The 72089-nt window shown below is 41.4% G+C and overlaps 1 protein-coding gene across 1 annotated transcript; it reads left to right on the forward strand.

The window, feature by feature from the left end:
- Nucleotides 1-2073: 2073 nt before the first annotated feature.
- Nucleotides 2074-59428, forward strand: LOC137651236 (E3 ubiquitin-protein ligase SHPRH). The gene is made up of 9 exons (XM_068384460.1): nucleotides 2074-2218; nucleotides 16041-18453; nucleotides 18749-18942; nucleotides 20214-20409; nucleotides 20762-20944; nucleotides 21281-21475; nucleotides 32340-33920; nucleotides 51467-51652; nucleotides 57600-59428. Exons 2-9 carry the CDS (start codon nucleotides 16048-16050, stop codon nucleotides 58392-58394), a joined length of 5736 nt encoding a protein of 1911 aa, XP_068240561.1. The 5' UTR covers nucleotides 2074-2218; nucleotides 16041-16047; the 3' UTR covers nucleotides 58395-59428.
- The last annotated feature ends 12661 nt before the right edge of the window (nucleotides 59429-72089 follow it).

Raw genomic sequence — 72089 nt, forward strand, 5'->3', positions numbered from 1 at the left:
CGAACTGGATTTCCTGCATGGTATTTTTGGATTCTTAAGAGTTACCATTGCCAACCTGTACTATTATGCAAATCATTCCTTTGTATAATTAACAGAGTAAGTTTAACTTTAATGGTGATTTAAATGAATAAGTGTTTGAAGTGGCTATTCTTTTTCTTGTTTTTTTAGACTAGATTATTACTTTCTGTCTCGTCTTTTCAATTTCTATGATATAGTTAAGTTGATGATGTTTTATATATATCCGAAAAGAAAATGTTAATCTTAAGGATTTTGTTGCTATCAACAGTCCCTTGATTTCAGCCATAAAAATACCATCAAAAAGTAGAAAATAATCAAATATATCGTTTTTAGAAGTTCTTATCTTATCATTTATACATTTCAAGTCATTTAGAAAATATAAGGTATTCTGCTTTAACTATGTATACCTTAATTAAGGACTAAGAATACGTAGTCCTGAGTAAATAGAAGACGAGTTTATCAACATTAATGAAATTGCCACTAATCTCTGCTAGCTCAGATTTCTTTTTTTTTTTTTTTATGTAAAACTGTTTATTCATGAATAGCCATGAAAGCATTTTATAGTGTCCAGTTACATAAAAGAGGAAGCATTGAATATAACACTTTTCCACTTCAAGAATGTTTTTTTTCTGTTTTTTTATTTTTTTTATTTTATTTTATTTTCTTTTTTAGATTAACTGCCTTTTTTAAACAAAGTTGTTTATCGAAAAATAAATGTTCCGATATGAGAATAATGTAATATATTGCATTCCTTGTTCAGATTATATTTTTTTTTTTTTATGATGGCCAAACATTTAAAGGCGTTTCTGTCAGATAGCCCCCTTTAGGTGAATCATTTATAAAACTACAGCTGCCCATTAACTAAGTGAAATTCATAGATACAAACGGGAGAAAGAGCAGTGACAATTGTGTTCTCACATTTTGGAACTATAACATCAATTGAAACTATCCTTCAAAAGTTCAAAGTTGGAGCAAATGCTTTTTTGTTGACCAGACGGACATGAGTCTTTTTATAGTTTATATATGACGTTTTTGTTGTTGACGTTGTTAATAGTTTATATATGATATATCTCTTTTGACATTACTTTTTTTAGAATGATTTATTGTTAATTTGTTCTCTTCAGTTATTTATTTCCTTATTTCCTTTCCTCACTGGGCTATTTTTCCCTATTGGAGCCCCTGGGCTTATAGCATCTTGCTTTTCCAATTAGGGTTGTAGCTTGGATAGTAATAATAATAATAATAATAATAAAATGAGTTTTGTATTTCCCTCCAATACAAAAGTTGTCGAGCACTGTACTACAAACGTTTCACGGTTTTTAACCGAATTAAAATATCGTTGAAAAGTTACATGACTTGTATTTTTTAAGAATGAATCTTCTTCGAATGCAGTGACCTTGTACACGTTACTTGAAAAGGATTATTATGAATGAATTTGGTTTGTTTACACGTCTCTCCTGTAACTCAACAAAGGGCTAATCTATAAGCCGAGTTAAAGCAGGGTTGCCAGATTATTTCGACTGAATTATCGTACATGAGCCTTAAAATTGTCGTTTTTCAACCAAAATTATCGTACACAGTTTCAATATAATTATTAGGGTGTTACATGATTGACTTATTTCAAAAGATTTTAGTATAATTGTTTAATCAAACCCACATACACCTACATTGTTTATACCTTAGGTATGTATCGTACATCGTACCGGACCCAAAATAATCGTACACGTACGATAATTATCGTACGAATGGCAACCCTGAGTTAAAGAGACTTATTTTGAGTGCCGTGCAAGTTGTTTGGAATAGTTCTTTCAAACAGTTTTTAGTATGTTTGTAAAAAAAAGCAATTTATTTCCAATTAAATAATATTAATTTAAAGTTTATATTATGAATATTATTTATAATAATTTTAGTACCTATAAAATGTTAAGAATGACTTTAAAATATTGTTTTAGTGTGAATATTTTGTAGGTTTTTCACTGCAACCGTACCCTGTTCGGAAATAGTTTACGCTAAATAGAATGTAACCAGATCTAAGCTCCGCCTCCTTACTATACACAAACACAAACAAACAGTCCCCTTATAACTTGACGTTATACCTTTCGCCAATAGTAAAATTGGTCGACGTTGTGCGAAAAAAAAATAGTTAAAACATTCACCAGGAATGACTATCCTTCCGTATATATTTCTTTCTGCAATATAAGTAAGTATAGATGTAATTTGATGCTTTGTTATTACAAAATCAGTAACATGAAAAGGTTAACCGCTATGCCTTAAACTATGCATTAAATTACACAACATGTCGCTGTTGCCGGTAAATGTATTTAACAAATACGCTAAATATTTATTTCATAATTGAGTATTTGGTGTAGTAATTAAAATATTTGTTTCCCAATTGAGTATTTCGTGTAGTAATTGCACTAGTAAATCGTGGTTGATTATGACCTGGGCCGCCTACCGGGCCAAAGGAGGTCAGGGCTGTCAGTTTTTACTTTTACAAAATAAATTCCGTAGATTATTAGTCTTTAATTGACCCGTCAGCTCTTAGCTTCAACCATTTTCCTAATATAATTTCACCCTTGCAACATTCAGAGAATCTTCGATGAGGAATGATATATTTATAGTTTTGGACAGGGCTGTCTTTATTCTGGACTTGAAAATAATGATATTTGTTACCACTGTTCAGAGGTACTTAGTTTCTGCCAGTCATCATCATAGAAGACCAGTCACGGTAGTGAAAAAAATACTGTAATGAAACACTTGTCAAAACCTTGAAAATTTTGTATGCAAGGACTGCTGTACTTATAGAAAATGTGACTTATCATCCCATTTTTAATGGAGTCGTTCCTAACAGTGTTCAATGTATTACAAACACCTCCTTGATTAAGCTAAAGATTATTGGTTTTTGCTCTTCCATATGCTCGCTTCGCAAGCGATTAAACATTACCTCATTATTATTATTATTATTATTTGCTAAGCTACAACACTAGCTGGAAAGACAGGATGCTATAAGCCCAGGGGCTCCTACGGGGAAAATAGCTCAGTGAGGAAAGGAAACAAGTAAAAATAGAAAAAAATTAAGAACAATAACATTAGAATAAATATTTCCTAAATAAACTATTAAAACTTTAACAAAACAGGAGGAAGAGAAATTAGATAGAATAGTCTGACCGAGTGTACCCTCAAGCAAGAGAACTCTAACCCAAGACAGTGGAAGACCATGGTACAGAGGCTATGGCACTACATAAGACAAGAACAATGGTTTGATTCTGGAGTGTCCTTCTAGAAGAGCTGCTTACTATAGCTAAAGCGTCTCTCCTACCCTTACCAAGAGGAATGTGGCCACTGAACAATTACAGTGCAGCGAGAGAAAAATTGTTTGGTAATCTCAGTGTTGTCAGGTGTATGAGGACAGAGGAGAATATGTAAAGAATTGGCTAGACTATTCGGTGTATGTGTAGGCGAAGGGAAATTGAACCGCAACCAGAGCGAAGGATCCAATGTAATACTGTCTGGCTAGTCAAAGACCCCATAACTCTCTAGCGGTAGTATCTCAACGGGCGGCTGGTGCCCTGGCCAGCCTTTTACCTATGCTCTTATGTTCTGGCAAGAGGAACATGTATAGACTACGCGCGTTAACCTGTGTGCTATTATTTCAGCGTTAATCATCAATTATAAACACTTATAATTTGATTACCTAGTTTATTATTACCCAGCAATTCATGGTTATAGGTTTAAACAAATGAACTAGTAATGATTTATTGAAATTTTCTAATTAAAATCATTTTGGGAAAATTATCTTTTAAGGAAAATTAAACCAGTTAGGTTTTAGGTGGGTAAGTTTATGGTAGGGGATACTAGATACACGTGGGAGATCCTTATATACGAAGTCCCCGAAATGGCTTCCTTGTGTTTATTAGGGGAAATGGGTAAATTCTCAGATGTAACAACTTAGTATGCAAACAAGTATGATGAAAAACTATTTCTCAAGAGAAACAAACAGGGATACAACCTAACCTAACATTCCCCACCTAACCTAACCTAACGTAAAATGCCTCTTCCTTACTTATGATCCCTCTCTCTTAGAACTCTTGTGTTCTGACCTTAGGTTGTATCCCTTTACAGTATTGGTCTTCCTTGTTAAATATATAGTTTTTTTTCAGACATATTTTCCAGAATAACACTTCTCATTATAACATGAAAAATGTATGTTTCACATAGTTATTGTCATCATAAAAATTGAAGGAAACCATAAATAGCTTACAACAATGTCATCTCATTTTTATTGAATGGATAATGGCTGTGTATATGGAATGATTGCATCAGTGGCATCCTTCCCAAACAAGAAGGAAAAAAGAAAAATTTCAGAATAATGGAGGTACAGTAGTTTCTAATTGATAGTGAAGTTAGGCGATTGGTGAAAAAAAGCCACTTGATACAGAAAAGGCCTCAATGCTCACTTGGAAGGTGAATGCAAATGGTGACCAGGCTCTATTGGTATAGAAAGTTGGAAATTCAAGTGTGCAGACATTGATATTGGGGATTTTTAATGAAATTAAAGAGGCCATTTGCATCAATAGGCTTAGTAGGAGATGATGATGAATGAAATTAAACACAGTTATTATAAGTTTATGATTATAGGTTATAGAGCTAAAGAGATGAGTGTTTGAAGAGCTCTGTTGGATTATGTAATTTATAATCTGAAACTAATGTTATCTTCTGAAGCACTGATACCAAAAGGTAGTTTTGTATGTTTACTAGAGCTAGAGCTTTGGTCAAAATTTTTGTATTTTCTACATTTTTATTGTTTTGAAATATTCTGACAATTTTATATGGGAAATGTAGCTAAACAAAAAAGTGGAGTACAGGGGGTGCAATATGAACCTAGCATAATTTAAAGAATCTTATCCTTAAATAACTATAGGACCACCCTCTCCCCCTAGTAGACCATCTAAAACTAGCGAAGAAACACTCTAGTGAAATACAAGGATGTATTATAACCTAAACATATACTACCCCAGCCTAACCTAGAGCACTAGGTTAGTACATGATCAAGGGAGAAATGCTTCTCTTACCTTCCTAACCTAACCTTGGAGGTCGTATCACTTTGAACGCCTTAAATAAACCATCTGTGGTCTTGGCTAGTACAATGGTATTGTGTTCGCCTAGCATTCGCATGGCAGCAGATTGATCCTAGCCCGGGACGTGAGTTTAAGCTGTTTACTGGGGAGGTCAGTTTGTGGCTGGACACCACAGTAGGTGACTGGGGTTGCCCAGCTGACATTCTGGTGAGCATCAATTCTGGTGAAACGAACTGAAACCAGACACCTTTACCTTTACCTTTGGAGTAAGCCTATTACCTTACCTCAATCAGAATTAAAAGGTGCAGACGTTGCTGGGAGAAGTTTCCTTCTTTGAATTTGTCTCCTGGTGATAATGCCACTTAAGGCAGTCTCCAGCAGTAGGAAGTACTAAATTGTCTTATTAAAAACTCACTACCAGTGCATGCTTGATTTAAGATTTCCCATGGAATCTCGGATGCAGGAAAAATAGTCAGCAGAAAACAAATCCCAACTCTCAACTAATTGAGCACTTTCCTTATGTCAAACTAAGACAATTTACTGTGAAACTTACTGATGCAGGAAAAGTAGTTAACAGTGGACAAATCACTGGCTTGTAATAAAAGAGCCACCATTGTAAAGGGGGTGGTTTCCTTTTGTGACACCTAGATTCTAAAATATCATTTGACTGGATGAGCTTGAAACAAAGGAACCAATAAGGATTCAGAATTTCATATTTATCCACTCTTCAACAGTTGAAGTTTAACTCAAAAAACACGTCTTGGCATTCTTAACGGCACCAACCAGGTTTCAACATTTTCCATTTATACCACACTTCAACTGGAAAAACACATGTCTTGGCATTCTTAACTCACTGTGTAACATGACTTGGCCAATCGGCTTCCTTACCTACAATGTATCAGAATGAAAATGGATTAGGAGTGCTACTTGCCTGTCAGCATTCAAGTATTTATCCACTAATAATAAAAGAAATATCATGTATCCACTTGTATCCTAAACTGAAATACAGTACTATCCTTTGATGTATGATGGGTAAGAACATGGCCTCCTTGATTAGGTTGGGTAGCTTGGAGGCTGCAAAGCAAGCCTTGAAGAGAAAGAGCAAAGCATCTTTTAGTTGGACGAGGGGAATGCAAGGTTTATTTATTTACATGTGACGGTGCATAGGTATACTCTTACTACAGTAGCTAGTACTGTATGTAAATATTTTACATGCACACAAGCACTTGCAAACATCACGTCCACTCATAACCCAACTTAGGGTGCTGTGTCCTTAATCATCAGAGCTTCATGACCTAGAATAATGTGTTCTTTCTCCTCACGCATTGAAATATCTCTGACGATGAAGGAGTAAAATAGCCTTAGGCCTTACCTCCACAAAGTTCAGTTCTCTCTCCATCTTTTATGTCCAGCTTCAGTTGCTTTTTACATAGCACAAATGCAAAGTTTTCTACGAATTGCTCATTCGTATTGAAAGTCCTTGGCCCCAAAACTGGCTGTATGAGCTAAATTCTACAAATTTAGTCAAGAGTATCCTAGGCAGTATTTATACTGTATACAGTATAGTATTGTTATGTCATGGATTCTTATGTCAAAAGTAAAGTAATGAATAATAATATGATGAATGCTCCATGAGATCTAGGGAATAATCTTGATGGAAATCCAGTAAGTTAACCTGATTACTAACTAGGATGATTTCTTTTATCAACTGTAGGGTTATACATAATTATATTTAGTTATTATTATTATTATTATTATTATTATTATTATTATTAAATGCTAAGCTACAACCCCAGCTGGAAAAGCAGGATGCTATAAGCCCAGGGGCCCCAACAGGGGAAATAGCCCAGTGAGGAAAGGAAACAAGTAAAAATAAAATATTTTAAGAATAGTAACAACATTAAAATAAATATTACCTCTATAAAATATAAAAACTTAAACAAAACAAGAGCAAGAGGAAGAGAAACTAGATAGAACAGTGTGCCCGAGTGTACCCTCAAGCAAGAGAACTCTAACCCAAGACAGTGGAAGACCAAGGTACAGAGGCTATGGCACTACCGAAGACTAGAAAATAATGGTTGATTTTGGAGTGTCCTTCTCCTAGAAGAACTGCTTACCATAGCTAAAGAGTCTCTCCTACCCTTATCAAGAGGAAAGTAGCCATTGAACAATTACATTGCAGGAGTTTACCCTTGGGTGAAGAAGAATTGTTTGGTAATCTCAGTAAATGTAAATGTAAAAACTTTGTTCCTTTCTAACCCAACCTAGGATGCAAATCCCTTCTTACCTAACCTAACTTAGGATGCTGTATTATCCTTACTCATGTTACATCATGGTATCCTTAAACAACATCTGAGTAAATTGATAATGCCATTTTTCCTTTTCCCCCAGTTCATGTTAATGTGGTTTGTTTTCCAGATGGGTGAGACGGGGGAACTTGATTCTTAAAGGGACAGAAACTTATTGTATTTGTATGATTCTCATCTGGAGAAAAAAATTGATTTTATGTTGAACCTTGATGTGGATCAAGGCATCATAATTACAAAAAAGGTAAACAGCTGATTGGAAATTTCTGTGGATAAACGAGGCATAGCCTACCTAAAAGGATGTTGACATATTTGACTTGAACTCCTGTAATTTAATGAAATTCATCAGTTTGGAATTGATATACAGGTACTAAAATAAATGTTATTTTTGGGCTCAGGCCATGTCGTCCTAATGGAAGTTCCTTCAGGGTAGCTTCTTTGGGTATATTTGACTATGGTGATATTCCCAGAGAATTTTACCGCAAGGTATCCAGAATTCTAACTCCTGGAGCGAATATCCCTAAATAAATCTAAATGGGATATCGCATAATATCAGAGGACGTATTCTTGATACGCCACATAGCTATGTTCACCCCGAACAGAGTTAACACTTCAGGGGTCAAAGTGGCAAGAAAATGAAAAGCGAGAATGAAAGGAGAGCTGTTAATAAGGTACTCTCCTATCCTGTTTCGAGTGTGTACACAATGCCGCCGACGGCGCCATCTGTATTCCTTATCGCGTAGCTCTACTACTTGGTGTTTCCCTTGTGATTCTCTCGTAATCTTGGATTTATTTCAACATTATGATGCTTTCTCCAGCCTCTTCTGCCTCGGGAAAGTTGAGTATTATCTCTATTATGTATAAATGTAAGCTCTTGGTGTTTCGAATTGAATCAAAAGTGATATTTACGTAAACAAAAGCCTTTGCCTACCGTAGGCATCCTGGACGCTGTCGCTCGCTATGCATGAGACATTTAGTTAGCCAGAGCTACGTTCCCGGTACTTATGCTTTAATAAATCTAGCTATTTAGCTTTACGAATAGGAATTCTTTATATGATGCCGTTAGTAAATTCAGTTTCGGCGATTGAGGTAACCGATCCTAGCCTACGCTAGGCTTCGTAGCCTAGGCGTTTGGCCCTTATGCTTATATGCATGATATATGGTTTTCAGAGAGTTTTAAATTTATTGAAGCTATAGGCATGTTTATACATATAAGATATTGTTGAATATTTTTCTTCCAAGATTGTATACGAGAGTTTCGGTGATTTAGGTAATCGATTCTCACCGCGCCTAGGCTAGTAGCCTATGGGGCTTTAGTATACTTTTGCACACTTCCCCGGTTGTTCTTTTCTCCCCTGGAGACTAAGTTCAATCCCTTTTCCCTCTGAGTTAAGCCTTAGGCTTAATCCTAGTGGTTTTAACTGGATAGTATTCAGGTATAACTATACTAGGAGGTTTCTGCCCTAATCCTGTGACCAGAGTGACTGGTTTCAGGTTTGGGCAGAACATCAGAGTAATTAGTCTGGGGTCTGTATCTTCCTGGCTTAGAGAATGAGATCCCTTTGCTAGGTTAGGTACAGACATAGGAGGCTTAGCCTCCCTAGACCACATCTGAAGGTTTCTGTACGAGATGATTCCTTCTTCTAGTGATCTAGCAGACTAGTCCAGTGTTGTTGTTCTTGGATTGGAGGATAAGATTCTCCATTTCCTAGTGAATAGCAACATCAAACTTTGTTTTGGTATTGAGGAAGGTAGCAAGTATTGCTGACCTTTCTCCCTATAGATAAACTCTAGGCTAGGATGAGCTTTCTTAGCCACTGGGGTTAATCTCATACTAGAACAAGGTTTTCAGGACCCTTTTTCCATTTCCCCCCTATCCTTAGTAATAGCCTAGCTATTAAAACTCTTGTCTGTCGTTCTACATCTGTACCTAGAGTAGGTTAGGATGTGGGACTGGCTCAGTCCTCTGCCGTTGTTGCCGGCCGGCAGAGGTCTAACTTCTATAGAGTGTTCCCCAGACCTCCCTTGGTCTACCATCCATGCCTGTCGGTAGAGCCCGGCAGGCGATGGATAGAAGGAAGCCTGAATATTACATTCTCCCCTTCCTTATGTTCACTCTTTCTGGATGGAAGGCTATAAGGCAGTGCCGCCTTATATCCTTACATCCATGCGGTTTCTCTTGTTAGTGTATTGTACCCCTAGCCCGGCTGCCGGCTTAGCGGCCGGCAGCCGGGCGGGTGGAAGTTCTCTGGTTCTGTTTTACTGCTGGCCGGCATAGGTATCACCTACCATTGCCGGCCGGCAACGGCAGCACACCATAAGATCTGCCGGCCGCCACGATTAGTGGCCGGCAGCCGGGTGCTGTTTTCAGTTGCCGACCGGCATACGCACATACTGAACCAGTGATCTGCCGCCCAGTAGTCTGAAGGTAGTATACCTTTGAACTAGACTAAGGTACTTGCCGGCCGGCAGACATTATATTATATACAGTAGCCAGTATTTTTACAGTATAGTACATACTGCATGGAGAAAACTGTAGTATAGAATATATTGTAACACCAAAGTTTTTCCAACATACTTGGTGTTGCCTTGTGCAGCCTTTTGTTGAGACCGTACAGGATAGAGAAAGTGAGCTCTTTCTTTATTAATTATCCAGTATATTAAAACTCTTACCATGGTGCGAGCTACACCTAAATTCCTCTGGAAAATATAATGAAGGTTATTCTAAAATGAGACTTAACCTTAAGTTTTAATATCTGGAAGGTTACAGCAATTGGCTGGGCAGGAAATACAAGTATGTGTCTTTCCTTCTTTCCTTTCTAGCTTAACAGTTATAAGCTATATATATATATTATTAATAAGTTATCCAGTGATATGTCTTCACTTGATACTCATGGAATTTCTTCTCTTACAGGAGGACCATCCGAAGTGCGGGAGCATGTTTTGCAACGTCCGCAGCAAGAACTTCTGTGGACATGAGTTGTGTAAGAGGCATGCAGCATGCGCAGTCTCCAAAGGTGATCTCCTGTATTGGGACCCTCAGGTATGTACCATCTGTTCTAACCTGATTACCGAGGCATTTGACACCCCTAAGTTGGCGGAGTCAAGGGACGCAGCATGGGAAAAGTTACGAACCTGGGTGGGGGGTTTTCAGAAGCATACTTGAGGCCCCTACCTTCCAAGCGAGAAGATGAGGGCCTACCTTTTTCCTAAGGCATCTGCGGATGCAGTAATTCCTCAGCCTCACGCGGAGATCCCGACTATTCAGATTCCGGTTGATTCTGAAGTCTCGGACGCCCTACAAGACATCCAACTGGACGATAGGATGTCTGAGGTGTCCGAGTACACCGAAACGGACCTTCTGGCAGAAGGTCAGGAAGAGGAGCTGACCCAGGCTCCTGATACTTAGGAGAAAGAAATCGGCGAGTTGTCGATTACCTCGGTTCCAGCCCCGGAACCTATTCTCTCAACATCATCTGCTATCCCAGATGATCTGGGAAGGACTCTTTCTTCCATCGTTGAAATGATTCAACAGATGTAGAAGAAGAATGATGAGAAGGAAGCTGCAATGAAGAGAAAGTCTTCCCCGGATGAGGGTCCCCAACCTAAGAGGAAGACAAAGAAGCCTAGGCTATCCTCTCGGCCAGCTAAGCCTTACAGACAGCAGCAGCAACAACTTCCAGTGACTGCGGTGCCTCAGCTGGTGGCACAACCTCCAACCACATACCAGTTGATACCTCAAGCAGTGACGAGTCAGTCGTCTGCTTTTAACCCAGCGTTCGAAAGGCAGACAATGACCTTTAGTCCAAGAGCTAGAGGAGCAGCCAGAGGTTCCTCTAGAGGCCCCTCAAGAGGCCCCTCAAGAGGAAGGGGATTCAGGGGAGGACGCGGTTAAGGAGGCAAGGCCTCAGGTCCACAACAACAGAAGTGAGATGCTTCTGGTAGGAGGGAGACTTCATCTATTTCGGGATTGCTGGACCTTCAATCCCTAGGCCCACAGCCTAATCAAGAATGGACTGGGTTGGAGCTGGTTCAGCACTCCACCTCCATTCTCACAATTCTTCCAACACTCGACCCCCGTTCTGGAAGAATATGTTAGAGAACTCTTGTAGAAAAGAGTAATCCGAAGGGTAAAGTCCATCAAGTTCCAAGGAAGGCTGCTTTGTGTTCCAAAGAAAGGTTCAGAAAAACTCAGAGTCATTCTGGACTTGTCGCCACTCAACAAGTTCATAGTGAACTACAAGTTCAGGATGCTGACACTTCAACACATAAGGACCCTACTGCCCAAACGGGTATACATCGTCTCAATAGACTTGTCAGACGCTTATTGGCACGTTCCAATAAATCGTCATCTCTCCTCCTACCTAGGGTTCAAGCTACAAAGACGACTTTATGCCTTCAGAACCCTGCCATTCGGGCTAAACATAGCCCCAAGGATTTTCACGAAGCTTGCGAACGCAGCTGTCCATCAATTATGCCTAAAGGGAATCCAAGTAATTTAGTAGCCTACCTGGACGACTGGCTGGTGTGGGCAGCATCCAGGACAGAATGCTTGCAAGCCTCCAAGAAGGTGATCCAGTTCCTGGAACATCTAGGATTCAAGATCAACATCAAAAAGTCTTGACTTTCTCCATCTCAAAAGTTTCAGTGGTTGGGAATCCACTGGAACTTACAGTCACACTAACTTTCCATTCCTGTGAAGAAGAGGAAAGGAATAGCAGGATCTGTCAAGAGACTTCTAGAATCCAAACGGATATCAAGACGCGAACAGAGAGAGTGCTGTGCTCTCTACAGTTTGCCTCAGTAACAGGTCCTGTGCTAAGAGATCTGATGAGACCACTACCGACTCGTCTGCGAACGCTTCTCAAGCCGTGGTCCAAAGCCAAGCAACTGAAGAAATTGGTACTTCTTCAGCCACCTCCCCCCTCCATTATGATTCATACAGATGCTTCAAAGGAGGGATGGGGAGGTCATTCTCACCGGAAGAAAGTCCAAGGAGCTTGGTCCAACCTGTTCAAGAAGTTTCATATCAACTTTCTGGAAGCCATGGCAGTACTTCTTACACTGAAGAAAGTATCTCCTCGCCACTCGGCCCACTTAAGATTGGTCCTAGACAGCGAGGTGATAGTGAGATGCCTGAATCGACAATGGTCGAGATCACCTCAAATCAACCAAGTGATGTTGGCCATTATCCGGCTAGCGGAAAAGAAGAGATGGCACTTGTCAGCAGTTCACCTTCAAGGGTTCCGCAACGTGACGGCAGACGCTCTATCCAGGTTCACACCGATAGAGTCAGAATGGTCCCTAGACGCAAGATCGTTCTCTTTCATCTCGAGTCAAGTCCCGGAACTGCAGATAGACCTCTTTGCGACGAACGACAACAAGAAGTTACATCGTTATGTGTCCCCGTACGAGGACCCTCTAGCGGAAGCAGTGGACGCTATGTCCCTCGACTGGAACAGATGGTCCAGGATTTACCTGTTCCCTCCGCCCAACCTTCTATTGAAGGTCCTCGACAAACTGAGATCCTTTAAGGGGAAAGCGGCAATAGTGGCTCACAAGTGGCCGAACAGCGTTTGGTTCCCTCTGGCATTAGAACTACGACTGAAGTTTGTGCTGCTACCGGATCCAGTTTTGACTCAGTACAGAAGTCGACTGTCTTCGCTTTATCACAGAAAATCCGGAACCTACATGTCATGATTTTCTCTCCCTAGCGGTGAGAAAAAGATTCGGGATATCAAGAGACAGTATAGACTTCTTAGAAGAATATAAGTCCAAATCTACAAGAAGACAATATGAGTCATCATGGAAGAAGTGGGTGCCATTTGTCAAGGCGAAGAAACCACAAAAGATCTCGACAGATTTTTGTTTATCGTTCTTCATCCACCTTCATTAACAAGGTTTAGCAGCCAACACAATATCGACGTGTAAGTCTGCCTTGACAAGGCCTATTCTATATGCCATCCATGTCGACCTCTCTAATGATATTTTTAACAAAATTCCGAAGGCCTGTGCTAGGCTCAGACCATCAGCACCTCTGAAACCCATTTCATGGTCTGTGGATAAAGTTCTTCATTTCGCATCAATGATGAATAATGAGGAGTGTGCTATAAAGGATTTGACCCAAAAAGTTATATTTCTGTTTGCACTCGCTTCAGGGTACAGAATTAGCGAAATAGTAGCCCTCTCGAGAGAGGAAGGTCATGTTCAGTTCTTAGATGGGGGAGAGCTGAACCTTTTTCCGGATCCTACATTTCTCGCCAAGAACGAGTTACCCACCAATAGGTGGGGTCCCTGGAGAATCTGCCCTCTAAAGGAAGATGCATCTCTATGTCCAGTGGAGTGCCTAAAGGTCTATCTTCGTAGAACTTCAGACTTTAGGGGAGGACAGCTATTTAGGGGAGAAACCTCAGGCTCAAATTTATCTCTGAAGCAATTAAAGGCAAAAATCACCTATTTTATTCACAGAGCGCATCCAGACAGTACACCCGCAGGTCATGATCCGAGAAAAGTTGCCTCTTCCATAAATTTCTTCAACAATATGGATTTTGAACATCTTCGCTCATACACTAGCTGGAAGTCATCCAGGGTATTCTTTAGACATTATGCGAAGCAAGTGGAGGAACTTAAGAGGTCTGTGGTAGCAGCAGGTAGTGTCCTTAGACCTGCTGTTTTAATCTGCGAGGAATAAAGAAGTTAATTGGGATGATTAATTTACGGGTGGGTGTGTAGTCACGGACTGTTTCTACAGACTAAGTGATAGGCCACTAAGGTGTCCTTATGAACTGTTCCATAGATAAAGGTGAACCAAGCATAATACGGACACATGTGCCAAGCGTTTGTTACGCTAGTGTGATTGAACAGTAATACAGACTGTAACAACAGTATTGATATTTTGATTTCAAAAGTGGTGCATATATGTTTCCTTTTCAGATGAAACAATAATTTCTGTCTTACTGTTTTATTTATGCTCAATTGTTTGTTCATCAACATTTTATAATTCTTATAAATGTCGATTGACCTATATTTTTATTGATTGTCAATAAACTAGTTCTTAGTGAACTTTGCGTCTTATTCGCCCACGTCTTTTTATTAGAAATGTACTTAGCATTACACTTAAAACTATGGATAATTTTAACATGAATGGTCATTAAGATTGTTCCTTACTACATGCAAACATTCTTTGGTTTATTCTTTCCTCAGGAAGGAAAGATTATGTAACCTAAAGGGATGGTGGTGGATATGCAATATTGTTCCTAAACGGATACAAACCTTTGTCCAATCCACTGATAAGAATAGACATATTGGGGGACATGTTGGTATTTCATACTGACATGGGTGGTTCTTGTACAAACTTTGCTTTATAACGTATAGGGTGAGACCACTATACGGGCTTGTCTGTTAGTCATCCATAGGTAATATGTACTCCTCGAGACTTTTCCAGAGTCTAGTATGACTCTTCCCTGTAGGGGGCAGGAAGCACTACATGGTTTATGATTAGATGAAATATGATGTATGACGGTAACATCATAGGTCTCTAGGTCTATGCAGACCAGGAAATACTTTCTTGAGGGCATGGCACGATTTGAGAATCCACAGATACAGTAATGCTCTGGTAAACTTCCATCAGGACGACATGGCCTGAGCCCAAAAAAACGGATTTTGAACGAAGCGAAAAATCTATTTTTGGGTGAGATAGCCATGTCGTCCTGATGGACCCGCCCTTCCTTTTAATGAAAAAGGGCTATAGGACCCCTCCCTATACTACAGTATCTGTAGCACCTCGTGTATCGCTACAAGGAATAGAGATGGCGCCGTTGGCGGCATTGTGTACACACTCGAAACATGATAGGAGAGGTACCTTATTAACGGCTCTCCTTTTATTCTCGCTTTTCGTTTTTTTGCCACTTTGACCCCTCAAAGTGTTAACTTTGTTCGGGGTGAAGATAACTATGTGGCGTGTCAAGAATACGTCCTCTGATATTATGCGATATCCCATTTAGATTTATTTAGGGATATTCGCTCCAGGAGTTAGAATTCTGGATACCTTGCGGTAAAATTCTCTGGGAATATCACCGTAGTCAAATATACCCAAGGAAGCTACCCTAAAGGAACTTCCATCAGGACGACATGGCTATCTCGCCCAAAAATAGATTTTTCACTTTGCTCAAAATCCGTTTTTACAATTTCATCAACTGGATCATCTTGCAACTCTTAACCATTGCTTGTTTGCTAGTAACCAAGCATGTAGCTGATGATAGGAATAAGAGATTATACATACTGTATTCGGCATCAGTAATTCAAAAGAAAGTTTCGTAAACTTTTTTCAATTAACATATAGTATCCTGAAGGGTTGGATATAATATTAGTTCAGGTAAAATTACAAATTGAGTGATATTGAATTCATCCTACTATTTTTTTATTTATGAAATTATGATTTTCACTCTGGAATTGTACCTATTTATTTGTGGATAGTCGTGATTTCGCCAATAAGCAAAGATGTAACTTTATATATGTAAAAATTAGCATCAAGGTTAGGGTGCTCTAATAGGTTATGTCTTGCTTTACACTAAGAATATTTTTTTTTTGACAAACTTTATAGAATTTAAAGACTATTATCATAATATCTCCTCCTTAGGGTCACCATGGTGAGGAATAAGCCACAACCACAACAGCTTAATGAGCAACAGCAGAGAAGAGCTCAGTGGAATCTTCTTGATGGGGCAGGACCTGCAGGAAACAACCAGGAGGATGTTAATGTCCACGGGAGAGAACCGGAACACGATGCAGAGAATAACTTAGCTCTTTTGATAAATGATGAGCTAATTGAGGATGATGATAACGACGTAGATTTTGTCCCCGCACCGTATGGAGACCAAGCACTTCGACAAAGAGAAGTCCACTGGGGTAGGTTACCTGGTAGACAAGGTAACAATGATGAAGATAATGAGGAGTTTAGTGATGTCGATGATGATGATGATGAGGATGATGACGATATTGTGTATATTCCAATACCTCGGAGAGATCGGCAAAGAAGGAATAGAAGAGTAGCTTTTGAAGATGATGAAATACAGGAAATTCCTCAACCAAGGAGAGAAAGAGTTAGGAGACCAAGGGAATCTATTAATTATGGTGATTTTGCTAAAGTTTTGAAAGACTGTCATTTTTATTGCAAAGTATTTTATAATGAAGACTCCAAGGGTTCAAATCAAAGGTCTACTGATGATATATTTTGTTATTTAGGAGAATTATCACTGAAGCTTAAGAGTAAATTAACAAATGATGAACTTTCACAAATGCTTTGTAGTGAATTCTGGGTATATGTCAGTCTTGAGGAAGACAAAAGTGCCGTTTATTTTGAATGGGCCTCAGGCTCCTCTACTTCTAAGGGTAAGAAGAAAAAGCCAATTGGTTTTCGTCATTGTATGATAGAGGGCACTCTAGATATGGACCTTTGGCAGGGTCTGTCAACACAGAAGTATTTCAAACTCTCTCTCAAGGACCATGATGAAGATAAACAGGAAATGACACTTAGTGTACTTTTCAGAAAAGGGGGACTCACTGAACTCAAGTTTTCAAGTGATGGAAGTCCATGTGCCCCACAGGTAGGGAAAGTGGTCTCTTTTTTCACAAGTGTTCCTATGGTGACCTTTACTGGAGAGAAGACCTTGAAACATGACAATGAGGAGGTCTATGCAGCAATTAAATGTGTTCATAAAGACAAGGAATACTGTGCGGTTGATGTGCAGCATCCAAGTCTTATTCCAATGTTGAGGCCATACCAGAAAGCTGCTGTTAAGTGGATGTTGCACCAGGAAAAATTTATGAAACTTGATAAAGATGTTAAAGTTGAAGATAATCTTCACAGTCTTTATGAAGAAGTTGTTAGCAAAGATGGAGTACGTTTTTATTTCAATAAATTTGCAGGATTAGTTGTCAAGGATAAACCATTGGCTGTAATGCCTTCACCTGGTGGAATTTTGGCAGATGAAATGGGCCTTGGAAAAACTGTAGAAGTATTGTCATGCATGTTAATGCATCCAAGGAAAGATGTTCCAAAGATAGAATATCAGGAGCCAGAACAGTCTGAAGTAAATGACTCGAAAGAAACCAAACAGCTGAAAAAAAATATGAGTGATCATCAAGATGACATATACACTTTGGAGTACAAGAGTGATGAGGATGAATTTAGCACATCTGCTGGTGATGAATTTCAGAGTGTAAATTCAAGTAATGTAAATGGATCTGATAGCGAATGCTCAGAAGAGGATGCCGATAGAAGTGTTTGCTCTCCGCCCCAGCGTTCGGGCAGGAGAAAACGGAATTCTTCTGGCCATGTTAAAGTTTATATTCCCCCTAAGAGTGTTGCAGTGGAAAGTAACGATGACTCTAACAAATCCAGCCGTCCAAAGAGGAGGGCTGCTAAATCTGTGATTGGCTATAGTGATATGGATTATTTAGATGATGAAGAAGAGGAAGAATTGGAAGAAACATACAAACCTACGAAGAAAAAAGCCAAGGTAACTCCAAGTAAAGCCAAACATAACATTGATGAGGAAATTGCAAATGATGCCGATTGGGCCACTATTGAATCTGTTATTGTTCAAGAATGTTGGAATGGAAATTACAAAGATTATAAAAAAGAAGGATCTTACAAGGAATTTTGCAAGTTCATAAGAATGAGGAAGAAAGATCCGTATTATATGATGACTTTGAAGGAGAGATTAGCTATTCAATATTCAAATGCAATAGCCGAATATAGTGCAGCTCCAGCAGTAAGTAGGAAAGGAATCACAGGCTTCTTTGATACAAAAGTAGCTCAGAAAAGTTTCTTTGAATGCATTTGTGGCTCTTCAGAAGCAGAGATTAATGATGATAAATTTAGAATTCAGTGTACAAAATGTAGTTTGTGGCAACATGCAAAATGTGTTCAGTTTGATGTGTCCAATCCATATAGAGGAGATTACATTTGTCCTCATTGCTGGACACAAGAAACTCCGGTGGTGTCTGGAGCTACATTGATTGTCACACCATCTTCAATTAGTTATCAGGTGAGTTTCCTTAATCCTGGTTGTTTTTTCCTGAATAAAATCAAGCAGTGATAGTACTGGAGGAAAGAGATCATTTATATATGCAAGTGGATAAAACAAACTGTAATTCCCTTTTCTTATAGATACTGTACCTGTATCTATATTGTATCGTGTAATTTCTGGGAACTTGTTTCATTGTCAGTGTGTCCCTCAGACACATTATAGGGATCCTGTAATTTTAAAGGTTGCTCAACATTTCCTTTACTGTAGGTACAGTACAAATTAGACTGTCTTGATAATTGCTTTTGTATTTCAGTGGAAGGATGAAATTTTGAAGCACCTGAAGCACAAGGCCATTCGAATGTTAGTTTACAAAGGAGTTGCCACTCAAGGGTACATGCAGCCTCGTTATCTCGGAAACTTTGATATTGTCATCACTACGTATGAGACGCTGAGCCGTGAACTGAATTATGTGGATTTACCCCATAGCAATAGTCAGGCAGGAAGAAGGTAAATTTAAATCTTATGAAGTATTTTGCATTTCCAAGAGTTGCAACATTTTTAATGGGAAAAAATCCAGAAAGTTAAAGAATTTGTCCAAGTTTTCTTTCGAGGAAGATTAGTTCAATCATGATCATTCATGTCTCCTTTTTTTGAGGTAACATAAGGATGACATAGTCCCATGTGTGAAGCATAACAAATGTGTGAATGGGGTTATACATAAAATAAATTCTCTTCAATATTTATCTCTATGATGCCCCATTTCTCTGAATACCCTACAAATTCAGGTCCTTGTTTAAACATTTTCTTCCTAATCTTCCAGAGTTCCCACTATACTAATCTTCATATCTGTTACTTCCTTAGTAAATTTCTTCTTTTCTCATTTCTCATATGTCCAAATCATCTCAGTCTTTGAAGTCTTGTTAATTTCCAGCCCATTAACGTTGAATCCTTTTACAACTATCTTGAATGTATTACGATATTCCTCCCTCACTATGGGCAAGATCATCAACATTTGGCAGGTACTTCTTATTGAATATCTTTTTTTCTATTATCTTCGTTTTACGAGTCCACGTGTCCACAGTATACTCGAATGAAAGTTGTATCCATATCACATTGAATGTTAAAATTCACTAATGGGATATTCATATTCAGCAGTAGCTCAAGATATTATATTTTGGGGAGAGTGGCCCCATGATCCAGAGATAACTGAGGTAACAAAAGTTTTACCTCCTCATACAGTAGCTATTTTCCCTTAGTTTTAATTGATATCCTCCTAAGTATTTCTAGAATTTCCATATAGCCAAATATTTAATGTCCTATGGATTTAAAAGAAAACTTGTAGCTTGCTACAAGCTTTAAAAAGTGTGGGTATCTACTGAATTTGTTTTCAGTTTTTTAGATTTAAAATTTTTTCTTTTTTAAAGCGGTGTTGCATTTTTTTACTTGGGAGTCCCTTTTATAAGTTGTGTATTTAACTGCAATACAGAGCAAATGCTGGTATAATTCCAAGAGAATTTTGTATGTTAATAAAAGAAATTTGTTGCTGCTCTAGTTTACCAAGAATTAAAACCTCTTGAAAAACAACTAAGAAAAACCAGAACAAGAAGCATCAAGAGAGTGTAATTTTAAAAATTTATAAAGTAAGTTTACAATTAGAGGTTCATACTATTTTAACTGGTTATTAAGAGGCTTAGACCACTGTATTGTACTGTAGTTACGATCATTTATGGGCAATTATGTCAAGTGTTGACTTATTCTTTTTATTCGTACTATTGCAGGTTCAGGTATCCTAAAAGATTCATGGCTACTCCATCGCCCCTTCCCTGTGTGGAATGGTGGCGTGTGTGCTTAGACGAGGCACAGATGGTCGAGTGCACCACTAATAAAACTGCAGAAATGGCACTCAGACTTGCAGCAACAAATAGGTGGTGTGTCACGGGGACCCCAATTCAAAAGTCAATAAATGATTTGCAGGTACAGTACAGTGAAGTGTTATATAGGTGATAGAAAGTACTGAATTGATTTTCACTTGGTATTTTAGTAAATGTTATGTATGAAATCATATTAGGGACACCATGAAGTAAATTGCTATGAGGAAAACAAATGTGAACGTATTTTTAAATTGCTTAGCACCTCATAATTCTATAAAGGTTAAAAATACTGTTTGACCAAAGTGAGTTGGCTAATGTTGTAGGACTATTATCGACCAATTAATTGGATTTTGATAGATCTTTTGTCAAATAAATTTTAGTAATCTGTTTTTATATTGTGTTTGTTTTCTTTCATGTAAAGGAGGTTTTGTTTATAATTTTCTTCTTGTTCTTAGGGATTGCTCATGTTCCTGGGTGTAGACCCATACTGGGTACCACAGTGGTGGCAACGCTGTCTATTTGATCCTTATTGTTATGGTGTTAAGGAACCCATGCACAATTTAATAGCACAGTACATGTGGAGAAATTCTAAGAAGGATGTTATTCATCAGATTGATATACCTCAGCAGTCCGAGGAGGTAAAGTAAATTACTAATTTCTAAGATTATGAAAATACAGTATATTTCAGTTTTAAAGGTTTCTGGCAAACAGGTAAATGAATTACGTCTGTTCTTTGCGCCTTTAAAGTATTCATTTAGTCATTCAAAATGGATTGAAATTTAGATACTGTACATGAAATATTTTCTTTGTGATCTAGATATTCTGAGACAGCAGATGGATGTCATTGTGATTAAAATTAATTGTTGAGATTTATTCTTAGTCTAGCTTATTTTTGCATTACAGTGATTAACTAATTTGTTGAGGTACGATGCCACGGGAATTGCAATTCCATTCAATTTTAAGGGAAATTTCAGGTACACTGGTTAAATTTCACTCGCGTTGAAGAGCACTTCTACCAGCGGCTACATACTGAATGCTCTTATGATGCACAGCAAAAATTGAAATCCTTCCCCAATCCTCAAACCAAGCTGAGTAGCCTTGATAGAGGGACGCTAAACTACCTTCTCCATCCTCTTCTCAAATTACGACAAGCATGCAACCATCCTCAGGTAAATGTGTAGAATGTAACACTCTGGTATAGTATCTTGCAGTATTTATTTGAAAATATTTCAGAATATCTAATCCCACACCTTTCCTTACTGGTTTCCCAATTTTCCATTTCAGCAATGCTGAAAAATTTAAGTAAGACCTTGCTAAGTCTGACTTCACTAAGTCAAAAATATCCCAAGTAGATATGTATCTGACTAGTAAAGAATCTTCCATAACTGGTTTTGAGATTATTTTCTTTGTTATTTTTCATTCATTGTTGACCTATTATATACCAAGTCATTAGCAGGAAGACGAAAGTTATGGTTTTATAAAAAAACAAATTTTAAATATGTAACTTCCCTGGTAGTTACATATATACAGTATAGCTTAAATCCCGCGTTTCGTCGCGCGCATGGCAGAAAATTCAAATTTCGCGGCAATCACTGCCATGACAGTAGGTGGTCATACATGAGCGCCATCTTTCATAGGTAACTGGAACCATTCCCAACATTCCTCAGAAATTCCCTGCCGTTGATCAAGTCAACACCTAGGAGATTCGTTTCGCTGATATTACTTTATTCTACAATATGATGAAGTACCTTTTGTCTGATTATTGTTAATGGCTTTCGCTGCTTGTTTTTGGATATTCTTTTGACTTTTCACTACAGTTTAGATAGACTTTGTTGGATTTTGACCTGGACTTTTTTCTGATTACAAAATGGCTGACTCTATAATAAGAAGGTGTGTTAGAGGATGCAAGACTCGTATGCCTAAGGCCTATGTTGATCCTCACACAATATGTAATGGTTGCAGAAGTCAGGTATGTACTTTTAGTAACAGATGTGTTGAATGTCGGTCTTTGTCTGATAAAGAGTGGAATGAGTTTGATCGCTATGTTAAGCGACTTGAGAAGGATAGGCTTAGAAGAGCTAGATCAACCAGTGTTCTTTCAAATAGATCGTCTGATAGTCATATTCCTTCTAATATACATCATTCTAATATTCCTATTCCTGATCCTAAGACAGTAGTTCCAGACCCCGCTATGGTGTCGGGGGTAAGTGAACCTTCTTTAAAGGATGTGTTGGCTGCAATTTCAGCCTTAGGTGCACAGGTTTGATCCCTGACTTCGGAAAAAGAAGTTGTGTGGGGTGCAGTGCGTGGCTTGCAAAGCAAGCTTGTGAATAGTGATAGTGAAGTGGAGGGTGCGTCCGTTTGTGTCCGTCATAATCCCAGCCCGGGACCTCTTCCATGCTCCCCAACCCCTTGGGGGAAGGAATGTCGAAAGGCGAAAGGATATGTCAGACCTTGATCAGCGAACGGACGTCCCCTCGAGCGATCCTGTTGACGATCCCCAGGACGCTCCCCCTCGCCGCAGGAAAGGTGAGGTTAGAAAGTGTTCGTTCTCGTCGGATGACGCAAAACCACAACGTGGTTGGCGTCAACTGCTTCTCTCAAGGCCGGTCAAGAGACGTATGTCTCCTGCTAAACCATCCTGCAGTAACTGGAGCTTGCCGGAAGTTTTTCTTTCGGTAGAAGACGACGTGCCAGCGTCAAAACAGTCGCATAAGGCATATAGTTCGTCGGAGGAAGAGGGTGCTCATTTTACTTCTGTGCATGCTTCTCCCCCTCCCCCAGATTGGGAGATGTCACAAGGACTTTCCCCTGGTGGTCACCCGACAACGGTTGACGCTCCCTTGCAGCGATCGTTATACAGTTCAGCTAGCGATAAGAATCGCGTCGCTCCTTCGCAGCAGTCTGGACGCACGCAAGACGCGCCGCAAGTGTCAGATCTGTCTGAACTGAAGAGGTCGATTACGTCTCTGTTTTACGCATACAGTTCACGAACAGAGGTATCTCTTAAAGAACCAAAGGACATCAACAGACCAAGGAAAGGAGCTGCCGCTAACCAAGGCGTTATCGGACAGTGAATCATTCCTGCCCTCAGCCATGCTCCCTCGCAGCGATCGGGACGCGTTTTGGGAAGCGACAAGGTTCTGGACGCTCCCTCGTGGCATGCTGGACGCATGCAGCACGCTGGAAGCTTACAACAACCTGGACGCATACAGCAGGATGTACGTATGCTGGACGCATGCAGTCAGGACTTGTCCCCACAGCATGGTAGACATGCAGTTGACTCTCCTTCGTTTCCTCGCGTCAGGCTGTAAACATACAGCATGCGGGACGCACGCGAGCAGGACTTTCCCTCGCAGCATGCGGGTCGCAATGTTGACGCTTCCTTGCAGCATGATGAAATTATGCTGGAAGCACTTGAACACGACTCTCCTTCGAGACTTGCGGGACGCAAGGGTGACGCTTCCTCGCAGATGACTGGTATCTTGCATGATGTTCCATCACAGCATGAGGAGGTTTTTCTGGAAGACGATTATCGACAAGATGAGGCAGTTTTGTTTACCACCCATTCGACTCAGGGGATCAATATTCCCTTAGCCGAAGTTTTAGAGGAGGAATCCCATGATACGCTGCAGGCAGCTGACCTTAAAAAATTGCTGACGGTTTTAACAACACTGTATCCAGAGGACTTTTCTCAACCTATGCCTCAGAGTCCGCCCTCCCAGTTTTTGAAGGGCAGACCCCGAAAACCATCCTCCTTCAAGAAAATGGTTTTGGCTAGATCTGTTAAGAGAGCTTTCTCAACTCTCAATCAATGGACTTCCAAGAGAAAGGATCTAGGGAAAGCTGCCTTTTCCTTTCCACCTACTAGACTGGCCTCCAGATCTAGTGTGTGGTATGAGACTGGGGAAGTTCTCAGTTTGGGAGTTCCTGCCTCCTCCTAGGGAGACTTCTCCAGACTTGTTAACTCCTCACGCAGGTCAGCCATGAGCAAGTCGAAGATTATGTGGTCCACTTCTGAGATGGACCATTTTCTGAATGGCATTTTTAGGACGATAGAAATCTTCAGCCTTATGGACTGGACTCTCGGAGCTCTCGCAGAGGCCACAGACCCAAATAACGAGGCTCAGATGCATCTGATTGCCTGTCTTGATAAGGCCGTGAGGGATGGCTCCATTGAACTCTCCGCCCTTTTCATGACAGGAGTGCTTAAAAAGAGGGCTATGCTATGTTCCTTCCTATCTTCAGGTTTGACTCTTGCTCAGAGATTTGAACTTTTATTTGCTCCTTTGGGCAATCATCGTTTTCCTCCTGACTTAGTGAAAGACTTGTCGGCAGCTCGGGCACAAACTGCTAAGAAAGTCCTCCCTGCCAGCTTTTTAGCAAGGAAGCAAAAGGAATCTCCTCCCACTCACCAGCCCTTTCGTGGGAAAGCCCCTTCAAGGGGAACTCAGGGAATTGCTGCTGGAGGTCAAGCTCGCAGATTCTCAAGACAGCAACCCAAATCAAGGAAGTGAGACCTGCAACCTCCAGACACTAGTGGGAGCCAGGTTATCCCACTTTTGGCGAGAGTGGAGCCAAAGGGGGCCGGTCATCTGGACAATCAATGTCCTCAAGGAGGGATACAAGATCCCCTTCCTGAGAATGCCTCCCATGTCGTCAAAACCCTTAGAGTTGACAACAACCTACTCAGGGAACAAGGCAGCAGCTCTTCAAGGGCAAGTCAACCTTATGCTGTCGAAATCAGCCATAGAAGTGGTAGAGGACACCTCCTCTGAGGGGTTTTACAACAGACTTTTCCTAGTTCAAGAGCTCGGGGGGATGGAGACCTGTTCTGGACGTCAGTCCCTTGAACAAGTTCGTCAGCAAAGTAAAATTTGCCATGAAAACTTCAGCGTCAGACCTTGCAGGCACCAGACAGGGAGACTGGATGGTGTCATTGGATTTGCAGGACGCGTATTTCCATATCCCGATACACCCGAACCACAGAAAATTTCTAAGGTTCGTGTCCCTCAAAACCACTTATCAGTTCAAAGCACTCTGTTTTGGACTGAGCACTGCTCCCTACGATTTTACCCGAGTGGTTGCCAACGTGGCTTGCTGGCTTCACCTAAAGGAAGTAAGGATTTCTTTGTACCTGGATGACTGGCTACTCAGAGCAGAATCACAAGAAAAGTGTCTGGAGGCTCTTCAAATGACAATGTCCTTAACGCAACAGTTAGGTCTGATGGTGAACCTGGCCAAATCTCAACTAACACCCTCACAGAATATCATTTATCTGGGGATGAGAATTCACTCAGCGGTTCCCGCCAGCGAGCCATCGCTCGCCAAAACGCACCATCGCTCGCCAAAACGCACCATCGCTCGCCCACGCGCCAAAGCTCGCCTACGCGCCACCGGTCTCCGTACCGCCAGCGCTCGTCCTTACAACCGCGCTCGTCCTTACAACCGCGCTCGTCCTTACAACCGCGCTCGTCCTTACAACCGCGCTCGCCCTAACCTGCGCGCCCACGAGCACTTAAGCCTGCGCGCCCGCTCGCCCATGTTCGCTCGCGTGCGAACCAACGATTTACCATCGCGCGAGCACCAGGGCGATTTCGACTGTGATTCCCGTTGGTTTTCGCAACACGGGCAACCTGGCGAGTCCTCTGGAGCGCGTACTTCCAGATCACGTTCTTCACCCCGTAAACACAGATCATGGCACGTGCAAGAGCAGGAAGAGTCTTTAGAGAGGTCTGGGCAACATTCTTCTCCTTCTTTTCAGGCAGGCCCCGTCATCTCTACTCCTCAGGATCGTTTGATTCCCTTCCCCCCAGTGGGAGTCGCTGACACTGCGTCTGTCAGCTGTCAGCAGAGGAGGTACTTCGAGATCATGGGGGAACCTGGTTTAGCCCTTCCTCTCCACCATTCCTTGGAAGGGGGTTACCAGGGGGTTTTTCTCTCGAGAAATTCTCCGCCTGGCAGGTGACATTCTCGACTTCGGAGATCTTAAGCCAGGAGAAAGCCGCAAAGTGTGCCATGCGGGCCATTTCATGGCTGGTCGTCTGGCTTGGATCTCTGGGCATCCTGTTGCGATCCGAGAATTTGTCCGAGGAGAGCTCCAGGAAGGTCATGGAAACTCTCCTCCTCTCGGGCACGAGCACCATTGTATCCCGTCTCACCAAGTTTCGAACTTGTGGGCAAACTCGATGTTGAAGCATTGAGATGCAGTGACCGAGAGGTTCCTCTCGGAAGTCCCAACAATGGATGTCGGCAAGCTCAGACACTCTTCCACCCTTGGAAAGACCTTGTTTTGAGCCCAAGGATGGGGAACGGACAGCTGAGAGGTGGAGAAAGTCGAATCATGATTCGCTCCTCCAAAGGCGCTTACATCCAGACCCTACAAGCCTCCAGCACCTCAACAACAACAGCCTCGTCAGCCTGGGACATCGGAACCGGCCCCGGCAGCTAAGACAAGGTGTCTAAACAGCAGCCCCCTCCTGTCAGAGACCAGAAGGGCGGGAAGTCCTCCTGGGGGAGCGGCCGAGGCCGCAGACGCTAGGATTGGCAACCCCCCTGCATGGTCCCCAGTAGGGGGATGCCTAAGGTTGCGCACTCAGGTGGCAACAACTCGGGGTCGATTCCTGCACGATCTCCGTGATCAGCCAAGGATATAGCGTCCCGTTCTTACATCTCTACCTCCACTGACAGCGAATCCAGTGTCGCTGAGCTCCTATGCCATGGGATCGGCAAAGGGGCCAGCCCTTCGGGCAGAAATCGAGACCATGCTCTAGAAGGATGCTCTCCAAAAGGTCATCGACGGCTCCGCCCCCGGCTTCTTCAGCCGACTCTTTCTTGTAAGAAAGCATATGAAGGCTGGAAACCTGTCTCGACCTCTTAGCCCTGAACAAGTTTGTCGAACAAACTTCGTTCAGCGTGGAACAGCAGAGTCAATTAGGCTTGTAGTGAAACCACAAGATTTCATGTGCACACTGGATCTGAAGGACGGGTACTTCCAGATCCCAATCCATCCGTCTTCCAGGAAGTACTTGAAATTCAGCCTCGACAACAAGATATACCAGTTCAAGGTGCTGTGTTTCGATCTCTCCAGCACCGCAGGTGTCCACCAGAATGTTCAACCTGTTATCTTCATGGCCACACAGGAGCGGCATCTGTCTCCTTCGCTTTCTGGATGGCTGGCTAACCCAGGCAGTCTCGGAATCGACGCTTCTTCGACACCGAGACAAGCTTCTGGGACTTTGCCAAGATCTAGGGATCATGGTAATTCTCGAGAAGTCTTCTCTGCTTCCATCTCAACAACTGGGATATCTAGGCATGATATTAGACTCCAATCTCCAAGCCTTCCCATCAGATGACAGGATAGCAAGGCTAAGAAGAGTCGCAGAACCTTTCCTCGGACGAGGAGAGCTTCCAGCCCAATCTTGGTTACGCCTCCTAGGTCACCTTTCCTCCTTGGCCAGACTAGTTCCAATGGCCGCGTCAGGATGAGATCCCTGCATCGGCGGCCCAAGTCCCGGTGGAATCAAGACAACGATTCCCCGGACATTCTGGTTCCTTTGGGACCTGCGGAACGAATGGACCTGCAGTGGTAGTTGACCTACGGAAACCTTTGCAAGGGAATAGATCTTCTCGTCTTTCCCCCGCATTTAATACTGTTCTCGGACTCGTCAAAACAAGGGGGTGGGGGGGGGGCCACGTTCTGAATCAGGCCTATGGTCAGAACCAGAATGGTACCTCCACATCAATCTGCTAGGAATGAAGGCCGTATTCTGGCCCGTCAACACTTCCAACAGACCCTGGTGAGTTACTCCGTGAACGACAACTCCACGGTAGTGGCTTTTTTCAACAAGCTGGGAGGTACCTTTTCATAACAACTACTCTTGCAGTAGAGATACTGAGATGAACCGAAGTCCACTCAATACCCTATCGGCTCGCTTCATTCCGGACAAAGAAATGTGCTCTCCGACAGTCTGAGCAAGGCCTCACAGATAGAGAGTACCGAGTGGTCTTCGGCCCCCCGTGGTAGCCAACAAGTCCTGACCTTGTGGACCTGTTTGCGACAGCCTTGAATTTCAAGCTGCCGCTGTACTACTCCCAGTCCCAGACCCCAAGGCACTCTGGCAAGATGCCTTCCTACACGGTGGGACAACATCGACGTATACGTCTTCCCACCGTTCTGTCTGTTGAGAAGGGGGCTCAACAAGACCAGACTATCGGTTAACCTGTCAATGACTCTGATAGCTCCGCTGCGGCATCATGCAGAGTGGTTCCCGGAACTTCTGCATCTCCTGACGGAACTCCTGAGAGAGTTTCCCCCACGACACGAGCTACTCAAATAACCACACTGCAACATCTACCACAAGCCGTAGCATCGCTTCGGCTTCACGCCTGGAGACCATCCAGCATCTCCTCACAGAGAGAGGCGTTCTGCAACAAGTTGCGGAGCGGATGTCTCTACACCTGGGAAAATCATCCGCAGGGGTCTACCAGGCAAAGTGAAGAGTCTTCTGTGGTTGTGTCGTGGGAGAGGTACCTCTCCCCTTGATGCCACTATTCCAGCAATAGCGGAGTTATTGTATATCGGCGGGAGGAAATGCGCCTTTCGCTCTCGGCGGTGGAATCCTATCGCTCAGCCTTAAGCCTGGCCTTCAGGCTGAAAGAAATAGACATTTCCTCCTCGCTGGATCTTTCTTCGCTCATACGAAGCTACGAACTTACCTGCCCCCAGTCGGAAGTGAGACCTCCTCCATGGAACATGGTTCGGGCTCTTAGGGCTCTTAAGAGATCTCCTTGCCAACCATTACGCTAGGCTTCTGATCGTCACCGGTCTTGGAAGACGGTACTCCTGCTTGGTCTGGCCTCGGCCAAGCGTGTCAGCGAACTTCATGGTCTCTCATACGACGTCGCCCATTCAAGAGGATAGGTGGAGGTAACGTTCAGGTTCGTCCCCGAGTTGGTTACTAGACTCAAAATCTTGGATTCCCGGACCTTCGGTTCGACTCCTTCAGGATTTCGAGTCCCCGTTCTGTAACAGATGACCCAGACCTTCTCCTACTATGCCCAGTAAGGAGTCAGAGGGGTTATCTTGAAGGACAGCTGCAGTTCGTCCTCACGTGCAAGCCCTGTTTGGGAGCACAGGGAGGACGGAGAGGAGGGTCATCGAGAATGCCTTTTCAGCCTGGATTCAAAGGGTCATCCATCACGCCCTGAATCCAGACCCTCCTCCGTCACGTCGCCTTATAGCACACGATGTCAGAGGCATCGCAATGTCCCTGGTTTTCAAGAGGAACTACTTTGTGACGCAGGTGCTACAAGCTGGAGTCTGGAAGCGTCTAACGACCTTCACAGCCCACTACCTGCAGGACGTGACCCACAGGAGCCTCGATACGTTTTCTATTGGCCCTGTGGTGGCTACACTACAGCTGGTCTAACCTCAGGCTCCTTAATGGACAGGTAGCAGAAGGTGAGGGCATTGTTACCCAGTTTTAGACTGCATGAATGAAAGAAGTATGTCTGGCCCTTACTTCTTTCTTCATCCTCCCCTCTCTTGGGGAAAGCAGCATCCTGGGTTCTCTGCATAGCTGACCTCAAACCTCTGCAGGTAAACCATGCTTCCTTGTGTTCCTAGTATTAAGTTAATACTGTCGCATCCCCCATACCCTGACGAGGTGGTATTGGGAACGTCCTAGCCTAGAATTCCAGCTAAAGGACTTCAGGTCGACTTCCTAGGACAAGTCACACTTCTTCCCTCCACACACAAGCTTATGTAGGCCGCACGTTTCTTGCGTAGCAAGAAACTTGTGAGGTGCAGGGACTCTTTTTCTCGAGTGCTGCTCACTCCGATTCTGAGTTCCCGGGTAAGCCAAAGCCAGTAAGGCTGGGGACTTTCCACCCTACCTAAGGGTGAGTCACCCTATGGAAATAGCGTGGTTTGTATTTCGGTTACGGAACAAATGACAAATTCGGAGATAATTTGTATTTTTCCTAACCATATAAACCTTAGCTATTTACACATATTTGCCCGCCAGCCCTGTCCCCCAAGGCAAGTCCTACCTCTAAGTGAAGTAAAGCAGTTCACCGGTGTGTGGAGGGGGAGGGGTAGCTAGCTACCACTCCCCTACCCCCTTGCTAACTAGCGCGGGGGTAATAAACCCTTGTTAAAATTCTAATGGCTCGTCATTTCAGCTACGCCGAAAGTAAACCCTATGTAAATAGCTAAGGTTTGTATGGTTAGGAAAAATACAAATTACCTCTGAATTTGTCATTTTCCTAGTTGCAATGACTACAGCCAAAAGGGTAGGAGAGTTACAAGCCATCAGCAAGAAGGTGGGCTTTAATGGAGACAATGCAGTTTGCTCCCTCCAGCTGGGCTTTCTTGCGAAAAACGAGAATCCTTCTCGACCTTGGCCTAAATCTTTTACCATCCCAGGGTTATCTCACTTAGTTGGACGGGAGAAGGAGAGAGGCCTTTGTCCAGTGAGAGCTCTGAAATTTTATCTGCACACGTCCAAAAACCTGAGAGGACCAGCAGACAACCTTTGGTGCTCAGTTAAAAAGCCCTCTTTGCCGTTGTCAAAGAATGCCCTAGCTTTTTTCATCAAGGATCTGATAAGGGAAGCTCACCAGAATTGTGAGGAAAGAAGTTTCCCCATCCTTAAGGTAAAACCACATGAGGTTAGAGCTATTGCAACTTCTATGGCTTACAAGCACAATAACTCAATGAAGTCAATTCTGGAGACTACTTTCTGGCGAAGTAAATCAATCTTCGCAGACTGTTATCTCAAAGATGTCCAGACCCAGTATGAGGGTTGCTGTTCCCTGGGTCCGTACGTTATCTCGGGCGTCGTAGTTGGAGAAGGGTCTACTGCCTCTTCCCTATAACCTTTTTTATATATACCCTTGCCTGTTTCTTGTACTTGTGTTCACAGGTTGTCTGTGAAGGTTGTTGTAGCCTTCCACAGTCTGGTATGCAAGTCAAGTTAGTTTTTATATGGTGTGTGTTTTTAATTTTGGAGTAGGTGGTCAGAATCATTATCCATGACTATGCCAGGTTAGCAAGGTTGGAGGTCTAGCCACGCTAAGGTCGAGGACCTTGTGGCAGCCCCACAGAGACTTTTACAGCCCCCTGGGTGGATCTCTGAGTCTCTTAAGGAATGCAGGCGAAATGAGGCAGGATAACTTTGAAGCCAGCTTCCTTATCAGGTAAGAACCAGATTATTGGTACTACTAATTGTAGCTATTAACAATTATACGAATTCCCGATGGGATGAGGTTTTCTACCCGCCACCAATGGTGTCAATCAGCTATATATATGTAACTACCAGGGAAGTTACATATTTAGAAATGGTATTTTTACTATAAAATTAATTTTTAAATATACTTACCTGGTAGTTACATATATAAAAGGGCCCTTCCTCCTCCCCTCTGAAAACAGGGGCATGGAATTTCTGAGGAATGTTCGGAATGGTTCCAGTTACCTATGAGAGATGGTGCTCATGTATGACCACCTATTGTCATGGCGGCGATTGCCGTGAAATTTGAATTTCTGCCGTGCGCGCGACGAAACGCGGGATTTAAGCTATATATATGTAACTACCAGGTAAGTGTATTTAAAAATTAATTTTATAATAAAAATACCATTTTGACAATTATTTCATACAAGTAGAAATTATTAGTCATGGTTTTCCACTATGAAGTTATTTGCGAAAAAGGTTCTCTCTTTCTCTCTTAAATACTTTGAAGATAGTGTTGCCTAAGATTATTGTTGGCAGAAATTAAGGCTTTTGGTCATTTATCTTACCAGTGTCTTGGGATCCCTCGTCATGTACATTGTTGTTGTTCTGTTATACATGAATTTACTTTTGATATTGTTCAAGTTGTGATTAGTAATTTGAGGTATTGATTATACACCTTTCAAGTCACAAACATAAAAATTTCTAATTTCTTCCAACCATAGGCAGTTGCCTTTGGATTTGCTAAATTAGTAGGAACCTTAAAATTGTTTGGTAAATGAATATTTTCTCTTATTTACAGGTTGTCAAAGGCCAATTTCTGTCAATGCATAAGAAGACAATGACTATGGAGATGCTACTTGAAAACCTTATTAAGAAAACTAAGGTAGAATCAGAAGATGCACATCGTCTTCTAGTAGGAGCAATGAACGGTCTTGCTGGAATTCACATAATCAATGAGGAGTGGAAAGAAGCTGTGGACATGTATCGTCAGGTTTTGCGTTCAGTAGAAGATCATTCTAGCATCAAAACAGACTCTCTTCAAAGGCTTCACACAATTCATAATTTAGCAGAAATCTTGGAAGCCAATCATGAGGGCATACATCCTACTCTTCGAGATAGCACACTAAGGGAAGAGGCAGCAGCTCTCAGAAAGAGGTACTTACAGCAGTACCCTGAAAAAGCTGCTGCATCTCACTCAGAGTGTCTTATTAACACACAATCTGTGAAAGCTCTGGAAGAAAATTACAACTCCAGTATAAGTTGGTGGTTAGCGGCTTTGGAGTCGTTCGATGCTGAGTTTGTTCGAGAAGTGCGAGATGAACTGCTTTCTCCTTACTCTAGGTTTGAAGAACATAAGTGCATCCTGTATCCAGTAGAATCAAAAATCCACTTGCAGAGAGTTTTAAACAATGAAATGAAGAAAATGAAGCAACAAAGGGATGATATGATTAAAGGAATTATGAACCTACAGGCATTGGATCCAACCTCGCTTTTAGAAGGAGCCATTGATTGTCACTTGCGACCATCAGAAAATGAACCTCCCCAGTGTCTCGTCTGTGCTACGCACGAACTCTTTGAGGATTACGAAGAGACACTTTTTTCCATGAAGGAGCTAAAGCACAGTCGAACAACTGGGGTATCCAAAGAGACGGAAGATATAAAAGATAAGGCTCAGGTGGTTCTTTTTACTCGCAAGGGAAATTGGGGTCAGAGTGAAACTGAGAGAATCCTGAAGTATTTGCAGATAAGATGTCTAGGGAAGGTTGATGAAGAGATATACGAAGACTCCCAAACACACATGCAAATTTTAGATGCCATGAAGAAGGAGTTCAAGAATTACCGAATTCTGTGGCGTTCCGTCTTTGATTGTGTTTCTGCAATGGACGAGGTTAATATGGCAACTATTCGCTTGCGGTTACGATTCCCAGATGAAGAAGTACCTCAACAGAAAAAGAACAAGAAATGTAATGAAGCAGAATTGGAAAAGCAGATGGAAGCAATCAGATATATTATAGAGCCTGGAGAGGTTGATCAAATGCAACTAAAACTCAAGTCTGACAAAATAGTTTCAGAGAATAGCCTGAGAGTGAAATTAGGTCAGCTACTTTACCTACAGAATCTTGCAAAGACTGATTTTGGTAAAGACGGTGGCAAGAATCCGGACCCTTGCCCTATATGTCAAGGCGATTTAGGTGAAAAATGGGCTGTACTTCTATGTGGTCATTGTTACTGCATGGAATGTATTCGGAGTTTAAGCAATCGGGGCTTCAATGGAATTGATAGGAGTGCAGTCAAATGTCCAATATGTCGTCAGCCCACGAGAACCAGAGAAATCTGCCACGTTGATGTTAAGGCAAAGCAAGAGGAAGAGGAATTCAAGGTTTGTTTGTTTTATTGCTGTTGTATTTTATAGAAGTATTTTACATATGACAGTCAAAACATCTTAACTCATTAGTTTGTTTAAACTACTCAATAATGATCATAATGAGTGGATATTATTTTTGATACTGTATATGATTATCTTTTGCTTGTTAAAGTTATGTAAGATTATGATATGGGAATATATCAGTTTAATCAAAATAATTTAAGTCAGCTGTAAAATTGACCCAAAAAAGGTAATTTAATTAGACTACCAAGTTGAAATACTAAATTCTCATCGGGCTGCCAATTATAAGGGAATTTAATTGTTTTACTAAAGGTTGGGCCTTTTTCGGTTATTTTGTTTGAAGTTCAGGTTACTGTTGAATGTAGTTTGAGACTATTTGACATGAATTCAAACTTCTGAAAGCTGATAGTTACAATAAAAAAAAAAAAAAAAAAAAAAAATGGCATTATAGGGGCTTTAGTTTATGAGAAAGTTATAGTTCTTCATTGCATTGGTTTAGTTACAATTGCCCCATCTCATGTCACTCATGTGGAACACTTTTTGCATTGGCAGCCCATCAGAAAAATTTTATTTAGATAGGGAAAGTGCATTGTTTCAAATATGCTCTATTTATATTTACTTATATAGGAACATCAGAGTAAATGTTCTTAGAGTGAATTTTTTTTTGACATGCCCAAAGGTTTGGTGTTTAAAGGTTTCTTTGTTCCGTAACCGAAATACAAACCACGCTATTTACATAGGGTATTACTTTCAGCGTAGCTGAAATGACGAGCCATTAGATTTTAAGGAGGGTTAAACTACCCCCGCGCTAGTTAACAAGGGGGTAGGGGAGGGGTAGCTAGCTACCCCTCCCCCCCACACACTGGTGAGCTGCCTCTTCACTTTTGACTCGGACGATGAACAGACGTCTCTGTCCCGTCCTCGCATGACAGCCATTAAGGTTTTGTCTTTACTTAATTACTTACTTTTCTTATAGTTAATATATATGTAAACATTCTTATGTTTATGTATATATTTGAGTATAGAAATACAGTAAGTTTCCTTTTCAGTGTTTGTGCTGTGTGTGTGTGTAGGAAGTCCACTCTTTTGTACGACAACATCTCCGTGTGGTCCCAGTCCCCCACGGTGACATTTCATGGGTCGCGATCTCTCCCTTGGTCCTTCGGTCTCCCTTCGGCGGGCGCCGTGGGGAATCGTCATCGCTGGACTTTATTTATTAATCTGTTTCTCCGCTGTTCCTCCTTCCCACGGGGAACTTGGTCTATCAGCGTAGGGAACATGGGAGTTTAGTTTGACTACGGTCTCTCTCTCTCTCCTTGAGGTCGTTCACCCTTTTTATTACTACTACGTATTACGGTAGCTTCCTTCCCGTTGCGGGTTGAGTTGCTCCCATTTTATTTTGTCTCAATTATTTTTAATCAAATCTAATTGTATTTGTTAACTTCAGCTTTTTTGTAGAACGCTTCCCTTCGGGGTTCATTCGTTCCTACTATTAGTGGAAATTTTTAGATGAATTACATAATTATAATTGTTATAATTCTGTTTTGTTACAGTTCTCCGCCTTCCCCCCCTTCCTCGTGAGTGTCAGTGGGGGAGGAGGGCGCATTCCTGGTGCGTAATTCTTATGTTCTTTTCCCTCGGGGTTCCTCTTCGGAGTTCCCCTGGGGGAATAAATGTTAACTAATTATTTTATTTTCATAGTTAGCTATCTAGTTTTTCGTTTGCCTAATGTGCCAATGAAGCAGAGCTGTCCTGTTGGGTCCTGGGGAGTCTGCTATTGCCGCCTCCTCTACGACTTTGTCATGGGCATGTTCCCTTCTCCTAGAAGTTCTCCCGTGACAACTGTCAGCTCCTTAGTTCATTTAAAACGCTCAGGAGGTTCGCCTCCATGGGTGGGTAACTTCCCTTCCGAGGGAGGTTCCCTTCCCAGGTATGAGTTTTTTCCCCTTCGGAAGGGGGGGCCAACTTCTCTTACCTTAACAATCGGGCGGTTGCTCTTGGTGCTGAGCGACCGCTTTTATAACCATGCTCTAGGGACTGAGCGGTTGCAAGGCCGGACCATGGAATTCGTGCGATTATGCTCTTGGTGATGAGCGATCGCACTTGCAGCTATGCTCAAGGGGCTGGGCAGCTGCAGGAGCTCCTCTTCGGAGAGTTTCTCTTTATGGTCAGCTTGCTGATCCAACGGTCCTAGGGGGCGCCTTCATCAGTTCTTCTGGTCTCTTCTACGAAATGTTCTCCTCTTTCGTTCGCGAGAAGGACACTCATAGAGACTCCTCTTCGGAGGACTCCCCTGCTGTTGTTGCTGAAGGCTCAGTTCCCCCCTCCGAACTTCCTTCGAGGGGGCAGCTGAATCCAACGGTCTCTCCTTCGAGTGTCTCTCCCCATCGTGGGAGTTCACTAACAGAGATTCCTCATCGGAGGACTGATGATGGTGCTCCTGTCCGTGGTCGTCTTCATCTTCAGCCGCAGAGGATCCTCCTCGACGAGAACAGCCCGTTACAGCTGCTTCGCTAGACCTTTCGGCAGATCGTTCGCGATCTCCGACACCTGCCAGACTTTCTTGTCTTCCATCTCCGTTCCTGGACGCAGAGGCACAGTGGGCGCCACTCCACCCCGTTTTCCGACGGGCACCGGTCCCTTCGGGGCTAAGGGCTTATCTCACAATGTGAGTAAGTCCCTTAGTGCCAGGTTTTTCTACCTGTGCAACCTCGTTCTCCTGCGCGCTCGCGCACATTAGTTCGCAAATACTCTCCTGCTGGGGACCAGTCTTCTGCTGAATCAACACTCCAGAGATCTCCGGTAGCCGAGTCTCACCGTAGATCTCCTAATCGCCACTCTTCTGGGACCTTCTGTGCGGCTACGCGCCTTGTGCACCAACGGTCTCCTGAACGCCAACGTTCGCCCTCGCGCCCATGATCTCCGGATCTGGGCCCAAGCAGGGAGATTATTTCTTCACTGAACTCCACGTTCACCTGCTCGCCAGCGCGCATCTGCGCCCCCTATCCTGATGTGCGCAATACGCGCCAACTTTCGCCCATGCGCCCATGATCTTCGGATCTGGGCGCAGGGAAGGAGTTTATTCCTTTGCCTCCTCGCCGACGATCTCTCTGGTTCTGCACCCTCGCTGATATCGTCTGGCCGCGCATATCTTCTGGCCACGCAACTACGTGCCTACGGTCTCCCGGTTCCTGCCTCGTCGCGCGCAGTTTAAGAAGTTCCTACACTGGCGCACAGGCGCTCACAGGTTCTTCTGGACTCGCAGCTGTGTTTCGATCTCTCCAGCACCACAGGTGTCCACCAGAATGTTCACCCTGTTATCTTCATGACCACACAGGAGCGGCATGCGTCTCCTTCGCTTTCTGGATGACTGGCTAACCCAGGTAGTCTCGGAATCGACCCTTCTTTGACACCGAGACAAGCTTCTGGGACTTGTCCAAGATCTAGGGGTCATGGTAATTCTCGAGAAGTCTTCTCTGCTTCCATCTCAACAACTGGGATATCTAGGCATGATATTAGACTCCAATCTCCAAACCTTCCCATCAGATGACAAGATAGCAAGGCTAAGGAGAGTCGCAGAACCTTTCCTCGGACGAGGAGAGCTTCCAGCCCAATCTTGGTTACGCCTCCTAGGTCTCCTTTCCTCCTTGGCCAGGCTAATTCCAACGGCCGCCTCAGGATGAGATCCCTGCATTGGTGGCCCCAGTCCCGGTGGAATCAAGATAACGATTCCCCGGACATTCTGGTCCCTTTTGAGACCTGCGGAACGAATGGACCTGCAGTGGTAGTTGACCTACGGAAACCTTTGCAAGGGAATGGATCTTCTCGTTCTTCCCCCGCATTTGATGCTGTTCTCGGACTCGTCAAAACAAGGGGGGGTGGGGGCCACGTTCTGAATCAGGCCTATGGTCAGAACCAGAGGGGTACCTCCACATCAATCTGCTAGGAATGAAGGCTGTATTTTGGCCCTTCAACACTTCCAACAGACCCTGGCGAGTCACTCCGTGAACGACAACTCCATGGTAGTGGCTTTTTTCAAGAAGCAGGGAGGTACCTTTTCATAACAGCTTTCTCATCTTGCAGCAGAGATACTGAGATGACCCGAAGTCCACTCAATACCCTATCGGCTCGCTTCATTCCGGGCAAAGGAATGTGCTCTCCGACAGTCTGAGCAGGGTCTCACAGATTGAAAGTACCGAGTGGTCTTTGGCCCCCCCTGGTAGCCAACAAGTCCTGACCTTGTGGACTTGTTTGCGACAGCCTTGAATTTCAAGCTGCCGCTGTATTACTCCCAGTCCCAGACCCCAAGGCACTCTAGCAAGATGCCTTCCTGCAACGGTGGGACAACATCGACGTCTACGTCTTCCCACCATTCTGTCTGTTGAGAAGGGGGCTCAACAAGACCAGACTAACGGTCAACCTGTCGATGACTCTGATAGCTCCGCTGCGGCATCATGCAGAGTGGTTCCCGGAACTTCTGCATTTCCTGACGGAACTCCTGAGAGAGCTTCCTCCACGACACGAGCTACTCAAACAACCACACTGTAACATCTACCACAAGCCGTAGCATCGCTTCGGCTTCACGCCTGGAGACCATCCAGCATCTTCTCACAGAGAGAGGCGTTCCGCAACAAGTTGCGGAGCAGATGTCTCGACACCTGCGAAAGTCATCCGCAGGGGTCTACCAGGCGAAGTGAAGAGTCTTCTGTGGTTGGTGTCGTGGGAGAGGTACCTCTCCCCTTGATGCCACTATTCCAGCAATAGCGGAGTTATTGTATATCGGCGGGAGGAAATGCGCCTTTCGCTCTCGTCGGTGGAAGCCTATCTCTCAGCCTTAAGTCTGGCCTTCAGACTGAAAGGAATAGACATTTCCTCCTCGCTGGATCTTTCTTCGCTCATACGAAACTACGAACTTACCTGCCCCCAGTCGGAAGTGAGACCTCCTCCATGGAACATGGTTCGGGCTCTTAGGGCTCTTAAGAGATCTCCTTGCGAACCAGTACGCCAGGCTTCTGATCGTCACCGGTCTTGGAAGACGGTGCTCCTGCTCGCTCTGGCCTCGGCCAAGCGTGTCAGTGAACTTCATGGTGTCTCGTACGACGTCGCCCATTCAAGAGGATAGGTGGAGGTAACGTTCAGGTTCGTCCCTGAGTTGGTTACTAGACTCAAAATCTTAATGGACAGGTAGCAGAAGGTTGAGGGCATTGTTATCCAGTTTTAGACTGCATGAATGAAAGAAGTATGTCTGGCCCTTACTTCTTTCTGCATCCTCCCCTCTCTTGGGGAAAACAGCATCCTGGGTTCTCTGCATAGCTGACCTCAAACCTCTGCAGGTAAACCATGCTTCCTTGTGTTCCTAATATTAAGGTAATACTGTCGCGTCCCCCATACCCTGACGAGGTGGTATTGGGAACATCCTAGCCTAGAATTCCAGTTAAAGGACTCAGGTCGACTTTCTATTACAAGTCACACTTCTTCCCTCCACACACAAGCTTATGTAGGCCGCACGATTCTTGCGTAACAAGAAACTTGCGAGGTGCAGGGACTCTTTTTCTCGAGTGCTGCTCACTCGGATTCTGAGTCCCTGGGTAAGCCAAAGCCAGTAAGGCTGGGGACTTTCCACCTTACCTGAGGGTAAGTCACCCTATGTAAATAGCGTGGTTTGTATTTCGGTTACGGAACAAATGACAAATTCGGAGATAATTTGTATTTTTCCTAACCATGCAAACCTTAGCTATTTACACACATTTGCCCGCCAGCCCTGTCCCCCCAAGACAAGTCCTACTTCTAAGTGAAGTGAGGCAGCCTACCAGTGTGTGTGTGTGTGTGTGTGTGGGGGGGGGGGATAGCTAGGTACCCCTCCCCTACCCCCGCGCTAGTTCTTCCGCGCTAACTAGTGCGGGGGTAGTTTAACCCTCATTAAAATCCAATGGTTCCTCATTTCAGCTACGCCGAAAGTAATACCCTATGTAAATAGCTAAGGTTTGTATGGTTAGGAAAAATACAGATTATCTCCGAATTGTCATTTTTCAATCAATTTTAGCACCCTATGGTATCAGGTACTAAATCCTTTGGTACTTTCCTGTTATTGCCCCACCACTAATTTCTGATATAACCCCAATACTATTTTTGAGTTTAGGTTAGGTTTGAATTTATCCACCTTCATATTAAATAATTAAAATAACCTAATCTAACCTAAAAAATAGTATTGGGGTTATATCGAAAATTAGTGGTGGGGCAATAACAGGAAAGTACCAATCCTTCAATACACCTTGAATAAGCATATATGGCCATGCCGCATTGAAATGACTGCTTCTCATCTTTGAAAAGGTGGGCATTTGCTATAAGCATTCTCTTCTCTTCCCATGAATATGATGATACTGGTCATTCTCTTCCATATCATTTTCCCTTTTCTTTTTCCTATTTAGTTGAGAGTGTATATTCTTAGGACTCCTTGTACCCATTATGGTCTGGTTTAGATAATAATTTGAAAGAGCTTTAGAGTTCATTGCATGTTCACTGACTGGGAAAGGGTGAATTCTTTCTGCATTACTATTAACTTTATCCGTTACTGACTAGCATACGAATGACCTGTCCACATCTACTGTATTCACTTTACTAGGATTACGGATCTGACATTGAGTTTTCCATCTGTTGGAGATTGCCAAACTTATCTCCATCATGTGAACCTATTTAGTTTAAATGATGTTGGATGCCCTGTAAGCCCTAAGGATGAGTATGTGCATAACTAAGGGGTTTAACTCTGCCTCTGTATTTACTGCAGAGCTGACAGCTTCGGAATTTGTTGTAAGAAGAAGGGAAAATGGTTTGTCATATACAGTACTGTACTGCATTTGAATCACTGAAGCTTTTAAAAGTCCTTGCCTTGTCCACTAATTCTAAATGCTCTTTCACTTTTCCTTTTGTCACAAAGCTGTTCATTTCTGCTGGGTTCTCTCTCATAATGAAGTTCATGGTGTATAAGTAGCAACCAAGGAGGATAAGCAAGCCACATTAAGTGATTATCATTCTTTGAAAAGTGTTTCCCACTTGGATATGAAAATACCAATTAGATCATATAGTGTTTTGAAAAAAAGACAAGAGGCCTAGTTGACCCTTCTTTCAAAAAATAAGAAATCATTATTACTAGCTAAGCTACAGTAGTTGGAAAAGCAGGATGCTATAAGCCCAAGGGCTCCAACATGGAAAATAGGCCAGTGAGAAAAGGAAATGAGGGAACAGATAGAATAGCGTACCCAAGTGTACCTTCAAGCAAGAGAACTCCAACTCAAGACAGGGGAAGACCATGGTACAAAGGCTATGGCCCTACCCAAGACAAGAGAACAATTTTTTAAAATTTTGGAGAGTCCTTATCCTAGAAGAGCTGCTTACCATAGTTAAAGGGTCTCTTCTACCCCTGAACAATTCCAGTGCAGCAGTTAACCCCTTGAGAGAGAGAGAGAGAAGAATTTTTCAGTCATCTTAGTGTTGCCAGGTATATGAGGAAAGAAAATATTCAGAACATGACAATGAAAGAATTAAAATATTTCTTCAAAATAGACAAATCTAATTAAAAACATTTCACTAATATAATAGATTACAAAAAATCTTTAATTTTCTCAAAATATTTTTGTCACCTAATTAAGGAAGGAAGAGAGAGAGAGTGGATAGGTATCATCCTAGTTGGAAAAGCATGATGCTATAAGTCCAAGGGCTCCAACAGGGAAATATTTTCCAGTGAGGAAAGGAAACAAAGAAATAAATATACTACAGAAATAATAAACAATAAAAATGAAATATTTTAAAAACAGTAATAACATTAAATTACGGTAGATCTTCCATAAAAAAAAAGAAAAAGAAAGAGAGGAAGAGAAATAAGATAGAATAGTATGCTCAAGTGTACAGTAGTGAATTTGCAATCGAGAATAGCACCTGGAATTTGAAACGAGTTGAATGTAGTTATAGAAACCCTGTCAATGAAAAGATCTGTGTGATGATGATCCAATGTCGTAGACTTAATCATGCATCGAGTTTTGGTAGGGTTTAACTTGAACCCCATAATTTGCACCATACTCTAATTTTAAGCAAAGCACACTGCCATCCGGACTTCTTGAGTGGAAACTACTTCAGCAACATTAGCGAGTGAAGGGATATTAGGATTCTGCTTCACAATCTATTTGTCAAAAGAGCTATAAGGATTGCGGGAATACAAGGTTTTAGCAACAGAGGGATCTAGAGTAAATAAGAATTCAAGAATCTGTGAGAGGAATTCAACTATGTAAGGTCAGTGAACCATCAGAACCCTTATTGAATGGAACACTATTACCGCTAGACCTGACTTGGAGAAGTCAGTTTAGGACTAGCAACTGGGCAGGTAAATCAGAACACCACCTTTAAGTAAAGTCTCACTGACCTGAAATTTAACAAAAGAAGCTGAATAAGTAAAGAGCTTTTAAAGCTCATCACTGTCAAAACTTGGTTAGTTAAGTGTATATTGTAGAAGGGTGCTGGCAGGTCATTATCGTCATTATCTCCGCTATAAACTACTAGCCAAAATCTTCTCTGAATTTCCCCCTTAACTAAAAGCAAGTTTCATATAAAACTTTTGAACTTGCAATATACTTTTCTATGAGAGGAACAGTGAGGCATTGGCACTTATCACAATGGTTATTTAAATCACAGTTCTGTCCCCATGCAATAATTGCTAACAAATCCAGATTGATTGATAAATTGATTTGAAGTTTTCTGCCATCCTGACATCAAAGGTCATTGACACAGATATCGTTTATTATCAATAAAGAATAAAAGAATATTCAATTAAAACCATGAAAGCAATGATGTCATTCTAAAATTTAAAAAGCTTTCAGAATATGTGCTTCTGAAATAAATCTAAAAATACTGCTAGCATAGTATAACACATCCTGCCTAAGAAATTGGCAAGGATGAACCTGACGTCTCACCTCGAGCTTCAAACAGATATCTGTTTCTAAGAGTGCTAAAAGTGGGGCATTTGGTCAACAAATGCCTCACTGTCAGGGTCAAGAAATCCAGAAGACCACTTAATAAGCAATGAAACTTATCACAATCCTGAAAAAGGAGTGTGTCAAACAATGTGATTGAACGACTGAATAAACAAATACCCCTGTTGTGTCAATGTCACTGCTTTGCTTCTTTCCATTAACTGCTAGTCTCTTATTACTTTACTATAAACAATATTAAGATCAGGAGAGTATAAAAATAAAAATTTTATGATTAGAATTCCATTTTTATCTGTTAAGAGATTCAGCAATCTAGGAAGATGGGATCAATGCAAAGAGTAGCATCATCTGGATAAGCAAAAAGCTGGTTTTCAAAGTAAAACCACATGCAGTAAAAAGCTAAAAAAACTACCCTGAGGAACATCAAAGATTACATTGCTGTAATCATTCTGATAGGCATCAACAACTAGTCTGTAATTTATTATTTGAAAATTCTATGATAATACCAAGATACCCACCAACTTCCATCTGTTCAAGCTTGAAAACAAGGGCCTTATGATTAACATGGTCAAAATCAGCACTAAAATCAAGACCCCTTATTCAGCCTTTATGAACAGACTCAGGATTTCTGCAAAGGGAAATTCTAAGAGCATCGCCAGCAACAAGGCTTTTGCGGGAATTATAAGAGCATCGCAAGCAACAAGGCTTTTGTGAAAGTCAAACTGTGACTCCTGTAACAGAATATTACATTCAACATAAATATTCATATACTTTACCAATTGACATTCCTAAAATTTCAATGAGAGAGTCATAGAAATTGGCAGTCTTAGAGCTACAATAACCACATTTATGTAATGGAATAACATTGCAAATTCTCCAATAATTTCAAAATCAGTCTCTTTTAGCTAACTTGCAAGAAATAACAGACAACTTAGAAGCCTAGAAATCACTTTGTCTCTGTATAAAACACAAAGGTAAAATACCATCATATACATCAAGACCAAATAAAAGATTCTTGTTTTTTGCGGCTGAAAAGCTAGACTAGTCTGTTTAGCTTCTCTTTTTTCAATATTAAACTTACCCGATAATCATGTAGCTGTCAACTCCGTTGCCCGACAGAATTCTACGGAAGGGATACGCCAGCGATCGCTATACAAGAGGGGGGTGTACTCACAAGCGCCACCTGTGGCCAGGTACTGCAGTACTTCTTGTTGACACCACCTCAATTTTTCCTCTGTCGTGCCTCCGGCTAGACCTATATGGATACGCTGTTGATTCTGGAGTTTTTTTGCTCACGATTTGGTGATGTATTTGCTCTAGAGTTTAGCTTTCGCTATTCAGGAAGTTTTATCATTAGCTTAACTAGCTTTTGGAATTAATTTGATTAATTATGGTGACGAAGAGAGTATGAACTCTCTTTCACTTTTAAATGGCCGACCCTTCCCTTAGACGGAAGTGTTGGTGTCTAAGAGAGTATAGACTCTCTTTCTTAATTTTGCTTAACAAAAGTTATAGATTTAATTTATATCTCTCCGCCTTTTATAGGCCTCTTCGATTAACTTCCTTTTATTATAAACTTATTAAAATTAATTTTTATATTTGTTTATATTCGACCTTTCCTAATAGTAGGCGGTCTTTTCTTGGTACCGAAGTTAATTAACATTGAGCCCGTCATTTCGGTTTTCCTGTTAACATATTATGCTATTTTATTGTTTTTGAAAGAATTTCTTTGATAGTCTCGTACTGTTTTCAAAGTTGAACTAACGTTTTGTTTTGTCTCTGCAGTTGTTGACGTTCAGAACGTTCAACTTGCGCTCTATCGTTACGATAGAGAGAGAATTTTCACGGTGTCACGTTGCAGTAAGAGTAACCGTTTCTAGCGTTTTGTTCATTCTTTCTTAGCTTAATGGTTTTAATTCTAATAAAGGAACTTTTTATTTGGGAAATATTTCAGTTTTTTTCCTTTAACAATAATATGTTTTAACGATATATATGATTGGGCTCTTCTCTCAGGTTCTAAGTCAAGAGAGAGAGAGAGAGAGAGAGAGATAGAGACGGAGGGAGAGAGAGCTGGATAAACGTTTCGTTCAAGCGAGTAACGTTGTTATCGTTTTTGCTCTTCTCCCTAGTCTCTTTAGGGGAAGAAGGTAAACGTTTCTAGAGTTTTATTCTTGTTCTCAAGCTTATGCGGTGAGAGATTTTAAACGTAGTTTATTTGATCTAGTGTTTAGTCTCTTTCCAGCCACTGAATTATTTATCTTTCATTAGATTTTTCTGTTACATTGTAATTCTGTTTTCGCAATTACTAACTTTTAAGGAAGGATAGAATTGCGTGTTTCAGGTATAACCACTTAAAGCGAGTTCAGTGAAATAAGTGCAAACAGAAAATCAAAAGTGATAAGTGATTAGCGCAAAGTGTGTCAGTGTTGTGCGTGAGGGTACTTCTGTGCGTGCCAGTCGTCCTCCCAGTCCGGGACCTCTTGCAAGCTCCCAAGCCCAGGGGAGAAGCAATGTCGAAGGGCAAAAGGGTTCGGCAGGCCTTGATCGGCGCACAGAAGTATCCTCGGTGGTTGCGGGCGTGTCTTACAGAGACCGTCACTCCCACCCGCAGACGATTGAGCCCTTATTTTGCTCGTCTGCAGAAGAAATTTCGGGGAGAAAACGCTGGACTCAGGTCTCAAGACCTCTTAAACGTAAAGTCCAGACCTCTAGAGTTCAACAACCCGGATGCAGTCATTGGGTTAGCTCTGACTCTCCGCAGTCATCAGGTGACTGCACACCTCCTAAGAGAGGTAAGGCGATGCCTCAACAGACCTCATCTTCTGTTAAGGCTTTGCCTCAACAGACCTTATCGTCTGTTGATCCCAAGATGACTTTGCTGCAGTCCATGCAGTCGCAGCTTGCGGTCTTAATGCGTGAGTTTCAGGCTGAGAAGGTTACACCTCCTCCTGCGAGCGCTCCGCCTCACCGCAGTCCAGTCTGCCAGGCGTACGAAGTTGAGGTTCCTCAAGCTACCTTACCGAGTTCAGAGTTGCCAGTTACCAGCGTTGTGCAGCAACCTCAACCTTCCTTAAGGCAACCTCAACAATGGGAGCAGGAGTCTTATGCCTTGAGGCAAGATTTTCTTGCAGTTAGACCATCTTTGAGGCTACAACCTTTTGAGGTACGACAACCTCTACCATCCTTGAGGCAGCCACCTCAGCTCTCGCAGCTGCTACCTCAACTTTCCTCAAGGCGAGAGCCTCAACTCTTGAGGCTAGCTCCTCAGGAACCTCAACTCGTGAGACAGGAACTGCGTTCTGCGCAGCCGCTACCTCAACTCTCGCAGCTCACACCTCAAGAACCTCAACTCGTGAGTCAAGAGCCTCTCTCTGCGCAGCCACCTCAACCCTTGAGGCAAGCGCAACTCTTGAGGCAGGAACCTCATGCTATGAGTCAGCCACCTCAACGCATGCATCTGCCACTTTCTCCTCAACTTGAGCCTCTTCCCATTCAACTTTGAAATAACAAATGACAATAATAACACCTCATTACTTTCATAACTTGCATTTGTAATCATATACATGTATGCCTACACAAACATTATGATAATGGAGGTTATTCGTATTACTTAAGTAAAAAATATATATGTATTCCTTGCAATATATTTTTAACAAATCGCAAATATGGCAAAATATCTTCAAAACAAAAATGAATCATGAGTTATGAATGTAATGTAAATATTATGTTGATATTAAAACCCCATGCAAGCATGCATGAAGTAATGCAGTGTTGCCAACAGGGCGAGTTTCCCTGTCCTGAGGTGAAGTAGATTATAGATCGTATATTTAGTGCAGCTTAATTCTACGATTATCATGCCGGCTATCAAATTCATCAACAAAACAGTCTAAATCAATTCCCTCGGCACGTGCACTTTCAATGGACAGTAATGCGATATTACTCAATCTAGCACTGGTCATGGAATTTCTGAGAAATGTTACACGCCATGCAACATGCTCTGCTTCTCTTACAGCATGCTCTACATACAGCATGCTCTGCATACAGCATGCTCTGCATACCTTACCGCATGCTTCTCAGTCACACATCTTTGGTTGTTGCCAACTCACTAGACTGTCAAGCAGTTTCATAACGTTGCCTTCTAGTCTGCTGCTTTTGCACCAGTGAAACCCTCACTGAGAGAACTTAGCTTTTCTCGGATATGGTCCCTGTAGATGAGAAAGTGCTTTTCTCCCTCCTTCTGATATTCCCTTGAGGACTCTGTCATTTGGAGAGGAGCCTTTAGCTGCGTAGCCTCCTTGGACTTTTATTTAAGCATAACATGCTTCCAGGGAAGGTAATGGTTCCACTTCAATCGCTAACCCCGTCTGTTACCACACCTGCTCCCATAGACCTTGAGCTGTGTTGCAAGACATGCAGTCCAAGCTTAGTCCTTGTTAGAGGATTTTTTGTTTACGGAGTCAGTGTGTCACTGGGAAGACGTTCAACAACCAGCAGAAGTGACTTGTTGTGACGCAGTGCGGCAACCTCAGCAACCCGATAAGGAGTTGTCTGTACGACCCAGACAGTCTAGACAGCTTCGGGTTGTCACTGTACTTCCTCGCTTCCCCATGGTTGACAGTTCACAGACTGTGCAGCAGTACCATGATCTTGTGTCCGGCTCCGTCAGACGACTGGCTTTTAAGAGCTCCCACAAGTCGTCGCTGTCTGGAGATTCTCAGATGGACTATGGATCTGACCAAGGAACTGGGCCTCCTGGTCAATTTTGAGGAGTCTCAGCTCGTCCCATCCCAGACCATTGTCTACCTGGGTATGGATCTTCAGAGTCGAGCTTTTCGGGCTTTTCCGTCGGCCCCAAGGATCTTCCAAGCCCTAGAATGCATCCAGAGCATGCTGAGAAGGAACCGATGCTCAGTCAGGTAGTGGATGAGTCTAACAGGGACACTTTCATCGCTGGCCCTGTTCATCGTGTTAGGGAGACTCCACCTCCCCCCCCTTCAGTATCATCTAGCTGCTCACTGGATAAAGGACATGACGCTAGAGACGGTCTCAGTTCCTGTTTCCGAAGAGAGGAGGTCTTCTCTCGCGTGGTGTAAGAACAGCTTTCTTCTCAAGGAAGTCTACATTTGGCTGTTCAGAAACCCCACCGCCGTCTCCTCTCGGACGCATCAGACACGGGCTGGGGTGCGACTTTGGACGGACAGGAATGCTCGGGAACATGGAATCAGGAGCAAAGGACACTTCACATCAATTGCAAGGAGTTGTTGGCGGTTCTTCTGGCCTTGATAAACTTCAAGTCCCTCCAGCTTAACAAGGTGGTGGAGGTGGACTCTGACAACACCACAGCCCTAGCTTACATCTTCAAGCAGGGAGGGACTCTTTCGTGGAAGTTGTTCTAGATCGCAAGGGACCTCCTCATCTGGTCAAAAGATCGAAAGCTCACGCTGGCAACGAGGTTCATTCAGGGCGGTATGAATGTCATGGCAGATCGCCTCAGCCGGAAGGGTCAGGTCATCCCCACAGAGTGGACCCTTCACAAGAGTGTTTGCAGCAGACTTTGGGCCCTGTGGGGTCAGCCAACCATAGATCTGTTCGCTACCTCGATAACCTAGAGACTCCTGTTGTATTGTTCTCCGATTCCAGACCCAGCAGCAGTTCACGTGGATGCTTTTCTGCTGGATTGGTCCCATCTCGACCTGTATGCATTCCCGCCGTTCAAGATTGTCAACAGGGTACTTCAGAAGTTCTCCTCTCGCAAAGGGACACGGCTGACGTGGGTTGGCTCCGCTCTGGCCCGCGAGAGAATGGTTCATAGAGGTACTGCAATGGCTGGTCGACATTCCCAGGACTCTTCCTCTAGGAGTGAACCTTCTACGTCAACCTCACGTAAAGAAGGTACACCCAAACCTCCACGCTCTTCGTCTGACTGCCTTCAGACTTTCGAAAGACTCTCAAGAGCTAGGGGCTTTTCGAAGGAGGCAGCCAGAGCGATTGCCAGAGCAAGGAGAACATCCACTCTCAGAATCTATCAGTCTCAAGGGGAAGTCTTCCGTAGCTGGTACAAGACCAATGCAGTTTCCTCAACCAGTACCACTGTAACCCAGATTGCTGACTTCCTGTTACATCTAAGGAAAGTAAGATCCCTTTCAGCTCCTACGATCAAGGGTTACAGAAGTATGTTGGCAGCGGTTTTCCGCCACAGAGGCTTGGATCTTTCCACCAACAAAGATCTACAGGACCTCCCTAGGTCTTTTGAGACCTCAAAGGAACGTCGGTTGTCCACTCCAGGCTGGAATCTAGACGTGGTCCTAAGGTTCCTTATGTCATCAAGATTTGAACCTCTCCAATCAGCCTCTTTTTAGGACTTCACATTAAAAACTCTTTTCCTCGTGTGCTTGACAACAGCTAAAAGAGTAAGTGAGATCCACGCCTTCAGCAGGATCATTGTTTTCACATCTGAAACGGCTACATGTTCCTTGCAGCTCGGTTTTTGCTAAACGAGCTTCCTTCACGTCCTTGGCCTAAGTCGTTCGAGATCCCAAGCCTGTCCAACTTGGTGGGGAATGAACTGGAGAGAGTACTTTGCCCAGTTAGAGCTCTTAGGTACTATCTAAAAAGGTCTTAACCTTTACGAGGACAATCAGAAGCCTTATGGTGTGCTATCAAGAAACCTTCTTTTCCAAGTTCTAAGAACTCAGTTTCTTACTATTCAGGCTTCTGATTAGGGAAGCACATTCTCATCTGAAGGAAGAAGACCTTGCTTTGCTGAAGGTAAGGACACATGAAGTGGGAGCTGTGGCTACTTCAGTGGCCTTCAAACAGAACCGTTCTCTGCAGAGTGTTATGGATGCAACCTATTGGAGAAGCAAGTCAGTGTTCGCATCATTCTATCTCAAAGATGTCCAGTCTCTTTACGAGTACTGCTACACCCTGGGACCATTCGTAGCAACGAATGCAGTAGTAGGCGAGGGCTCAGCCACTACATTCCCATAATCCCATAACCTTTTAACCTTTCTCTTGAATACTTTTATGGGTTGTACGGTCGGCTAAGAAGCCTTCCACATCCTTGTTGATTTGGCGGGTGGTCAATTCTTTCTTGAGAAGCGCCGAGGTTAAAGGTTGTGATGAGGTCCTTTAGTATGGGTTGCAGCCCTTGATACTTCAGCACCTTAGAGTTGTTCAGCCTCCTAAGAGGAACGCTGCGCTCAGTAAGGAAGACGAACTTATTTATGGCAGAGTAATGGCTCAAGTCGACTTCCTTACCAGGTACTTGTAATTTCATTGTTATTTTGAATAACTGATAATATGAAATACGGGATACTTAGTTTCTTGATATACATGTACACTGGTTTTCACCCACCTCCCTGGGTGTGAATCAGCTACATGATTATCGGGTAAGTTTAATATTGAAAAATGTTATTTTCATTAGTAAAATAAATTTTTGAATATACTTACCCGATAATCATGATTTAATTGACCCACCCTTCCTCCCCATAGAACCAGTGGACCGAGGAAAAATTGAGGTGGTGTCAACAAGAAGTACTGCAGTACCTGGCCACAGGTGGCGCTTGTGAGTACACCCCCCTCTTGTATAGCGATCGCTGGCGTATCCCTTCCGTAGAATTCTGTCGGGCAACGGAGTTGACAGCTACATGATTATCGGGTAAGTATATTCAAAAATTTATTTTACTAATGAAAATAACATGTTTCTATTATTTGTCATCCATTCAGTATCTCAGTTTAAAAAAATGGGATTAATTTTACAAAATGTACAGTATGATTTTGGTGGTGTTCCTTTTGCATCCTACAGTTAATTGGGTGACTGTGGTAAGGTGAAATTTACAGAATTCTAAAAGTAATTGGGAAGTTAATTGTCTCTTGTCCCTTTAGGTAATATATATAGAAATCTCACGTAGATCTCTGTCAATCAATGCAAGTTTTAGATTCGTTAGTATAATTACCATTTGTGTTGTGGCATTTCCTAGAGTCAGGCTGGGAGGAACGTAGAGAGGAGAGGTCCCCTTTTTGTTTCATTTGTTTGATGTCCGCTACCCCCCAAAATTGGGGGAAGTGCTTTGGTATATGTATGTATGTAGTTTAGGGAATTTATGTTAGACAACAGATGTTAAACCTGATATTGTGTTAGCAACCACTTTTTGGGAACCATTAGTATTTTTCTGTTCAAATGGAAGCTGTTGTCCTGAGTTCTATTTTGTCAGGTGCATTAGTTATTCTCTCTGTAAAATTATTTCTTACAAATAATTCTTGAACAATGATGAAAATCTTTCTGTGGTTCTTGGGAAAGATTTGAAATACTGTAAAGAGTTTTTGCATCTCTTAATTTTTCCCCATCATGCTCCAAATATTTTTATCATACTATATCATTAAAGGGTTTTGGGTTATTTTCTGTAATATCTCGTGAGAGAACTATTTATGAGTGTAATTGTCTTAAGAGCCCATTTGCTAAAATAAATCTTGCTAATGTGACTGACGTCTGTCTTTTGCTGTAAGTATTGAAAGACCTTTCAGTCATTAACCGTATATAAAATGACTTGGTTTCAACAGGTTCAAGGAAGTTTGTCAACAAAAATGGAAGGAGTTGTTCGTCTGGTACTGAAGATAAAGGAGAAAGACCCAGAAGCCAAAATCCTAGTATTTTCGTCTTGGAACGATGTTTTAGATGTCATAGGTGATGCCTTTGCCCAGAATGGAATCACCTACAGAGCTCTTCATAAACACTCCAAATTTCAGGTACAGTACAGTATATTGTATTTATTTTGGAGAAGTTTTTGGTGTATATTTGTTGGTGTGGTACTGTTATAAACACAAATTATTGTTCCAATCAAATGTCTCTTCAATGTGTTATAATGTTTAGACTTTGTAGGTTACTTCTTCTGAATAAGTCTAAGTAAGTTAACTTTAAAACAGTTTATTAACATCTCCATCACAGGAGTATAGATGGTTTGTTCGGATGACCATTCCGTATGACAGGTTGATCAGAACTAACTAAAATATCCATATTGATGATAATGTATAGTTAGTTATCTCAGCATTTAATGATACAGTATATGTAAACACAACATTACTACCGGAAGGCAGCTGTATCCGGTTGAGACAACTCTTCTCACGGTTTGTTTTGTTTACTCTTCATGGAAAATGTTACATTGCAAATGGTATGCTTGGTCTTGACTTTCGCATCCTGCTTATGACTGATTTGGCGTTCTCACACTCGCTCCTAACTTCTACATTGACCTCTTGGGTCATGGATTTAATCATGTAATTTTACACACATTACATATTAAGCTTTAGGGAATTATGATAACCACAATAATAAAAAAAAGCTAAGCATTGAAAGCAAAGCAATTTGGCATATACTACATATTAAGCTGCCTTCACTTAAAGTTTCTTTAATTGCCTTGAATGAACCTATCCTTTCCTTGCGATGTTCAGTATCATTGTTTTCTGGAACGTGTGTGTTTAATCATTACCAGTTAGAATTGTTTTGACTTGAAAATATGATAATGCAATAGAGTTCACTGTGAAAATCATATTTCATATAGCAGTTTCACCCTAATGCACAATGACAAAGATAATTGATTAGTCAATATTGTATGTTGTTTTGCTTAATCATCCTTTAATTTTGTGATTTTCTTTGCCTAAACATTTTTTATATAATTTTTAACTTTGTAAATTGCAGGCTAACTTCTGTAGTTTAATCCAAGCTTTTCTGTTTTTGAGAAGTTAGAAAATCAAGATATCAATAAATTAAGATAGAAATGTAGGAAATGTTTTTAGAGTCCTGTATCAATGAAGTCAAAGGTATGACTCTTTGAGCTGTCACTTGCTTTGCAGAGCGTCATTCTGTTTAGAAAACACAGTCACATTTGCATAACTTTTTTTGAATCCCCAAGCTGTAAAATGGGGAATCCGTCTTCCTTGCAATATTGTAGGAATCATTTATAGGATAATTTCTCCGAGAACCAACCTGTTCCCAAATAATTTGGCCTTCCACCTCCTGGGCATTTATTTGGACAGTTTACTTAACTCCTATTAGCTCAGATTTCATGAAAGATAGGAAAAATTGTATTGTACAGCTTAATATATTTCCTTTCTTTGATATAGGATTTTACATATTCTCTAAGATTTTCATACACATAAATAAGAGAAGAAATGGTTGTAACTACATATAAGATATGTTCAATGGCAGCAAAGGGAGAGGAAATATCTGAATGTAGAATACATCCAATGGCACTCAAAGGGGTAAGAGAGGCAGTATTGTTATTGTTGGGTGCCATGCGCTATTTCCCATTCCATGATCCAGTGTGTATAGATGGCACTTACCCGACTATTCCACGCAATCAACAATAATTGGTGTCGCTTTACTTTCGATCTTTGTTTTATCTATACAGCATTTGAGAAAATTTATTTTTCAATGCCTGCAGAAAAGTGAACATTGCCCTTAAGTCTTTTATGTATGCTGATAATATTAATCCAACATGCCTTGGGAAATTTTATTTTTATGATTATGGTTATATCATTCCCTTCTCTGAATGTTGGCAGCCTCCTGTGATTTTTGTTTCGTCAGGAGTAATGTTGTTATAGTCAGTTATAGAAATCCTGGTTTACCCATTATCTATTAATCACTGTTTCAGTTATTGTATGTTATTCTCTTTAGTATCTGTGCCTTGTAAATGGTTGCTTAGGCCATCATATATCAAGAGCAACAGCATCCAAATTGTTCATATGTCTTAGTATCACACTGCTTGGTACCAAAGGTTATTTATTCCATCGACTGTAGATCTGTTCTTGGGGCTCTTTGATGGTAGCTGATGCTATTAAACTAAATACTTTATTGGTGTACTGTATTTAAACCCCACAGGAATATGTTGATCAAAAGTGAATTTTTAAATTTTCACATTTTACTTTTATGAATCTCAGAGAGGCTATTAAACTCATGAAAATATATATTTTTTTATTCAAAGCACATGATTCAGATGAATCAGCATCATAATACTGTTGTACTAAAGGTAACAATCAAGTGTGAAACATGCCAAGGTAATGCTTTTTAAATAGTGTCATACTTTGTTAAAGGGCTTTGTGTTTAAGTACCGGTACAGGTATTTCTATTGTCATATCAGCCATTTTAAAATCCATTTCAGTATTGTAAGAATTTTTGTTATTGCAGATTTCTTGAGAAAGATATACTGCAGTGTCTTCTTTGGAATTTGTGCATCCATAAGGAAGGATTTATGTTTGATTTAACATTTTGAAACATTATAGTACCACTTGCCTCCAATACAAGTGAGAGAAATAGTTTTCATATGTAGCCTGGTAGAGGGTCCATATGAATTATTGTGTATGGTGAAGCTCTCTGACTCTTGGATTTTGATTTGAAGGGTAATGTGGCTGGGCTATCATAAAACCTTCATCAGATAATAAGGTAGTTGATGGGCAAGGATATGTCTTTTCATAGGATGATGATGACCTAAGAATCCATCAATGTTTTGTGCATTACTGTACCAAGACTAAAACTACCATAAAAGCCTCCAAACTTATTTTCCAGTTTAGTTAGTATAGATGTAACAGGTTTAATTAAGGAGGCAATCCAAGCTAATGTTGAATGGATACTTAAAGGACAGGGTCACCTATTAAAGTAAGTATAAAGTATACAGAACAAGAGCAAGGACAAGATTAATGAAGCCCAGATTCTCCAAAGATATTGGAGTGTACCTTTGAATACTGGGCACGACACCCATACTATTCAAATAAGTTACCTCAGGTACTGAAGAAATGTTAAAATTAAAAACAGTTTGAACAAAAGACCAATCTTGGACAAAACATTTAACCAATGGCTGAAGAATAGGTTAAGGAAATTATAAACTGTAACTATCAAATATATACAGTAGTGTTTATTGAAGTTGTAGGGGATACCTTGGAAAGTAAGCAAGGATGGACTCGTTTAGGGGTAGTTACGTATATGGAAGCACTTAACTTTTTTTATTATCATTATTATTATCAGATTAATATTACTAAAGTATTATTGTGTTCTAAAATGGCTTATGGAATAAACTAAACAGCTATTTATCTGACAAAAGATTCAGCAGAATAGAATGTCTTGATGAAAAGACCCAGGGCTAAAAGGAATAGCCTTCGAATAATATTAAAAGCAGAAAGACCTTATGAATGTTCAACAGATAAAAAACAACTTCCAAAAATAAATGAAAATATGAGTTCATCTTCAAACAAGGAATTTCAATACTGTAGAAGGTTTAGGGTATAGAAAATAAAATTTTACCATTTCAGTATATCAATTACAGTATTGTCTGGCTCCTGGCAACTAAATGTGGCATCTTAGGTGGACCAGCTGTGATGAAAGTAGCGGCTCAAATACTCCAGGCAATAGTGCAAAACATATTAAGACTCCATCCCTGATTTTCACTGAAATAAGTTATTTCACTTTAGGGAGTGCATTTTTTCTTCAGAACCTAGTCTTGTCAAGAGTTGTTTTCTCCATAACCCAGTCTTGACAAGAGTGTGTTCTTCGTAACCTATCCTTGTCAAGAGGAGTATTCTTCATAACCTAGTCTTGACAAGAGTGTGTTCTTCGTAACCTATCCTTGTCAAGAGGAGTATTCTTCATAACCTAGTCTTGACAAGAGTGTGTTCTTCGTAACCTATCCTTGTCAAGAGGAGTATTCTTCATAACCTAGTCTTGACAAGAGTGTGTTCTTCGTAACCTATCCTTGTCAAGAGGAGTATTCTTCGGAACTTAGTGTCATAGTAGTATTGCACCTTCAGCTCAGTATATAAACTTGATTGTTTCAGCCTGTTTATACAAAAGGTTGATTGATGTAACAGTTTTTATGGACAGGCAAATGATCATTTAGATGCCAATGGTGTTTTCCTTGCTTGTGGAGCTCCTTGATTTAGCTTTCTCCTGTCATCTTCCAGTCTGGTTTGCAATCTCATAGTAAATAGAGTTTGAGATATGAAATACAGACTTCATGAAATAACTGGAATCTTGCATGTTATTCAAAGATACATAGATTATTTAGATTATTTTCTAGTAATCCTGCTATGGAGAGACTTTGGTCTGGGAAGTGTTAACAGAAATTCAAGGTACAGGAGGAAACTCCTGTTGAACCCATACTAAGTAATGTTAGTTATTTACTGTAGCGTTTGATGTGGAGACGTGCATCTCCATTTTTAATCTCCTCTGAGCAAAGCAGAAGCCTTTAGCCAACGGCGAAGAAAAATAAGATTAATTGTATCTGTTATTGAAGGTTACATATCAGCCTTCATTATTGTCACTAACAAACAGACTAGACCTCATTATTTCCTGAACCTGAAGAACTTTCAGAATCTTTAGAATTGCCTTTTACAATGGTAGAGTTAAGTAATCACTATATCCTTTGGTTATTTTGAGAGCCATTTCAGGTGTCTCAACTTTTTTGAAAGGCATCTTGGTGTGACCTTGCTCTAAGGACCATGTTAAGTGTTTGCCTTTGCACCCTTTGGAGGACTTATTGTATGTTATTGTGTAAGTTTTAATTTTCTTTATTGGCAAAATCTTAGTTCTTAGGCAAGTGTTCCCTTTATTATGGTATGCACTATAATAGGCTCTCTTCCTAGCACCACTTTCACCTTTTCTTCAATGATACAAGAACTTTCTATTACCATTTGTCTTCAGAGACCAGTCCTGATAATTTTCTTAGCACTGAAAAGAGGCAATTCAATTTAGGCTCAACTGGCTGGTGGTTACTGTTGATATTTTGGTTAAGAAATAGTTAAATGATGATATTGATTCAAAGTTTCAGACATTCAATGCTAGCCTGAAAGCTATGCTTTTAGATGCAGGAAAGATTGGAGAAAGGTGAATTTGAAGAGCTCAAAGTGAACAGGTTCATCTTTACAGATTCTCCTCTGTCCTAATACACCTAACAACACTGATTACCAAACAATTCTTCACCCAAGTGGTTAACTACTGTACTTTTATTGTTCAGTGGCTATTTTCCTCTTGGTAAGGGTAGAAGAGACTCTTTAGCTATGGTAAGCAGCTCTTCTAGGAGAAGGACACTCCCAAATCAAACCATTGTTTTCCAGTCTTGGATAGAGCCATAGCTTCTGTACCATGGTCTTCCACTGTCTTGGGTTAGAGTTCTCTTGCTTGAGGGTACACTTGGGCACACTATTCTATCTGGTTTCTCTTTCTCTTGTTTTGTTAAAGTTTTTATAGTTTATATAGGAAATATTTATTTAGATGATGTTACTGTTCTTAAGATATTTTATTTTTCCTTGTTTTCTTTCCTTACTGGGATATTTTCCCTGTTGGGGCCCTTGGGCTTATGGCATCCTTCTTTTCCAACTAGGGTTGTGGCTTAGCAAGTAATAATAATAATAATAATAATAATAATAATAATGATAATAATAATAATAATAATAATAATAATAATAATAATAATAATAATAATAATTAGATAAGGCATAGAGTAGTGCAACTGGGCCAAAGGTACTATTGCCAAAAAAAATTATCTACAGTCTGTCACCCAAAGTACACTGCATTGGGTATCAGGAAGTGCCTTTTATCAGATTTATGGCATAGTAGAAGTAACAAATTTATGAGTAATGTAGAAAATTTTATAGAATTTTTATGATTTATGTCCAAAATACTCTCATTTGTGATTTTGTTTTTCCTCAGACACATCTTGCAGCATTCAAGTCAAGTGGTCAGATAACTGCTCTTTTAATCCCTATATCATCTGGAGCAAATGGTTTGAACCTCATTGAAGCTCGCCATGTCATTTTGGTGGAGCCCATTTTAAATCCTGCTGCTGAATTGCAAGCAATTGGGAGAGTGCATCGCATTGGACAAACTATGGAGACCTTTGTCCATAGGTTTATAGTGAAAAATACAATAGAAGAACGAATGCACAAAGTTATACGTGGTCACCATGATCAAGCAAGTTCTGATGAGAACACTGTCACCATTGAGGATCTGCGGAAACTCTTCTTGCATCCAGAGGAACTAGAATTAGAGGAACAGCTCTCCCAAGGTAAAAATGAGAGTAAAAAGTCAAGTGTAGATATAAAAGATGGTGTCACAAACAGTGGTGATGATCAGATGTTAGAGCATATTGATCATTCTCCCAAAGAACCAGCAAGTAGAGGGACATTGTATCCTGGATTTGATGATGCTTGTCTACCATCAACCAGTGGTGTTAACAAAACGCTGTCCAAAGGTAATGACTCAAGCACAGTTGGAGAATCAAGTTGTAATGTAATGGAAATTAGCGAATCATCAATTAGTAAAACACCGAGTTCAGTAGTAATAAAAAACGACGCAGTCAGTGATGCGACTGGACAGTTAAGTACTAGTGAAGCTGCTCTACCCAATCATTCCATTACCAAAGGGGAACCATCTCCCGTTGATATTAGTTCAGGATCTGCTATGTCCTTAAATAGTGAGGATCAGCCAGATTTTTTGTACTCTTAGCAAGTAGCTAAGCAACATGTTTGTGATGGTTAGAGTAGTAAGTGTGTTGTGGATCTTTATTTTTTATTAGAGGTTTGAATTTATTAGTAAAAAAATTTTATAATTCTTATTTACCATTGAGAAAAGTGCAAAATGTACATTATTTTTAAAACATTATATCGTCTGCTAAATGTAATTTTCTCTGTACGTGATAGCATTCAAGGAAACATGATTGCTTTGATTAGTCTTGCTTTAAGTTGCATTTAGTAAACAACTATGTATATTTCTTTATTAATTCTAATTGTAAACAACTGTATATTTCTTTATTAAATCTAATTTTACTTTTCCCTTTATAAATTTACACATTATTTTTTAATAATCTGTCTAGATAAAAGTTTCGAGACAAAACTTTATAATTTAGCAGTTGTGTGAACTTTACAGAAACCTTTTTATATATATTTTTACCTACAGTAGTTGTTCTATTTATAAATGTTACAAAAAAACTATTGGTATGGTACTTGGAATTTTCTTTTCTTATGAACTTTTATAATAATTAAATAAATTTACCTTACTGTGGGTGAATTTTTAAGATAAATCATAATTCAGGACAATATAAAGTAGCACTATATTTTTTATCTTGCATGATACTTAATCCAAAAATTTTGTAAAATTTATTTAGTGAATGGAATTTTATATTGGAGGACCCCTTTATTCTCATAAATAAAGCATTTGGTCATGGAGAATTTAAGAGGTAATTACAATTAGCTTTCACCAGTCCTTCTCTTTAAAAATGATAGATAACCCTTCGTAGATTCAGAGTGTATTTTTCAGATAATTCCCCTGCGTCATATTTTCTTTAGTATTTCCCCTTCTTCGTAATTTCTTGACACGGGTACAGAGGATGCTGCAGTATAGATGGTATCCATCAATTAATGTGTATTTTAACATTTTTGTACTGTGTTGTTTTATAATTTTCAGAAGTTTATGTCTTACATTTGTGTTATAATTTTCTATATTTCTATTTCCTTCTGGGCATTTTATACGTAAAATAGACATGATCTACTTTCCTTGTTTTCCTAACCACACATTTTAGATTAATAACTACACTACTGTTCACCTGGTCAAATTGCAGTTTGCAATTCTGTGCATATTCAGAAATTATTCAAATATGGAATTTAATTGGAACTTCAATACATTATTAGTAAGGAGTAGTAATTTTTGTGTTCAAAGCCTAACAAGTTATTCCAGTAAAATTAATTATACCGGAAATACAACTAAACTGCTATCATTATGAGGTTTGGAGACCAAAACCTTACAGTAATGCCTATGCTGGAAAAGACCATGTCATTAGTTTATCCAAAAATGAAGTTTCGAGTTTAGTGCACACAGTTTCCTTGGGTAACTTTATGTATGGGCTCACAATGTCAGTCATAATCCCTTCTAAGGAAAGTTTGAATTTCTCCGAGATCAGCTATATGACCAAAGATACACCCGAGAAAGGTATACACATACTACATTTTGTCTCCTGTGTTTCGACACAAAATACAAACCTTTGTTCTTTACGTAGGAGATAGATTCAGCATGAGCTGGTGTTCGTGCCCTAAAAACTTTGAGCAAGGTAGCAGCCAACCTCCTGGCAGAAGGGAGTTTTAGGGGGATAAAACCCCGCCATCGCCTGCATATTCACTAGCTCACCACTTTTGATCTGGCCTTCATAGAAAGCGAACGTACTCTGGTGTCTGTTTTCTGTTCACCGGCTAATTCAACTTTTTGTTTTTCTCATTTTAGATGTGACTGCACTGTTTTTCATGAAAGCAGCATGCAACTTTGTCTGGGCACTACCGGCCATGTTTGTGGAATGTTCTGGTCTTCCTTAAAAAGACAGACCTTGATCAGCTTTGCTTGTTGTGCAGAGGACATTCTTGCAAAGAGGAGTCTCTATGTTGCGTGTGTTGGGAGTGGCCATCCTCCCAGTGAGAACGTTTCTTCCCCAGGAGGAAGAAGTTGAAATGGATTCTTCACCCTAGACCTCAACCTGAAAGGCCAAAAAACCCAGACGAGTCTTACCCAGGATCTCGGGAAAACATTAACCTTTTCCCAAAATCCTGAGATAGGGAAAAGTGTCTCAAATGATAATCCCTAATCCTAACCCTTCTTTTAGCATCAATTGTGCCAAAAGCTCTGACCACGAAGAATCCCACATACAGAGAATTTCCCTGATCCTTCTAGGAAGAACAACTCTTTTAGGAAAAAGGGCAGCTAGAAAGGGGAGGTAGAGCTGTTAGACATGGGCAGTGCCCCTGCTAGGAGGGCCATTCTCCCATGATACCACCAGAGGGGGGATGCCTGATAAGCAGGTGGCAGTGTTGGGAGTGCCGCACCCAAGACGCCAAGTGTCCTTCAAACAGGTACATCGTCCCGTTCCCCAGCTCTTCCCTCCCCCGATTCATCACACAAGTCCGTCGTCCTTTACCCTGGGATCAGCGAAGGACATTGCCCTACAGGCAAATGTCTAAACCATCGTTTGAGAAGGGCGCTTTCCATAAGGTTGTAGACAGGTCTTCATATTTCTTCAGTTGACTCTTTCTTGTAGAGAAGGCATATGGAGACCTGAATGAGTTTGTCCATATGACTCCTTTCAAGATGGAGACCTCAGTCGCGATCAGACCAGGGGACTTCATGATCACGATGGACTGGATAAATACGTACTTCCAGATCCAGATCTATTCTGTGTCAAGAAAATACAGTACCCAAGATTCCATCTGCACAAATAAATATACCAGTTTTGAGTGCTGTGCTTCAGCCTGTCGACAGCACCACAGGTGTTCATGATTGTGTTCACTTTAGTCTTAACCAGGGCACATGCCAACAGCTTCTGTCTCCACCATAATCTGGACAACTGGCTGATTCTGGCAGACTTGGTGGGGACCCTTCTCTTATACAGACATGCCTTTCGAGTTTTGCCACAATCTGGGGGTAGTAGTAAATCTCAAGAAGTCATCCCTTCAGCCCTAACAAGAACGGGTATATCTGATAATGCACATTAATACCCCTCTGGGAAAGATCTTTCCATCTCAGAGCAGAATTGGAAGGTTCAAGGAAGTGGTCCAACCCTATTTCCTATGGAATTCACTGCCAGCTCATCGATGGCAACAACTGTTGGGACACCTAGCGTCCTTGGACCACTTAGTCTCCAATGGTTGCCTCTGCATTTGGTTACTCCAGTGGCAACTGAAGACCTGATGTTTTCAGTGCAGGAATCCTCTGGAAACTTGTGTTCCAATAGGGTCAGAGCACACCAAAAAATTGGGATAGTGGATGTACGACGCCAACCTTCGCCAAGGGGTAGATCCTTCTCCTCCCCCAATTTGATGCTCTTCATGGACTCTTCAAAAGAAGGGTGGGGGGCTCACCTGAAACAACACACGTCCTCCGGACTATGGTCCAGTCCCGATCAACAATGCCACACAAACCTCCTGGAATTGAAGGCAGCTTTTCTAGCCCTTCAACACTTCAAACATCTTTTGTCAGATCACTTGGTAGTGTTGATGAGCGACAACACTACCGCAGTGGAGTACTTTGACAAACAAAGATATATCTTCTTGCAACAGCTCAGCCATCTAGACATCGAGGTTCTAGGATGGACAGAGGACAATCTCACTATCAGCCCGATTCATTCCAGGTAAAAAAAACATCTTGGAAGACAACCTGAGAAGGAAGACTCGGATAGATGGTTACATATGGTCTTTGGCTCCTTGAATAGCAACCAAAGTCCTGACTTTGTGGAATTTACTTCTGATAGACTTTTCACAATGTCTCTCTGTCATAAACTGCCAATGTACTGCTCTCCAGTACCACACCCTCAAGCAGTGTTCCAAGATGTCTTTCAACATCCTTGGAACAACATGGACGCCTATGCGTTTCCCCATTTACCTAACCCAGAGACTCCTCAACAAAGTGACATTAATAGCTCTATTATGACAATACACAGAATGGTACCTGGACCTTCTGCTGCTGCTAACGGAGGTTCCGAGAGAGTTACCTTACATCCCTTACACGACCTTTTATGTCAACCGCATGCAAAGATATACCACAAGGCAGTTGCATATCTACGACTTAACGACTGGGGGTTATCCAGTATCTGCTCACTCATTGTTTTTGCAACCAGTGGCGAAAAGGATGTCTGAATACCTCAGGAATTCCTCTATTGCAGTCAAAGAAGAGGGTGTCTCTGCTCAAAGCCATTACTATACCCCTAATTACCAAGATTTTTTTATATCTCTGAGAGAAAAAAACTGTTTAGTCTCAGTGGTGAAAGGCTATCGCTCAGCCTTAAGCCACATCTTTAGACTGAAAGGGTTCCTTATTTCCTTTTTGGCAGAATTATCAATGCTCATAGGGAACTATGAGTTATCTTGCCCTCAGCCAGAAGTAAGACCCCCTCTTTGGAATGTGGTCAAACTTCACCCTTCCCTCAAAGGGGCTCCCTTTGAACTGTTCATTGGAGTGTCAGATCCTGACTTGACATTCAAAACAGTTGTCCTTCTCGCCCTGGCCACTGTAAAGATGGTCAGCATTTTGCATTTGCTCTCCTACGTCACCAACAATTTAAGGGGATGGGGGCAGGTTACTCAGTTTTGTTCCCAATTTTATCGCCAAGACTCAAAATTTGGTTGTAGTAGACCCCAGGTTTGAGCCCTTCTGCATTGTGAGTCTACAGTAAATAACCAATGATATGAATCAACTGTTACTTTGTTTGAGCCCTTACGGATTGTGAGTCTACGGTAAATAACCAATGATATGAATCAACTGTTACTTTGTTTGAGCCCTTAGTGATTGTGATTCTACGGTAAATAACCAATGATATGAATCAACTGTTACTGTGTTCTGTGAGGCCACTAAGGCACTACTGTACCTCAAGAGTACAAAATGAACTAGCTCACAACAATTAGCTGCTTGTAAGCACTGGCAGAATCAAGAGGAGGTTTACAAGAAATCAAATTTCATCTTGGATCAGGCAGGTCATTGACCATGACCTCACTCCTTCCTCCACTCATCAAGAGTAACGAACCAGAGCTCATGACGTTGGGCAAAAGCACGACTCTGGTGTTACAAGCGGTCGTGTGAAGCATCATATGACCTTCACCGCCCACTACCTGCAAGACGGGACACAGGTCCCTAAACACGTTCTCTCTAGGCCCTGTGGTAGCTGCTCAGCAAGTTGTTTAGCTTCCTTAACTCCTTGCAGGACAATTAGCAGTCAGTCAAAGGCACAGTTTATGGTTATAGTCTTGGATGAATGCAAAGGAGTGACTAGGATTTTTGTTTCCTTCATCTTCCCCTCTCTTGGAGCAGAGCATACGAGTTTCTATTAGCTGTTTTGTATCGACTGCAGGTAAGCCCCATTCTTTGCAAGTTGCCTGAATATTTCGTGGTTCCCACAATCTTACAGCTAACGTCACGTTCTCAATCTTCTGGTGAGAGTGTGTTGGTTACTTGGCTAATTTAGGTCTCAGGGTATACAGTATAATAGCAAGCCTGAGGTTGTACAAGAACCTAGATATACTCATAGTGTGGTCCCTCACTCACTGACCGTTGCTGCACAGGAAGTCAATCTCTGGTATTATTATAAAACAAACAGGTTCACGAGGTGTCAGGATCCCCATCCCACTCTTCCTTAACCTCGGGTGTGGTAATCCTGGGGGCAAGTTTTCAGCCAGTTGAACAGACTTCCACTCGCCTATGAGTGAGTCTCCTACGTAAAGAGCGGTGGTTTGTAATTTTGTGTAGAAACAAATGACAAATGAGGAAATTATTTGTATTTTCCCTAACTATACAAATTTGTAGCTATTTTTAAAACAAATACTTGTCCTGCCATTACTTTCCTCCAATAAGTCCTACACGCAATCAAAAGTGGTTGAAATAGTGGGTGAGCGAGCAATGGCTGGAGTGTCTCCCACTAATCCTATTACCCCTCCCTCCAATTCTGCTGGGAGGTTGGGTGCCACCTAGCTGAAAGTTTTCATGCGCTGAACACCAGCTCCCGTTGAATCCATCTACTGTGTAAAGAACTATAGCTTTGTGTAGATAGAAAAAATACAAATTATTTCCAAATTTGTCCTGTTTCTACCATTATGAAGCTTTCCTCATAGAAGGTATCTGCAATATCAGCCAATTCAAAGGGGGAGAGAGTGTTAGTGGTCTGTCTTCATGCAGGAATTCACATTACAAAAAAAAAAAGTATGAAAATGAAGTGGCCTTTCTTAGAGGAATCTAGAACAGTAATTCAATAAGATGTACAGTGGAACCTGTACATCCGAACGTATCTACATCCGAATTTTCCAACATCCGAGGTAAAATTCGAGCAAATTTTTGACTCTACACCCGAATTTTATTTCGACACACGAAGTAAGCAATTTTCGTCGTACGGTTGTATCCGAATTTTTCGACACGCGAAGTACAATTCGAACACGTTCCGACTCTACACCCGAATGTTTTTTTCGACACCCGAAGTAAACAATACTCGTACGCGTAGTCGGTGCTCATAGCGCCTGAAGTGTTTTTTATTTCCGCCGATAGAAGGCAGCACATCGACCTCGGAGGGACGCTCAATTAGCGGGTCTTGGGTCAGTCCCCTGTTCTCGTTGGCTTCTTGCGGTTGTGCTCTGTGCGTTCTGCTATTAGCTCTGTTTTAATCGTGATTTTTTACGTGCATCCTTTAACGGTAATTTACGTAAAGTATGGATCCTAAAAGGCTTAGTTTTGCCAGTGGTAGTGGTAGTGGTGAGAAACGGAAGAAGGAAATGCTTTCTTTAGAAATTAAGCAGGAAATTATTGAAAAACATGAGCGTGGCGTCCGCATGAGTGAACTTGCTAAACAGTATGGCCGTAATATGTCGACGATCTCGACAATCCTTTAACAGAAGGAAGCTATTAAAGCAGTGAAACCTTCTAAGGGATCACCATAATTTCCAAACGCCGTACCCCTATCATAGAAGAGATGGAACGACTTCTACTAGTGTGGATTAAGGATAGAGAGATCGTTGGCGACACCATCACCGAGACCGTCATCTGCGAGAAGGCGCACGCCATCTTTACAGACTTGAAGGAGGAGAGCTCTGGGGGTGATGCTGGGGAGAGTTCAACCGACCTTCTCAGATGATTTCAAGGCATCTCGTGGCTGGTTCGAGAAATTTAAGAAACGGTCCGGGATTCATTCAGTTGTTCGCCACGGAGAGGCTGCTAGTGCGGACACAAAGGCTGCAGCTGACTTTGTCAAGAACTTCGAAAAGATCGTGCAAGAAGAAGGCTACGTAGAGCAGCAGGTGTTTAATTGTGATGAAACCGGGCTGTTTTGGAAGAAGATGCCGAGTCGAACCTACATCACTGCCGAAGAGAAGAAATTGCCTGGGCGTAAGCCAATGAAGGATCGGTTGACTCTTGCCCTATGTGCCAACGCTAGCGGGGACTTTAAAGTCAAGCCCTTACTGGTTTACCATTCAGAGAACCCTAGGGCCTTTAAAGCACACAACGTCGATAAGGATCAGCTTCATGTTTTCTGGCGATCCAACTCGAAGGCCTGGGTCACTAGGCAATTCTTTGTGCAATGGGTTAACCAAGTTTTCGGCCCTTCTGTGAAGAAGTATCTTCATGAACAGAAATTGCCTTTAAAGTGCCTGCTGTGCCTTGACAATGCACCCGCTCACCCCCCGGGATTGAAGATGATATCTTCGATGAATTCAAGTTCATAAAGGTGCTGTATCTTCCACCGAATACCACTTCTATCCTCCAGCCCATGTTCCAGCAAGTCATCTCTAATTTCAAGAAGCTGTACACCAAGCACTTATTTAAGCAGTGCTTTAGTGTCACGCAAAGCACCAACTTAACTTTGCGTGAATTTTGGAGGGGCCACTTCAACATCGTGCACTGCTTGAAGATCATAGATCAGGCTTGGGTGGGATTAACTCAACGGACCCGCAATTCTGCCTGGAAGAAGCTGTGACCTGATGCAGTTTCTCCCCGAGATTTCGAGGGTTTTGACCCCGAACCTGATCCCGTGGTCGGTGCAGCAGAAGCTCTAGAGGAAATCGTCTCCCTTGGCAAGTCCATGGGTCTGGAGGTCAACACAGATGATGTTATGGAACTCGTCGCCGAACATCACGACGAACTTACCACGGATGAGCTCAAGGAACTCCATGCTATGTCGGAGCACATGAGTGATGACAAGGAAGGGAGCGAGGAGGTAGAACATGTGTTAGGTTCGGCGCAAATAAAAGAGGTGTTAGGAAAATATCAAGACGTGGTTGACTTCATCGACAAATACCATCCAAAGAAATTGCAGGTTTGTCGTGTAGTTTCTCAATTCGATGATGTTTGCCCAACTCACTTTCGAAACGTTCTGAAAAGCCGTACCAAGCAATTATCTATCGATAATTTCTTTAAAAAAACTGCGAAGTGAACTCGTGATGAAGAGGATGTAAGTGATTCGAAGAAAACGGCAAAGAGTGAAGCGGAAGAAAGTGAAACAAAGAAAAGGGAAAAGAGTGAAGCGAAAGAAATTCAGTCAATTTTAAATGTAGAGAGTGAAAGTGATTAAAATTACGTAATCATCAAAAAGAAAAAAAGAAAATGTAAAAAAATATAAAATATAAAAATAAAAAAAGAATAAGCTAAGTTATGTTAAAGTTCACTTAGTGTAAGTTAGAATAAGTTACGGTAGTGTACGTTTATCGTAGTTAATCTCTCTACCTCCTCGCCGCCCGTCCGTCTCCTCTCTGCGTAGCAAGACTAACAACACCTGCGCTGGAGTTTCTAAGGTAAAGTGACGCTAAAAACCCGTTTCTTATTTATCATTTTTTGCTAATTCTTCTTATTTACATGTTTATTATCTAATTTAGTGTTCATTATTCTTATGGGAAAATTATGTGTAGTAGTTTATTAAGAAGTTATCATAGGTTTTGGGCTCAACCACGGATTAATCCTATTTCAATGTATTCTTATGGGAAAATTCATTTCGACATCCGAACATTTTCTACATCCGAAGTTGGTTCTGGAACGGATTAAATTCGTATGTAGAGGTACCACTGTAAATGGTGCAAGATAACAGGTGAGGGAGAAGTACCCTAGTAATGTAGTGGTCAACACCGGGGCAAACAAAAAATAGTTTTTAGATATGATAGGAAAGGCCCAACGGGAAAAACGAGATAGTTAATTGTTCTTTCAACTTTGCGTGTGATGCATTGATTAGGTGAAGAAAGGCAGTTGAAAAGCAGCATCATAGATGATTTGAATCTCATATATGAAATTTTTAGTGTGTAATACTCTTTCAGAAAAAAAAACAGTATCTTAGAAAATGCATCCGAAGCAAGAGATTGAACAGATATCTCTAGGAGATACAATGCTATGGGATTTTGTGTCGTTAAAGCATCTCAATAAGTTTTAAGGTTTAAAGGCTGTTCATGAATGGTAGAGGCAATCGTCAGTGACAATGCCCTAGAGACTTACCATATATACATATTATCACCACCCTCTCCACCCAAGCTAGGGCCAGGCAATGGCTGCTTATGACACAGCAGTAGACCTATAGGCGCCCCCCCCCCCAAAAAAAAAGAAAAAAACACCCTCATCTCACAAGGATGGTGAGGTTGCAGACACTGTATAAAAAAGTATTGAGTTTGGGCAGGTCTCGAACCCCAGTCCAGCGATCGCTAGTCGCGGAGGTTTCCAATAGGCCCCTAGCTTTACCTCTGTTTCCGTTTCCTCTCTTCCAACATCCAGTCTAATCTCTTACTTTCCCTTCATACTGCAACTGTGTGGGTTTAACTCCCATTGAATTGCCTCTCAGGCCCCAATGGCTGGCCTTCTATCTCAAATTTATAGATCCAAAGCAATGCCTTTGTGATGTTTGATGGAGCAGGTGTAAGAGATTAAACTATTTTTTTTTTCCAATTTATGACAATAATCCACTGCTGGATCTAACAGGAAGATTATGATGGAGTTCACAGCTTATCTAAAGTCAGGGAAAGGAAATACTATCTGAAGAAGGTGATTTATAAAATTTATGCAAAAGATGATGCTTCAACAAGTGTGAAAATTAGACTGATGCCATGTTTATATGGTAGCACAGTCGGCATCACTTTAGGGTCTTTACAGAGTTTTTTCTTCCCATAGCTGCAATTTCTACATATCCTTCCACTTTATCTCTATTGTTGTTCAGCTTCTTAAAATTTTAATTCATATAGTAACTGGAGGATTTTCCCCAGTTGCACTAAGGTGGTCAATGGCCATGACAGCCCAGTGCTAGTCTCTATGTCCCAAATTCCATAAATCCAAACAAATAGAACCAAAGGTTCAGTGGACTTTGCTTCTCGATGCTGTGAACGAATAAGATTTTATCTAAAACATCAATACCTCACAGAGAATTAGTGCTACCAATGAACCTCAGAGCCCACTGTAGTCATTTTAAGGTCTTTGCAATGTCATTTGACTCCTTGCTACTTTTTCTCTGCATTGCTGTCCAACAACTGCAGGAGTTCTTCCTGGGCCTCTGTTGCACTTGGAAGTCATATGGCCTTCCAGGCCCCATTGCTGGGTCATATGCCCCAAATTCATAAATCCAATCTAAGCTAGAACATTAATCAGAAATGCTCTTGGATGGTAGAATATAAAGGAAGCTAACTCGAAGGTGAAGAAGCCATAGTTCTTAACGAATACTGTTTGCAATAACTGGGAGCAGAAGACTGTGCAGCCATTAGAGATCCTGGAATGTTCCATTATTAGATGATAAAGAGGTTCACATTCCATTATATATGGAGCTATCTCGAAAAATAGAAGCACAGCATATAAAACATTCTCAAGAAGCAAACTGATCCATCTTGTTAATGAGGAACAAAAGAAGGAAGACAACGTACAAACTTTCAGGCTAAAATTATGGATCCCTAGTTTCCTATCTTGTCGGTCTAGAAAAATTAGGGGAAAAGGAAAAAGTTGCACATTTTTTTTTTATATCGTACAGGTGAACTAGGGAACCCTTAACACGTATAATTCTAGAATTGAGAGCATATCCCTTCTGAGGTTGTTATACTACAAGACATTAATGGAGACATACTGCTGTGAGCATTACAGGTACACAGTCTTTTTGCAGTGTTACTTTGGGCCCAAGCTTCACTTGCTTTATATACAATATTTGTTCTTTACCTGCATTACCATTTCATTTTCATCTAGCTGTCCAATCTCTCCTAACTCCTACTTCATAGAGAAACTGTTAGACTTGGGTGTTGAATGGCATTGCAGACCCTAGTACTTGGTTATCGTAAGTATTGGCCAACTTCATAAATCCAATCCAATTAAAGAGAGACAGCAGAATCTCAAGTATTGCTATGAGGAAAAAAAATATATACATTTGCCCCAAGAACGTATACATTAGTCCTTGGAACTGTATGATTAGTTGAATTCATAAAGATATGCCATCATATGTAATAAAACAATTGTGTGTTCCACGGGTTTCTTTACATCTTCTACACAGTGCAGTCAGTAGGATACATAAAGGATAAGCATGTCTACATGAGGCAGACCATCTTTCACGGCAAGTAGGACATAACGATCCACCATGGGTGCTCATAATACAGTGCTCCCGTTGGAGTGTTTAGAAAATCATCGCCTCTTGAACATGCAGTTAACAAGGGTCATATAAATTTCAGGCCCTTAACAATGGTTTGGTTCAATGGTATGTGGCCTGCATTTACAGTGGCCCCATGGACCTGGCCCTACCACTCCAAGAGAAGTGAGCTTTGGAAATGTCGTCAGCCTACTTCAGGACTTGGAAACTGTCCATGACACAGAGGCTTAGGCTACATAAACTTCAACCAGCAGATGCAGTTCAACACATTAGGTTTCATTGCACACCAGAGTTGTAGTCACGCCTCTGTAACGATAAGTCTTGTAATGAAATATTGGAGTATTCAGCGGGTTTCCTTGAAACTTCCACAGGAATTAAAATACATGTAGCCTACAGTTATATTCTAATGCAACGATGCAAAGGAATAAGTATTGAAAAAATCTAATGACTGTAATTTAAAGTCCGGATGACCAGACATCATGTGATATAATTTTAAGGAAGAAATTAAATCTTCTTAGGTGGGTACCAATCCTCCGACTGACTTTATTCTAACTGCAAAATACTGACAATGCGGTGTGCAACAACCTAGAACTATTTCAGGAATCTGTTTTATAGTAATACAAGTAATATGTTAAAGACGAGGACTTTCTGACTAAAGTATTGGAGACCAACTAGGGCATAATGAGTTATTTGCAAGACATTGGCTGTTATATAGTTTGGATATGATTGTTCTTTTTGTATAGCCCTCGAAAATTTTCATATATTTTACCTATTTTCTAGTGAATAATTTCATACATAAATCACATACAGATACTGTACCTAATTAGAAATTATAACTTCACTTTCACTAAATTTTTTAATAATCATGATATTTTAATTATAAAATAAATTTTTGAATATACTTACCCGGTGAATATATAATAGCTGCAACTCTGCGGCTCGACAGAAAACACACTAAAAAAACTCGCGAGCGATCGCTATGAAGGTTGCGGGTGTGCCCACCAGCGCCAACTATCGGCCAGATACCACTCTTGCATGTAAACAAACCCTTCAATTCTTCTCGTCCCGCTGCGTCTCTATTGGGGAGGAAGGGAGGGTCTTTAATTTATATATTCACCGGGTAAGTATATTCAAAAATTTATTCTATAATTAAAATATCATTTTTAAATATTTAACTTAGCCGGTGAATATATAATAGCTGATTCACACCCAAGGCGGTGGGTAGAGACCAGAGTTAATTAAGTTTACAGCGTATAAGCTAAGAGTTTTTTTTTTTTGACAGTTATCAATATAACAAAATCAAAATATATAGGTACCTGGTAAGGAAGTTGACTTAGACGATTACTCTGCCTTGTAAGTCCGTCTTCCTCACGGAGCCCAGCGATCCTCTTAGGATGCTGAAAGACTCCCAGGAGCTGAAGTATCAAGGGCTGCAACCCATACAACAGGACCTCATCAAACCCCTAATCTGGGCGCTCTCAAGAAATGACTTTGACCACCCGCCAAATCAACCAGGATGCGAAAGGCTTCTTAGCCTTCCGTACAACCCATAAAACAATATTAAAAACATTTCAAGAGACAGATTAAAAAGGATATTGGAATTAGGGAAGTGTAGTGGTAGAACCCTCACCCACTACTGCACTCGCTGCTACGAATGGACCCAGTGTGTAGCAGTCCTCGTAAAGAGTCTGGACATCTTTCAAGTAAAATGACGCGAACACTGACTTGCTTCTCCAAAAGGTCGCGTCCATGATACTTTGCAGAGATCTATTTTGCTTGAAGGCCACGGAGGTTGCTATAGCTCTAATCTCGTGCGTCTTAACCTTAAGCAAAGATCGGTCTTCCTCACTCAAGTGGGAATGGGCTTCTCGTATTAAAAATCTGATAAAATATGACAAAGCATTCTTTGACATAGGTAAGGATGGTTTCTTAACCGAACACCATAACGCTTCAGATTTACCTCGTAAAGGCTTAGTACGAGCTAAATAGAACTTAAGAGCTCTAACGGGACATAATACTCTCTCTAGTTCGTTGCCTACGATCTCTGATAAGCAAGGAATATCAAAAGATTTAGGCCAAGGACGAGAAGGCAGTTCATT

Source organism: Palaemon carinicauda, chromosome 12 (genome assembly GCF_036898095.1).
Source record: "Palaemon carinicauda isolate YSFRI2023 chromosome 12, ASM3689809v2, whole genome shotgun sequence".
Classification (NCBI taxonomy): Eukaryota; Metazoa; Arthropoda; class Malacostraca; order Decapoda; family Palaemonidae; genus Palaemon; species Palaemon carinicauda.

What these genes read in the sequence shown, in the direction of transcription:
- LOC137651236 (XM_068384460.1), top strand. Translation starts at nt 16,048, where the DNA reads ATGGTGAGGAATAAGCCACAACCACAACAGCTTAATGAGCAACAGCAG. An exon ending in AATAGTCAGGCAGGAAGAAG is followed by an intron (nt 18,943 to 20,213) that starts GTAAATTTAAAT and finishes GTACTATTGCAG; the next exon opens with GTTCAGGTATCCTAAAAGAT. An exon ending in AAGCATGCAACCATCCTCAG is followed by an intron (nt 21,476 to 32,339) that starts GTAAATGTGTAG and finishes TCTTATTTACAG; the next exon opens with GTTGTCAAAGGCCAATTTCT.